Raw genomic sequence first — 50,715 nt, 5'->3', positions numbered from 1 at the left:
TTTCCTTGTGGTAATTTTTTTTATTTTTTGTTAAAGAGTTTATTTATTTATTTATTTATTTATTTATTTATTTATTTATTTATGACAGAGGGAGCACAAGCAGGGGGAGTGGCAGAGGGAGAGGGAGGAGCCTGACTCGCCTTAGATACCAGTATCCTGAGATCATAACCTGAGCCAAAGGTAGACACTTACCTGACTGAGCCACTCAGGGAACCCTCCCTGTGGTTACTTTAAATGATTTTTTTTTTTTTTTTAAGAGAGCACAGGCAAGTGGCGAGGGAGGGGCACAAGGGGAGAGAGAGAGAGAGAGAATTTTAAGCAAGCTCTACACCAGTGGGAGCCCACTTGACTGACCCACCCTGGTGCCCCTCCCTGTGGTTACTTTAAAACTAAAGTCAGGCAAATTTTTATCAAGTAAAGAGTGGACACGGTTAATTCTTTTCTCAGATAGAGTTAACAAAGTTAGTGGAGACAGAGTAGCTTGCTTCTTGTTCAGTAGCAAACCATGCTACTTAAAGAAAACAGGGAAGCCTAGGTAAAGAAGGAAAGCAATAGTCCTAAAATGCTTTGAAATTTGTAAAAAGCTGCAGAAATTATTAACTACAATAAGAATTTTTCCATGTCTGACTCCATTTCTCCCATGAATTGAAAATATCATCTACAAACAATTATATTCTCAGAAATACTCATTAATATGAAAACTCAAGTAAAGGCACATTTTGTTTTTCAAACTTAGAGTTATCTAGAAGTATTGAAATATATCTCAGACCTTATTTCTAAAGTGGATAGCATACTGTCCATAATTTAAAAAGCATTGCCATATTATAACTTACTAAAATAAATGTTAACAGAAGTTACCAAGGATCTTAAGCAGATGTAAGTTAGTTCCACCATATCCTATGTTTATGAATATGGCCAAAAAAATGCTTAGAGAAGATTTTAAGCAGTAGCAGATAACACAAGTCCATCTGCTTATGTCATCTGCTACTCTTTTTGTGACATGGTAAAGATTATAAAAGGAAAATCAAATTCACATAGCATTTATCTAAGAAGCTTCTATAACTGAATCCTTAATAAGAAATTTTAATTTTTTTCTTTTAGCTCTAGCAACTAATTAAAACAGCATACTGATATATTTAATGTTTCTTTGCTCAAAACAATATTTTTGTTATTCACTAACCCAATCTGATATGTTCAAATTAGTTTTTTTTTTTAAGTAATCTCTCAGCCTATCAGTCTGTGGAAACACTTGAGAACATATTTATTTGAATTAGCTCTCTAAATTTAGTTATTTTTAAGTTGTGTGTTAGTGTACAGCAGTATATACATGATCTAACAATATAAAGAGTTCTCACCATGCTCATTTAAATTCTTATCACCTTATTCATCCACTGTAGCATCTTCCTAACTACTGTCCCAGACTACAACTTTCAATCTCTAATCTCTCCAGTCCAAGCCCAAGTGCACATAAAACTTCATTGTAAGGGTACATTTTGACCACTAGGAGGAGCACAATGTTTCCTCCTTCCACCCCAAGTCCTCTCTCAAGGAAACCTGAGTCAACCTCAGACTTCTTGGGCAACAGCAGGTGATGGAATCCAACACACAGCAGGCTGGAAAAGATCAATAGTTTGGAGGCAGCATAGAGCCATGTTGTGATGACCTTTATCAGAGTGCTTACTCCCCATATAGAAAATGGGTCTGGAGCACCTTCCTGATGGAAGAGGGAAGCCATGGGTAACTCTGGTAAAAGGAGGTATGAAATAAATAACTTAGCCAAATCAGTTCTAGGCTTTAGGATGTGCTTTTCTTTGGGATGCCCTCCTTCCTTTGTCTACCTTTCTTCTTTCTCCCTCTCCTTACTCTATCCCTTCTTCTCTTCCTCTTCCTCTTTTTCTTTCTTCTATTCATTCATTCATTTATTCAACAAATATCCGTTAGTGAGTGCCAGTGCTGTGCCAAACAATGTATTAGGTACAAATATAAGGTAGTTCATAAGACATTTGTGGTCACTTCCCTCATGGAGCTTTAGGTGGATCAAGGAATATAGATATTAAACAAATAATTTAAATGATGATGATATCAGGAAGGAGGGAGATCAGAATATGATAGGAGCAATGACAGAGGCCCTACTAGAGGCTGTGGATAGGAAAGGCCACTTTGAAGAACTGACATCTCAACTGAGATCTGAAAGAAACACAGATTAGCCAGATGATTTGCTACGAGTGAGAGCAAGAGGGAGAAGGAATGTTGCAGACAGAGGACTATGCCAAAAATTTCAAAAGAGGGAGGAAAAAAAAGAATGAGAGAGAAAGAAAAGGTTGATGGATATGAGGAACTGAAAGAAATTCAACCCAGTAAGAATAATGAGTGAAGGAGAGTCAGTAAAGAGCAAGTAGTGTCAAGTATGGAGTAGAAAATAACTAATTGTGCAAGATCCTGCTAAGGAGCAAAGAGCAGTCTCCAGAACAATAAAGGGTTTGGGCTTATCCAGGAGAGGAACACCCCCTGGTGTGACAAGAGGGAAGGAAGAAAGGACGGTTTGTGGCTTTGGCAGTAGAAACTTGAGGGAGGGCCTCTTTGAGGACTTATTTTTTTCTATGAAGCTGAGGGTGAGCTCATGTGCTGCGAGTGAGGGGGCGGAGATTTGAAATTTGATTAGGAAATATATTAAGATTACCAGGCAGTGTCGAGGGCCCAAGTGAAATGATGACTCTAAGTTTATAATGGTATCAGTCTTCTCAGTTATGTAATTTTCTCCAGCAAGTCTTATCGAGCAGAATAGTGGCACAGAGAGGGTAAAAGTTAATTCATTCAGGAATGACGAATATGATGACCACCAGGTTGGTGTGATGAAAAACAGCCAGAGCTATATAGGCAGGAAACTTGTTGAAATAATAGTCAAGATAATTTACCATCAAAACCAAGGAGAAGCACTGGGTGTTATACTATATGTTGGCAAACTGAATTTGAATAAATATATTTTTAAAATAATAATAAAAAAATAAAATTAAACAAAACAAAAAACTAAGGACAACTAGATGTGCCTGATGGACAGGGCATATGCAAAACAATCAATTGACTAAAGAACTAAGGTAATTGAATAAACAAACAATTCTTACTCCCTAGAAGCTTATACTCTGCTGGAGGAGCCATAAAGTAAACAAATAAACAAAAAAGCCATGATAATGAATTAAAATGTGGTGAAATGTTGCAAAGTGACAAGGTAGTTTATTTATACTAGATAGGGAGTCTGAGACACCATTTAAATTGAAAGTTGGGTAAGAAACATTCAGTTTTATACATGAAAGGAAAGAGCAATCCAGAAAGTGAGCGCAAACACAACTATACTAAGGTGAGAATGAGCTTGGAATGGTAAGAAGGCCGGCAACACTACAGTAAGTAAAATCCAAGCAATATAAGCCACATCATGTACAGCTTAACAGAAACAGATAAGGAGTTGGCTCTTAATTTTATTTCAAAAGATTAAAGGACAGGAGTGATCTGTTTATGCTTTAAAGGTTGGTTATTGCTGCTCTGTGTAGACTGTGAACAGCAAGAGTTAGGGAGGGGGAAATGAGGTGGTTGTCATCTCCACTGATCCAAGGAGAATTCTATCTTTCCAGGAGGTAGAATAGGCTAAAAACTAATAAAAAGAAGGTGAGATTTAGAATATGTTTTGATGGCCTTGGATGTGGGCAACAAGCAAAATAGAATACAAGCTTGGGACTGAGGATAAAATAGGATCCTTTTCTGAGGATGGAGGACAAAGTAGGAACAGGTCTAAGGACAAATAATAATTTCAGCTTTGGCAATATTAAGTGTGTGTGGTTTGTTAGGTCTCTAAATGGGTATCAGTTTGCAGTAGGACAAACAAGTTGAAACTCTTGTCAGGACTGCAGGTATAAATTTGGAAATAACAGGCATAGAAATGTCAGGGGAGACGATAAGGAGTACCAAGAGGGGTGGGTAGCTGAAATGAAGCTGGGTTCTTTGGACATAGAAAGATCAGTGAACTGAGACCATGCTCTGCATGTTCCATCCACTTGCATGGGCTATCAAGGTGGGTATGCTCAGGAGTAACACCAAAAACCTATGGAGACTTGAGAAGGACAAAACTGGTGGAGAGTTTGATGAGTGAGCTGGGGAGGGGAAAAGCAGAGTTTTCTCAGAAGCTGAATGTAAAAATATGGAGAAGCTTCCATTTTAAACAGAAGGAAGGAAATCTAGAATATGAAAAGTGGTAGCTTCCCTAAATCCTTGACAAACTTAGCTGTGGCATAGAGGGCTGTGGTAAGTGTATCCTTTTCCTTATGCCCTAGGGCAGGGTCAGCAAACTATACTTGTTAGCCATATCCTATCCACCACTTATTTTTGTTAATAAAATTTTATTGGAACACAGTCATGCCCCTTTGTTTAAATAATGCCAATGGCTGCTTTCACAAGAACAGTCCAGTTGGTTACTTGTGACAAAAAGCACCTGGTGCATGAAGCTAGAAATACTTATTATTTGGCACTTAATAGAAAAAGTTTACTGATACCCTCATCAGTGAGGCCGTAAGGTAGAAACAATGACCAGGGAAATCAAGTGTAAACCTCATCACCTAGGACACAGACTGAGTGATTCCTGTGGCCTTTCAATAAATGGATCTTCAAAGAAAGATTATGCAAGTAATATATAACCTAGGCAAAAGCTCATATAACATGGTGATATATTGTAGAGAACTTTCCATTACACATGTCCTCAAAAAAGCCCTGATCTTCCTCATCGCTGTGGAGGAAAACAGGACTTGAATTGTTCTTTGGAGTGAGACTGTACAATTGGCCTCAACGCTGATTGCACAGAAGCTCAGTTGCCTCTGTTGACAAAGTAACCCTCTTGGTGCTTGGTAGAAAATTGTGCCCTTTGTATGTCTTGGTCAAACAATAAGATTATCACCAAAGTTCCCTGGGATCCAATTCACTTCAGCTGTTTTAATTTATAATCACAGAGCTATTGCCCAAAAGCAAAAACTTGCTGCCCTTGTGGCTATGGTTGGGTTTTCAACACCAGTGTGGCAAAGAAATAAGGCTTAAATGTAGATGAGGTCACAAGCTCAAAAGGCTTCAAACACTAATCAGGACTATAGATGAATAGTGTGAACCAAATGTTAGACTGTAGGATGGAGTGGGAATTGTGGCATACTGAAAACCTTGGCCCTATCTAACTAAAGTCATTGCTACTCAACTCCAGCTGTGTAGTCACACAGGAATACTAATCTAGTCTAATAAACTGATTATTAAAAAATAGTCATAAATTTGGATTTTGACTTTACATTTCTGGTTTCTTTTTATCTCCATCATTGCCAAAGAAAACCTCTCAACTCTGGCCCATACACTGCCCATTGTAACCCAGTTTCTAGAAGAAAGAAAATAAGCCAATTAGCTTGTCGTTGATATAGAACTAAGACCCAAGTCTCAAAAGCAGTCTTTGTTGCATGTATGTGTGGAATACTTTAGCTCACAAAAAACACTATCAAGGTGTTAGAATCCTAAATCCTAGTCCAGTCCCAGTGCTCTTCATAGCTTTCCTTTTGGGCTTGGGCTGCTGAACTCCACCAGATATTAGTCATGCCTTTTTACTGAGAGCCTGAAAGAGAAAACACAAGCTGGTGTTCAGCATTTCCAAATATGTGAACTGTCGATTGCTCTCACATTTTCAGCGGAAGGACTTTAGATGAAAAAGACAAGCCAAATTCTTCAGCATAATATTCAAGGTCTTCTATAATTTAATTTCATTAAACCTTTCAAACCTATCCTCATTCAATTCTACTATACTCCACTCAACTAGAATGCTTATTATATTCAAATATATTATGCATCCTAATTTCTAAATCAGTCTCCCTTTACCTGAGGCAAGGGACCTCTTTTTTGTGACCTCTTCAACTGTACTGTTTGTTGCCTCTTATTTTGTATTTCTTGTATTTTGCAAGCTGGAGAAGGTTGGGAGAACCATCCATTTGCAAAGCAAGGCTGAAGGAGAACAGGAGGAAAGGTTAGGTGGGAGCATCCTAGATTGCCTTGCTGTCAGAGGAAGTTCTGTGGTTCTCAGGGGGCAGAATGGACCTTAGGAGTCCCATGTCTCCCAGGATCCGCTTACTTCAGTATGTTGGCTGTACTCGGCCATTGGCTGGGAGCAGCCTCTAGGAAGCATGGGTTCAAGGCGACCTATCAGTGATGAACTTCAGAGTTCAACAGCAGAAGTCGTTGGTCAATTATGCTCCCTGTTTTTGGAAGAGTGAGATGTGCATTCTTATGGCTGCCATTAAAGAGATAATAACCTCTTCAAAGGGAAAAAGTACTTTTAATATATTTATTTTTTCCCCTACAGCAATTAGCAAAGTGCCTTGTTCAATACAAACATACATACATAGCCATAAATTCATCCATGCATACATACATGGATCACTAGATAATTGAATATATAAGCATTTAGGTTCAACTTAATTGTTTGCTCATTTCTTAAAATGGAGAAATACTACCAGTATGGCTATATTCCCTCTATTAATAGACTAATATAACGTTATTTCACTTTGTTTCTCTAAATTTCTCCATATTTCTTTATTTGTATTTGAGAAACTCACAAACAAAACAAGCAGCAACAAACATTGCATCTGTACTGATCAAAAAAGCCACCATAGGCTTAAAAGAATCATTCAAATTCCTAACACCCCAAATACCATTATATACCCCTCAGGAGCAATGGAACCTAAATGGAGACTAGCACTTACTTCAAGTATTTCAGTGAAACACACATACATAGTATTTTAAGTGCTCCTTCTTTTTAATTTTCTTGTGTTTCTGATTTTTTACTTAATCTACAGGTAGAAGTCATGACAATATCACTTAGATTCTCCCTGCATACTTCCCACACTTTCATTAAACTAATTATCTTGAAATGTAATTAGCTAATTACTGAGAAAGGTAGATAATGATAGTGAATGGAATGTAAGATAAGCGTTAATGAACAACAGGATCCAAATATTCCAGTCAGGGAGAAGACATTCAGAGTTGGCAGAGAGGCAAGGAATATTCAATAACCTTTTGATCAGTTGCACTTGAATCAGAACTAACAATGCTACACTGTGTTATTACAACTGGGTAGGAATCCAAGTCCTCAATTTTTAAAGCCTAACAAAGGTCCTTTACATTTCAGTGATACTGAATGATGTACTGAAGTACCCTAGCACAGACCAATTGCAATTTGTCAACTGGACTTTTCAGCCTTTCTCTTTTTTGCCTTTTTAGAAAGCATTATGTGGAGAAGATTTGTTTTCATTTGTAGCTATTGTCAAGCTGCAGAATTTATTATAATTAAGTTACAACATGTTTCAGAAGGGCCAATATTCTAAACTTTAAAATGTTCACAATAAGATAAGGGCGTATTTGTTTGAAATTAAAAAAAAAAAAAACAGGTTGAAATAGATTTTTAATTAACTGGCTCTGGATCAGAGCACTTTTCAAATGAAAATACAATAAGGCATCTAATCAGATAAGTTATTTACCCAGAATAATTGGATCCATGCTATAGCAAAATGTGGCTTTGCTGCAGTGTTTTGCAGTTATTGTAGTGTGTTCAACTGGCTACAGCAGAGAACTAATGTAACATGTATCATAATAAAATCCCTGTATGAACCAACAGCCTCATAGTAGAAAAAACCATGCCAAGATCAAAACCAACGGAGAGACCTCATATTCTTTAATCATTGGATTCGTAGTAGGAGTAGTATTACCTCCAGACTTGCTGTGCAATATATTTATCATATTACTTCAGAGTACTTCACTTGCCCAAATTCCCCATTAGAATGTGAGCTCATTTGAGGACAGTTAGCCTACCTCATCTTTCATTCCCCCATCTAATACCCAAGAACCCTCAATAAATATTAGTTGATTTAAAATGCAAACAGTACAGAAGAAGACTAAGATGAATTTAGTTCAGTCTATTACTTATTTATGCTGAATGCAGAGCTGGCTACACATGAAAGAGAAACCATAAGTATCATCTGGGAATGTATAATCTTCTTGAAAAGATAAGACAGCCATCCATGAAACATCTACCACCAAATAAGGTGGTTTGTAAGCTGTATGTATGAATGACTGATCCAAATAGAAGATGCTTGGGACACCTGGGTGGCTCAGTGGTTAAACGTCTGCCTTCAGCTCAGGGCATGATCCCGGGTCTGGGGATCAAGTCCACATTGGGATCCCTGCAAGAAGCCTGCTTCTCTCTCTGCCTAGGTCTCTGCCTCTCTCTCTCTCTCTCTCTCTCTCTCTCTCTCATAAGTAAATAAATTAAAAAAAAAAAAAACAGAAAATGCTGAGATTGGAGAAAGGAGTCATCTGTGTGAGGTAGAGTGACCAGTACACACAAACACCATAATTGTGAAAGGCAAAGGGAAAAGGGAGAGCATCCAGTAGGTAGAATAAGGTGAGTCATACATTCACAGGACAGTTGGGAAATGGGTCTGTCTGGAGTGGATGATTCATGATGAGGAGCAAAGAGGGTAAGGGTAAGAGAGGTAAGGTTGTAAATAAAAATGAAGCCCTGAAGTCATTCTGAGAAGTCTGAAAAGTATCATGGGAAAAGTACTAACTTAATCAAGAGATCTTGTTGCAGGCTTCACTTTGCCCCTTGCTTGCTCTGATGTCAAATAAGTTAGTGTACCTCTATGGCTTCAGTTTCCTTGTGCATAAAATGAGAAACACCAACAGACCACTGAAGCTCAAAAGTCTTGGCAAGACAGAATCCTGTGGAAAGAAGCTATGAGTGAAGGAGGAGCATGAAGGAAGAAAGATCTCAGCAAGATGAGTCTGGAAGTAATACACAGAAGTGGGCTTGGAGATGGCCAAGTAAATGTTTTCAATATCAACCAATTACTGGAGGATGTAGTTCTGGAATAAGGGACTACCAGGTAGTGCTGGAATAAGGGACTACCAAAGGAAATAAGAAGGTAGGACACATTAGCAATCAGACTCGGTGACTTGTAGGAGTACTGAATCAAATGTAAAGCCATTATTTTGAACTTAGGTGTTTTGATATTAGAATCAAATTAGAATAAAACTATATTAAGGGTAAAGCCAGTGTGAGACAAAATCAATAAAAGTCTACTTTTGGTTGCGCCTGGGTGACTCCATCAGTTAAGCAGCCAACTCTTGATTTTGGCTCAGGTCATGTGATCTCAGGGTGGTGAGATAGAGCCCCATGTCAGGCTGGTCATGGAGTCTGCTTAAGATTCTCTCTCCCTAAAAAAAAAAAAAAAAAAAAAGATTCTCTCTCCCTGTCTCTGCTCCACACCCCATGCCTTCTCCATGCCCTGCACGTGCTTTCTCTTTCTCAAAAAAAAAAAAAAAAAAATATTACTTTTGGCTCTGTATACCCTAAATACCTTCCATTCACTGCAAGAACTGCCCTTTAGTTTCATCTTTAGGGTCTACACCAGGGACCTCTAGAATATTTGAACTTGCTAAGGACCTTTAATATTTGCTGCTATATAATTAATTAGGAATACTGGGTACTTGATCATCACAAAAACTTTGGAGGTATTGTTTTTTCTTGCTGTGTGACAAACTACCACAAATGCAAAAAAATAATACCCATGTATTAGTTCAAAATTCTGCAGGTCAAAGTTTGGCCAAGGCATGACTGAGGTCTCTGCTCAGAGTCTCACAGGGCTCCAATCCAGACTCTGACCCCTTGAATCTGGAAACTTTGAGGAATACCCACTTCCATGCTCATTAAAGATCCTTGGAGAATTCAAGTCCTTAAGATAATGGGACTGAGGTCCACATTTCCATGCTGGCTGTCAGCCAAGGATCACTCTCAACTCCTGATGGCCACCTAGGGCCAGTGTCTGCTCCCAGAGGCTACACACTTTTCAAGCCATGTGGCTTCTTTCATCTTCAAAGACAGGCATGGAGAATCTCCCTTATATCCAGTTGCTCTCCCACTTTGTTCTGACTTTTCCCACTGACCCCTAGACCCAGATTCAAGTGGTTCATGTGATTAGCTTCACAAATGAAATCTGAAGTCCTTGTTGGGTTATACAAGGTCCTTTATGATCTGACATCAGATTTCCTTTCCAGCCACATTTCCAATCACATTCTGCATCTCTCATTCACTCACTCCATTTGTGTTCCTGGAACACACCAAGCAAACTTCTGTTTCATGATCTTTGCATTAACTGTCCTCTGAAGGAAATGTTCTGTCTCAAAAAAAAAAAAAAAATCCACAGAAACTTCTCCCACTTCACCTTAGCTTTTTCTCCTCAGAAAGGCCTTCCTGGAACTCTTTTGAAGCCTGTCACTTTTATCTGCTTCACTTTTATCAATTATATACTAATTTATTAGTATTCTTGGCTATTTTTTACATATCTTTTATTTTCTATTCACTTGTTTACTTACGTATTTATTTGTTGACTTGCCTGTCTTCACCACCCTAAAATGGAAACTCCATAGAGGCAGGGGGTTTGTCTGTCATGTTCCCTCTCTTGTGTTTAGCATAGTTTTTGATGTCCAATAAGTATCCCAACATATTTGCAAAGTAAATGATATAAATGTTTCCCTTCCACCCTTAAATCATTTATTCAGCTCTTATCTTCACAGTAAACACCATGTGGTCATGATGCAACAGTCTCTGTGCCAGGTGCTGGTTATATAAGGGTAAATAAGATACACATGGTTCTTGTCCTTTTGAAATTTAAAGAATAATAAATACATACACAAAAAAAAATAAGCAACAAAGTTCCAAAATATGTGCCCTTCCTATATGGGAAAGGCAGTGCTTTAGGAACACGAAAGGGCAAAATTTCTCTAAAGAGCAAGAAATTAAACCTGTAAGAATTAGCAGGTAAACTGAGACCTGAGGGAAGAGTATAAATTAAGGATTGGAATTAGGTTGGGGTGATGACAAAGATTGATTTTCCATTTGTATAAAGAAAATGGAAAAAATTCAAACAAACTGGCTTTTAATGTCCTCAAATTTTACTTAATAACTAATTTAATCCCCAAATTATTGCCCTGATGAAGAAAATTTTATGTTTTTATTTACTAATCTCACTTTATGCTTCAGATCAAAGACCTTTGGATTTTTTTTAAAGAAAAAAAAGGATTAAAAAGAAACAACTCCCAAATAAGCTAGTTTTTTCCTTTGAATCATCATAATGCACTACCAAATCCATTTAATGCAATAGACAGTTACCAAGAATATATCATTCGCATAAAGGTAAATAAATCAATATACCATTCCCCTAGGAATGTATAATTTTGTACATAAGGTGGGTCTGTATGCAAATAATTAAATACAAAGCAAGCAACAAAAAAAGTACCTTAGTGGTTCAAAATGCTTTGAAAGTGAAGAAGACAAGGAATAACATTATTTGATTGGCTAAATGAGTTTCCCACATATGCAATATTTTTTTTTCAAAAGAAAGGTTAAGAATGTAAAAAAGATAATACAAGTGCTTTGTCTTATCTCAGATTGAAGGTGAAATTTCAGTAATGAGGATAAAAAATAAATATTCTCTAGTTTATATTTTAAGATAAAATGAAGAGTGAATTATTAATCTTTACCTATAACTATCAAATGATTATCCCAAGTTATGTGGACACTCTCATATGAGAAACCAGAGCTATATCATTTGTTGTTTATATATTCCCCAACACAATGTATGCAGAATAATCGAAAACTTAAATGAAAATAAATTTTTCTGATATATTCCTTACTGTTAGCAAGAATGTTTTAGAACTCAGTTCTTCTATTATCTTTCTTTATCACAGTAATATGAAAATTAGAATCCTATCCATATTTAGTAAAATAGAACTTTCATAGTGCTGCATAAAATTTCTTGGAAGATTTTTGCAGGAAAATATTCTTTATTTCCAGAAACAGTTATAGGAAATTGTAGTAGCAGATCTTAGGTTGATTCCTTATAACATAGTGCCATCTAGAGATTAAAGCTGATGTTGCTACAAACTACATTAACTACAACTTAGCTTTCAAATTATAACATCCCATTTTATAGCTAAGAAGTCCAATAGGAGAAACTATAGTAGGATACATCTGTATGGAGTACATTTGAAATAAATTAATGAGTATACACATGAGCGAATTCATTATATCAACATCTGATCATCAGATTGTGTGGCCTCTCCCTTAGGCAGTATTCTATTCATTTGTGGGCTAATGTGTCTTATAGTTTAGGGATACATCATAGTATTGAGGGAAGTAATATGGAGGTATAAGAATATGTATTTGATTAGATTTTGTAAGGAGGCTTAATCAAGTTTCTACGAAGAAGCAAGGCAGTTTTCATCATAAATATGAAGTATGTATTAAGTGCCTACTATGGGTAAAGCATTGTACCGGGCATGTGTGTAGTTTCCAGATGCCTGCTATAACAAATCACCATACACTTAATGGCATAAAATATAATAAATGTGTTCTATCATAGTTCTAACGGCTAGAAATCTGAAATCCAGGCATAAGCAGGCTGCACTCCCTCTGGAGACTCTAGGGGAGAATACTTCCTTGCCTCCACGCTTCTGGTGTCTGTTGGCATTCCTCAGATTCCTGGGCTTGTGGCTACATCACTCCAGTTTCTGCCTTCATCTTCCCATCACCTCTTCTCTGTGTCTGGCTGTGACCTCATCACTTCATAATTGAGGAAAAGGCCTATATGCATAGATAAAAAATTATCCAGATCAGTGTTTCTCAACCTAGGCAGTATAGGCATTTGGGCCAGATAATTCTTTGTTGTGAAAGCTGTCCAGAGCAACTTAGAACATCCCTGACCTCTACCCATTAGAGTCAGTAGCACCCACCTCTTCATTACAACTTAGAGCCTCCTAAACTCAGACTGCAGATGCTGAAAGGGCCCAGTAACTGGCTCTAGCCAATCACAGCCAGAGTCTATGAACAGTATGGCCAGCACAGGGAGCATGCAGAAGGCACCTCCCTGCCCTTGGTCCCAGTTACAGTCCTGCTAACAGCTCTGTATCACTGAGGCCTGAGTTACAGCCCCATTTAGCTTGATCCCGTCACCAGCATCATACACCAAGGGCTCTGGGAGAAGTCACACCCACCCATGCATTGGGCTACAGGCATTCAGAACTTGGTCCAGCTGTGGATCCCTGAAGTAACCCATGAACTAGCTCCAGCCCCTGTTGGCCATGGTCTGAGAGCCCCTGGAGGTAAATCTGCCAAACTTGGAGAGACTACAGACTCTGAAAGGGTTCTCATCTCAGCCATGGTACGTGAATGGTCTTGCTGGCACAGATGCCATCCAGGAGACATTATCTCTGATCCTGGAGAAACTGAAAGGGCCCTAGACATGGGTCAAACCTCCTCACAGCCATGATCTGCCAGTAATCCTGGACCTCTCCATGGTCCCAGTGGGAGACATTTCCATTTGCACTCCCAGAGATCCTGAAGGACCATCCAACCTTATCACAGTCACACAGTTTACTAGCAGACCTGCCAGCCCAGAAACCCAATACAAGACACTCTTGTCTGCATTCCCAGAACTCTTTAGAGGCCCTATACCCAGCTGTAATGACTTCAGCTATAATCTAGTCCAGTTCATACAGAGACCTGGCAAAAGACTCCCATTTGTGTCTCCAGAGCTAAATCTGCAGATGTCAATTAGTTTATTGGGTTTTTAAAAATTCTTTTTGCAGAAGTAGACAATATGTCACAATGTCACATCCAGGTTTTGCATATGACACCAAAAGCACAAACAACAAGAGCAAAAATTTAAAAAGTGGGTCTACATCAAACTAAAAAGCTTCTGTACAACAACAAAAAGTCAACAGAATGAGGCAGCAGCCTACAGAATGGAGGAAGTACTTGCAAAGTATCAGTTAAGGGGCAAATATCCAAAATATATAAAGGAATTCACACAACTCCATAGCAAATCATCATCATCATACAATTAAAAATGGGCAGAGGACATGAATATATATTTTTATCCAGAAAAAATACACAGATGGGCAACAGTCTGGGTATATGCCCAAGAGAAATGAAATTGTTATCTGGAAGAGATAGCTGCATCCCCCTGTTCTTTGCAGCATTATTCATAGTAACCAAAATATAGACATAATCTCAATGTCCATCAGTGCATGAATAAAGGAAATGTGATATGTAGAAAGAGAATGGAATATTATTCAGCCATGAGAAAAATGAAATCCTATCATTTGCAAGAAGATGAATGGACCCTGAAAGCATTATGCTGAATGAATTAAGTCAGACAGATAAAGATAAATCTGTATAATCTCACTTGCATTTGGAATTTAAAAAAAATTAGACAAACTCATAGAGACATGGAGTAAAATGCCAATTGCCAGGGTGGGGGGTATGGAGAAATGTTGGTCAAAGAGTACAAAGGATACCCCCATTCATTCATAAGATGAATAAGTTCTGGGGATCTAATATTCAGTAAGATGACTCTAGTTAACAGTAATGTATTACTTAGTTGAAAGTTGCTAAGAGAGCATATCTTAAATATTCTCCCCACGCACAAAAAATATTATAATTATGTAAAGAGATTGGAGGTCTTAATTAACTATCTTCTTGTTGCCAACTTTATTGAATCATTCTGCAGTATATACATGTATCAAAGGGTCATGTTGTATACCTTAAGCCCACATAATGGTATAAGGTCAAATAACTCTAATTCAGCTAGAAGTGGGGAGGAACACATTGTCCAGGTTATTATTACAAACACCATGAGCTAAAAGTTCAGAGGAAGAAGAAACCAAAATGACCTGGATTATTAAAGAAGTCTTCATGGAGGAAATGAGTAGCCAACCTTTTATTGGATAAAAAAAATAGCCCCTAGAATTGTGAATATCTGGAAACCATTACTGGCTGATGTCCTCTTACTGAGAAGCACTATGAGCTTGTTAAGACAAAGGACCTTAGCTTAGTCATCTTTATGTGCAATTCCCAGCACAGTCCCTGGCATAAAGTAACTCTCAAAAATGTGAAGTCAATGAGGATAACTTAGTAGATTGGAATCAGAAGTGAAGGGTCTTCGATGATAGACTAGGGGATTTTACATTTATTTTGTTGGCTATGGGGAAATCTTGAGAATTTCAAGTAGGAAAAGTAAACTGAGTAAATGAGTAAAGAAAGCAGGGGTATATAAAAAATATTTGGAGATGCCAGAAACAAGATCAAGCTAAGAAGTTATTAAAATAGTCTTGCTATGAAGTAATGAGTTTTGGGACCAAGATAATGACAGTGGGAATTAAACTGAGGTATCAATGACGGGAAAAATAATTGTCATTTTCTTTTAAATTATTGGATTTGAAGAAGATGTAGAAAAAGGCATTAAGGAAAAATTTCAAGTCAAGGTAACTAAGAGAACAGGTTTTGTTCATTGGAGAAAAATAGGGAAGTCCAGAGAGGGGGAAAGAGCAAGAAACATGAGAAAAGACAGCACATCCAAGAACCACTGTTAATGGAGATGCAAGACAGATTATTTTTAAGCTTGGGGTAATCTTCAAAAAAGTAATTATAGTGGAGAATGGACCTAAATAAATCAGAGATAATTTGTGATCAATTTTAAGAATTGCTTGCTAGATATGATTTCCTTAGAAATTCATTAGATCGTCAGGTCCCTTAAAAGTTCTTTTTGCAAGGATTTCTGAGGCAGTTAGTCTGAATTCAAAACCATGAGTTCTATTTTTCCTTATGATTCTCAGACTGGAAGGGTAGGCAATTCCAGATTCCTGCATTATTCACATTCTAACCTGCCAGCCATTCTTTTCTCTAGATACATTAATGTTCATGACACAGAAACGCTCAAATCAACAGTTACTTTATTTTATTTTATTATTTTATTTTATTTTATTCAACAGTTATTTTAACATGACAAGCTTGAGGAAAAAGTTTATTTAAAAAAATTTTAAATCCGTTAAACAATTGGATTTTTTTCCATTTTTGCCAATAGTTTATGCAAACTGGTTATTGAGGACTTGTAAAAATAACTATATACTTATTTTATTTTTATTTTCTATTTTGTAATTTTTTAAGATGTTGTCCTTTATGGGTGTCTTAATGTTTTCAGCTACCATATATATATTTTTTGAGAGTGGAATATCATACTTAAGTAAGAAAATAATTTCATTAAAAAAATAATCACTAGGATAGGAATTAGTGAATGGACAATACAAGCAATTCAAACTCCAAATCTACCCCTGAAAAAATATGGGGATTTTCTTCTACTTTATAGGTGATTACTTAATTATCTTATCTGATTAGAATAGTTTTAAAATCATAACTTAGTCCATCTGTGTTGTCACAAATGGAAGCATTTCATTCTTTTTTATGGCTGAGTAATATTCCATGGTATATTTTTACATCTTCTTTATCCATTCATCTATCCATAGACATTTAGGTTGATTCCATATCTTGGCTATTGTAAATAATGCTGCAGTGAATATTAGGGATGCATATAACTCTTCAAATTGGTGTTTTCATTTTTTTTTAATTTTTATTTATTTATGATAGTCACAGAGAGAGAGAGAGAGAGGCAGAGACACAGGCAGAGGGAGAAGCAGGCTCCATGCACCGGAAGCCCGACATGGGATTCGATCCCGGGTCTCCAGGATCGTGCCCTGGGCCAAAGGCAGGCGCCAAACCACTGCGCCACCCAGGGATCCCGGTGTTTTCATTTTCTTTGGATAAATATACAAAAGTTAAATTTCTGAATGGTATGGTAGTTTTATTTTGCATTTTTTTGAAAATTTTTTTTTGAGAAGGAGAGAGAGAGAGAGGGAGCGCACAGGAGGGGTGGTGGAGTAGAGAGAGGGAGAGAGAGAATCCCAAGTAGGCTCTGTGCCCAGCACAGAACCCAACAGGGGCTCAATCTCATGACTCTGAGATCATACAATCTCATGGATCTGAGATCGTTGAGCTGAAATCAAGTCAGACACTTAGCTGACTGGGGCACCCAGGAACCCTAACTATTTTTAATTTTTGAGATGAGTCCATGCTGTCATTGCAACTGAACCAATTTACATTTAAAAATTTTGTATGGTGACAGATGGTAACTAGACTTATCATGGGGACCACTTGGCAGTACATAGAAATATTGAATCACTATGATGTGCACGTGAAACTAGTAGGATACTATATGTCATTTATACTCCAGTTAAAAAAGGTCATAACTTAGTGTTCCTCTAGTCAATATGTGAATACATACCCTAAGTTCTGGAGTTCTGGTTTGGAGGTAAATTTTAAAAAAGAATCAACTATCAAAATCAGAGCTAAAGCCATTAATTTTGTTGAAGTTTACAATTAAAATTATTGTGTTTACTTATGAAAGAAAAAATATAGTATGCTTGGGTGGCTCAGTCAGTTAAGCATCTGCCTTTGGCTCAGGTCATGATCCCAGAGTCCTGGAATCATCCTCCCTGCTCAGGGGGAGCCTGCTTCTCCCTCTCCTTCTGCCTGTGACTCCTCCTGCTTGTGCTCTCTCACTGTATCAAATAAATAAATGAAATCTTTTTCAAAAATCTGACATTTCCTTTGCACTAAAATATGAATACTACTTTAAAAGCATACCCTTTCATAAAAGCCATGCTAATAAAGACAATGGCCCCCAACACACACACATATTCCTATACTCCTAAGGGAATGATATGATCAGTCTTATGTTTAGGAGGACATGTTAATATATTTTCCATTTGTCTCTCCAGATCCACTCATTTTCTTTTCAACTCTGCTCTGTGCCCTCGAAGGCCAACCATTATGCACCACATCCACAGAGCTCCCTAGCTTTTCTTTTTGGATTTAACCAATAAAAGGTCATGGCCGGAGCCTAAAGGGGAAGAGGAAAAAAGGTCAGTATCTATTTCCCTGTTTCCCTCTAGGCCATGGCTCAGCAGTGTGTTACTTTGCCAAAGGCCACAGATTTGTCATTTGTCAAACCTCTCCTGTTTGAGAAGGTGCTTCTTTCTCTGGCTGCTCTAAGTAACTGCTCTCTTTTGTTGTATGGAGCATAGATTGAAGGGGAAGAAAACTGGTTGCAGAGACATACTTAGAATTACTTGCAGATGGGAAATGGTGAGGATCTGACCAAAGCAGTGGATGATGAATCAGAGAAAACATTAAAAAATAAGATGCTTTTAGAATATATACAGTACAGGGAGACAAAATAAACTGTAACTAGTTGAATGAAAGAGCAAGAAAGAGAATTAAGTCCAGGATCCAGAAGGATGCCCAAGTATTTTGTTTTAGCAAATGAATGAAGATTGAAGTCGATGCCTTCCCAGACAGAGAGGTGTTACCAATCTGATTTGTGTTTTTTTTTTTTCCTGGCTTTATTATCATTCATTTGGAAATTGATCATTTGCTTCTTTGAGGTGGCTCTTGTATTTTATTCAGCATTATTTAGGACCTTACCTAGTCTCCCTTGTGAGACTGTGAAAATTATTTGGCTTTATTTTTGAATAAAAAATTTTAAAGCACAATTTAAAGAAAATGGTTTTTTTTTTTTAGTTTTAAACAGCTCTATTAAAGTAAAATTGCATAAAATAGACTGCATTTTTTGAAGTGTTCAATGTGACAAGTTTTGACATATGTATCCCTGCGAAACCATCACACAAACAAGACAATTAATATATGTGTGACTACCCAAAGTTTCCTGTTGGCTTTCTGTTGTCAGTCCCCCATTCTCATATGGACACTGGGGTTGTTTCCAGGATATTTATCTAGATACGTAAGTTTGATGATGAGAGTGATTATATTTCTACATAAATTCCCAATTCAAAAATTAACAAATGCTCATAGTCTGAAAATCTCAAAATAAAAAGATAAATTATCCATTAAAATTAGCAAATGCTCATACTCTGAAAATCTCAAAATAAAAAGATAAAATTAAATAAAATTGGGCCTCCAAAAAGGCATTTATTACTTTCTGGTTTTGTGACTGTTTCTATTTTTAAGTAAACTAAGTTTGTGTGCACTTAGGTTCATTTTTAAAAAAACCTGAAAAAAACATATTACCCACTTGCCTTAAGGATAAAATGAACTAAATAGAAAACATCTTGATGGTAGCCTATGACAGTTTTACCCATATATGCAGTGTTACATACACATAGAATACTGTGTTTTATAGAAAAATCATCATAATATTTCAATCCAGTGGTATGAAAACAGTAGACAAAAACATATCGTGAAAACAGAAAATATGTGAAAAATGTGTTGAATTAAATTTAAAGGCTTCTATAAATGGTTGTGGGCCTAAAAATTCAGCTAATATTGAATTTCAGTGTAATTATATAATATCCTGGACCCCAACATCTGGACTGCTCTTGCTTTCTAAAGCTTTGTTTAGGTTTCCAACTCCTGTTGTCATAGTTATTTGGAGATCATTCGGCAAATAATCATATATGTAGAAAAAGTCATATTTGTGTTAAATTAGTATTTTCTTCTGTATGGTTTTCAGAATGATTTTCTTTTGTGCCTGGAGGAGAATGAAAAGCACTTACTCCTCCAACAGGAAGCCTGGAGAAATACCCAGCTCCGCCGGCCTTGTGGTCATGTGCCGCTTCCTGTTACATTCCAGGAATTGCTCTTGGGTGTAAACAATCATCTTCCAGGGGACAGGCCATGGCTGCATCTGCCTTGAGTATCATTCTAAACTTGCAGAGCATGTGAAATATCTAGCTATCGCTGTTAAATTGATTCTGGTATAGCAGAAAGTCTCCATTTGTGGAATGCATCACACTTGTGTCAAGTTCATTTGGTAAGCATAACTTTTAGGCAAGCAAAATGCATTATTGATTGGATTCTCTGCATCTTTTGTTTCAAATAAAGCATTCTTTGATTGTTTTACCATATTGAAGAGCATATTTGAAAAGGAAATTTCCACAAATCTCTTTTTAAGCTTTCCAGCATCTGCCAACAATAAACATAATAAATAAAAACCTGCCCTAAAAATACAGGATCCTAAGAATATAAGAATATTTAATTTGAGATATTCAAAAATTGAGCACAATCATCAGAATAATATACATGCTATGTTAGTCATGATTTAGGAGTTTACTGCACAAAGACATAGAAATCTATATTTAATGACTAGATAAAGGTGCAGATAAGATAGGAGGAGTTCATTCTAAAGTTGATTAAGGCTGTAACCTGTGTTGTTCAGTATAGGAGCTACTAGCCATGTATGGTTATGTCAGTTCAGTGGGAATGCAAAGTAATTAAAATAAAATAAAATTAATATTTTAATTCCTCAGTCTCACCAGCCACATTTCAGGTGCTCAAGAGCCATATATGATGAATGGATAAAATAGTACACAGCATAAATATAGAACAGTTCTATCATCAGAGGAAGTTCTATTGGACCAAGAGGGTGTACGAAATATAATAATACATAAAGAAAAATTAAAGGAACTAGGATTATTGTTCTTAGAAAAGAGAGAATGAGTGACTTTGACAATATGTGAAGGAGTCCTATGCTGTTTCTATACATTAAAAATTTTTTTTGAGTGCCATGTCTGACTTTTTAAATTAAATTGATTAGTAGTTTTAACTATAATTATATAGAACAGGGGCAAAACTAAATTTTATGGGAACTCAAGCTTATATAATTTGGAGATACTTTTAAGGGAAGGATAATAGAATTAGTCTTTGAGCACATTTATACAGAATAATAAAAAATCACAAAAATTACAAATTTTTAAAACTGGCAAATATCACAAACAAAAAATTAAAGAAGCAGTATTTTTGTTGACTTTCTAACACTGTTTTATATTGCCTACATCTTGCTTCTTCATATGACAATCTTATGATATCATTTTATAGGAGAGATTAGAGGTAGGAGAAAATAGAGAGTCAATTCATTTATCTTCCAGCATAGTCAATTAAAATGTTTTTTATTATTGTAGTTAGGATGCACAAAAACATGTGACTTCACACAGACATACACATTTATTTTTTGATATTTGCATATTTGTGTCCTAAAAACATTCTGATAAATTCTCCAACAAAGAGGAAACATATATGTGATGAATTAAAAATTTTATATGCTACCTTTTCCTCATTCTCTGAGGAAAGGAGAATTTCTATTTGGTTAGGTGTTGATGAGAACCATTCCTTGCTTATAATTTACAAATCTGATAAACTGAAGAATTTGCCATAGATTAGCTTCAAACTCCACATTCTTCAACTTCTATTTGTCTCTGCTTCCCACCTAGATCCAATGGCAAGTGCCATGGGACGAACTCATATAAATTTACAATGCTTGGCCCTAAATCTTCATTTTATGACACCAGATAAGTCATCAGTTTGCAGAAAATGGGAATACTCCTGGAAACGATTTCTACCATGGCTAACTAGCAACAACTAAACTACATATAGAAGTGACTATGAACCATAGAAAAGTATGTTCCACAATACTCAAACGAAGTGTATCCAACACTCAACTTCCCTTTACCTAGATCCCAAAAATGTTCATGGTGACTACTGCCACCACCAAGAGAAAGCATGGTGGAGTGTACACATGAGTGCAAAGAAAGCAGTTTAACTGAGTGCAACTAAAATAACTTACATTTGCAAATTTTACAAAAATATACAACCATGTGACACAATGCTAGGATCGCTTCTGGGGCCTTGAAAGGATCTGTGCATAGGAGGAGCTATGAAGCTAAATTCCATTAGTTTCTTGGTAAATCCATCTCTGATAAAGGATACATTCTTCACTGACATGCTGAGTAATAAAGGTTGAAATATAATGATTCTGATTAAATATAAGATAGATTTCCTGACACAGTTGTGAAATGTTGACATTATGGCTTAATAGATGTAGACTCACAAGCTCAAAATTCAAGAAGCTGTTTTTTCCTTTTTAGTTCTTTTGCCTTTGTTTAAAATATGCTGCCACAAGATAAGTGGGTGCTTCTAAAATCTTCATGATCTAATATCCATATTTCAGTAACATAAGTTAACTGAGAGAGGGTCAAAGTACATGTCTATGTTAAATAATTCTTTATAATATCAGAGAAATACAGCCATTACTGAATGAAGTCTATTTTAAAGAAGTAAATGTTAAAAGAAACTAAAGGTAACACTAGCCATCCATTTTACTTATCCTCAATTATTATTGATGCTTTACTGAATTCTTGTTCAAGCCTTTGCCAAGAACAGAACAGTTTTTTCTACTCTCTCTGTTGTCAGGTTACATCCAGAACTCTGGTGTCATGTGGCTACAAAAACATTTGGGTTTTTTTCCTTTCTAAAAAGAGATAGCCAATATTTTTCATTTACTTTTTTTCCCCAGTCTCATATAGTACAAACAAAACTAGGTACTCCTGGAGAATGATGGATGGATATAAAAGAACAGCAACTCACCAGTACTCCCCTCTTTCCAGCCTTCCTGTGTAAGCGAGGAAGAGAGACCATAGATCATAAACTCCTAGCAATGATGGACCCCCTAATCGAGTTCTCTCTCCTTCAATTGCTATTCTATACTTTCATTACATAGAGTATATCACTCTAAACTTCTTCCTTCCTCCACCTTAAAATCACCAGATCAACAACCTAACCCCATTCATTTGTTTCTGAGGCAACATAGTGGAACACACACATCTGTTCATTGATAAACTCATCTAATGAATGAACAGACACAGTAGTACCCCCCTTATTCGTGGGGGATACACGTCTCATATAGTACAAACAAAACTAGGTACTCCTGGAGAATGATGGATGGATATAAAAGAACAGCAACTCACCAGTACTCCCCTCTTTCCAGCCTTCCTGTGTAAGCGAGGAAGAGAGACCATAGATCATAAACTCCTAGCAATGATGGACCCCCTAATCGAGTTCTCTCTCCTTCAATTGCTATTCTATACTTTCATTACATAGAGTATATCACTCTAAACTTCTTCCTTCCTCCACCTTAAAATCACCAGATCAACAACCTAACCCCATTCATTTGTTTCTGAGGCAACATAGTGGAACACACACATCTGTTCATTGATAAACTCATCTAATGAATGAACAGACACAGTAGTACCCCCCTTATTCGTGGGGGATACATTTCAAGGCCCTGAGTGCATACCTGAAACCATGAATAGTACCAAACCCTATATATACTATGTTTTTTCAATACATACATACTATGATAAAGCCTAATTTATAAATTAAGCACAAGAGATTGACAACAATAATAAAATAGCACATGTATAATAATATACTGTAAGAAAAGTTATGGAAGGTGACCTTTTTCCCTCTCAAAATATCTTCTTGCCATACTCACCCTTCTTATGACGGGGTGAGATGATAAAATGCCTACTATGATGAAATGAAGTGAGTAACATAGGCACTATGATGTAGCATTAGGCTACTACTGACCTGACAGTATGTCAGAAGAAGGATCATATGCTTTCAGATCATGGTTGACTGTGGGTAACTGAAACTGTGAAGAGTGAGACTGCAGATGGCTGGGTAGGGATGGAGGGGACTACTGTAGCTTAAAATTTTAGGCTTATATTAGAACAGAAGTTTAAACAGATGCATTGGATCAGAGCACATTAAGTTTTCTAAAAAGTGACATGCAGTGGTTTCTCCATAATTAGAAAAAGATTACTAGCTAAGACTGAACTTCTACAAACTATAATTTATAAAGATGCTTTTAAAATCAACAAATATTTCCTCTGTAACCATAAGTATTGCACATCAAATCTGCAAAAGTAGCTAGACCCTCCTCCTCTAGAAGACTGCAGCCTAGTTGAAGAAAAGGACGTCAAAGGTCCTTTAAGTAATAATAGAACAACAATAAAAATGAGGAAAATTCACTCAAAAAATATAATTGTTAAATGACAATATACAGTTTTAGAAAAATGATCCAAAGAAGTTTGAGTTACAATTTTGGGGGTGGATGCTATGAAATGAACAAAAGTAAAGTGGCAGAAAAGTATGAGATGTTTGGGGGAGAAAGGGTGGATCCACTTTGTTTCTACTCCAAAGTTAAGTTTTTAAGAAAAACTTAAATATTAAGGATGAGAATATAGAAATGGGGCTCAAATTAAATTTACTCTATAGATAATGCAATTCCAATTGGATAATGCACCTTTATAGATTAATGAAGCAATGGGTAGCAGTATTTTAGCAGAAGTAATCTGGCCATACTGTCAATATTATATCGAATATAGAGGGAAAATCAGAAGCAAAGAAATTTATTCTATTATTAGAATCCCATATGTTGAAGCATTCCTGACTCCTGAGAAAAATTTATTTTATCATGAGGAAATATTTCTCACTTATTAAATTATATCAAATAGCATTTATATAAGAATTTTTTGTCTATATACATGGATGAGATTGGTCTAACTTTTTCTTGATAGTAGAATCCTAATCATTTTATTAATTATATTATTTATTGAATGATTCTTATGTGTCTAGAACTATGTCCATTGTTGTTAATCCATTTGTATGCCTTTTCATGCTTATAGTAAACCCTTTTTATTTTATAGGAAATGAAATTTAAGCCTACAGGTGACTACTTGCCCCAAAGCTACACAGGTAGTAAGTGGCAGAGCAAGAATGTGAACTCAGTCTGGCTCATTTAGAAGCTGGCTCTCCCACCACTATGTTAAACTGTCTTATATAATGAGATTTGTTTTAGACTAAATCAAGAATTCTATGATATCTCTATTCTAGAATAGATTCCACATAATGAAAAGTATCAGTATCTTTAAATGGTATAGAAATCCCCTGGAGAACTCAATGTTTCTAGCTGTATTTGCATGGTACACAGTATTTGGATATGAACCTTCATATTAATTAATTCAAATGTATCCACAGAGTACCTATTATATTCTAGATACCAAGTGCCAGAGCTAAAGAAATGATATGACCACATTCTTTCTCTCAACAGCTCACATTCTGATGAGAAAAGATTGTAAACAAGTACATTAAAATATCTGGAATTAAAAATGTACTGGAGGGACTTAACAGCAGAACAGTCAGGAAAGAGAATCAGCAAACTTGAATAGAGGCCCGCTGAAATTATCCAGTCTGAGGAACAGAAAGTAGAAAGATTTTTAAAAATGAATACAGCCTCAGATAACTGATGGACACCATCAAGCATATCATCATATTCATAATGGAAGCCCCAGAAGAAGAGAGACATAAATGGGCAGAAGAATACTTGAAGAAATTATAGCTGAAAATATTCCAAACTTGAAAAACAATGATTTACAAATACAAGAATTTCAATAAACTCAAAGTAGGATAAACTCAGAGATCCACACCTAGACACACCATGATCAAACTGTCAAAAGACAAAGAAAGGATTCTAAAAGCAGGAAGGGAGTAGCAACACATCACGTACAGGGGTGACTTATTAAGATTAACGCTGAGGGACACTTGGCTGGCTAAATAGTTTGAGCTTCTGACTCCTGATTTTGGCTGAGGTCATGATCTCTGGGTTGTGGGAAGGAGCTCTATGGTGGGCTTCTTGCTGAGCATGGATCCTGCTTGATATTTTCTCTCTCCTTCTCCCTCTGCCTCTCTCCTCTCCTAAAAAAAAATAAATAATAATAATACATTTAAAAATTTTTTAAATAAGATTAATACCTGGGGCACCTGGATAGTTAAGCGTCCGCCTTCGGCTCAGGTCATGATCTCAGGGTCCTGGGATCCAGCACCTCGTGGGGCCCCATGCTCAGCAGGAAGTCTACTGCTGCTTCTTTTCCCTCTCCCTCTGGCCCTCCCACCTCCACGTGTGTGTGTGTGTGTGTGTGTGTGTGTGTGTGTGTGCGCGCGCATGCGCGCCCACTCAAATAAATAAATAATCTGTAAAAAAGATTAACAGCTGATTTCTCCTCAGAGATCATGAAGCTACGGGTATAATAAGATGATATACTCAATGTGTTGAATGAAGAGACTATCAAATGAGAATTTTATATCTAGCAAAACAAATCTCCAAAAGCCAAAAGAGAAGTTTAAGCATTTCTAGATAAGCAAAACCTAAATTTGTTGCTAGCAGACTATCCCTATAAGAAAAATTAGAGTCCTTCAGGCTAAAATGAAAGGACATTAGACTAATCCACATGAAGAAAGAAAGAGCACCGATAAAAATAATTATATAAGCCAATATAAAAGACAATATAAATGCATTTTGGATTTTTTCTCTTACTCTATTAGAAAACAACTACATAAAGCAATAATGATGAAACTGTGTTGATAAAGTTATAATGTATTTAGATGTAATTATAATGGCATTAATAACACAAAGGAAAGGAGAAGAGATAGACCTGTACTGGAGGAAAGATTTTACAAAGCATTGAAATTAAATTGGTATTAATATGAACTAATTTGTTATAAATTAAGATGATAATTATAATCTGCAGGATTTCATATGTCTGAAAGAAATAACAGTAATTAAAATGATATGTTAGAAAATAATTTAATAAGAAGACAAGATATATAGAATTGAAGGGATAAATACACAATTCAACAATAATATATGCAGACTCCAATGCCCCACTTTCCTAACAGGTAAAACACCTAGAGACAAGATTTAGTCACAATTCACACTTTACCAAATGTTAATAATTAATGACAATCCTTACAAACTCATCTAAAAAAATAGAACAGAAGGGAACATTTCACAACTCATTCTGTGAAGCCAAAACCAGTTGAATATTTGATGAAAGAATGGCTGAAACATCCAAAACTTGAAAAGCACTAATTTACAAATTCAAGAATCTCAACGAACTCAAATTAGGATAAACTCAAAACCCTGATAGAAAAAACAGATGAAGATATCATTAAAAAATTATAGATTGATATGCCTTATGAATGGACATACAAAAATCCTCAACAAAATACTAGCAAACCTAATACAGCAATATATTAAAAGGATTTACACCATTACCAGGTGGGATAAAGCATAGGAATGTAAGGTTTTTTAGAATATGAAAATAAATCAATGTAATAAATTGTAGTTATAGGATTAAGGACAAATGTCATATAATCATCTCAATAGACACTGCAAAAGCATTTGACAAAATTTAACATCCTTTCATGATAAAAATACTAACCAACTAGGAACAGAAGCTAATATCCTTAATCTGGTATATGGTATCTACAAGAAACCCGCAATTGACATCATAATTTGATGAAAGACTAAAAGCTTTCTCACTAATATTAAGACAGATAGGTCTGCATTTGCCACTTCTATTCAGTATTGTATGGAAGTTCCTAGTCAGTCAGGACAATTAGGCAAGAAAAGGAGGCATCCAGATAGGAAAGGAAAAAGATAAAACTATTCACAGCTGATATGATAGTGTATATGGAAAATTCTAAGATATCCATTATAAATTATTAGTAATAATCAAATTCAGCAAGGTTTTAGGTACAGGATCAATATACAAATCAATTTAAGTTTTGCAAACTAGCAATGGACTAGCAATTGAAATTAAGAAAAAAAATCTATTTATGAGTGAAATACTTAGAAATGAATGAAATAAATTTAAGAATGAAATACTTAGAAAAAAAAGAAATACTTAGAAATAAATTTACAAAATGAAGTATGAAACTTATGCAGTGAAAACAGCAAACATTATGGAAAGAAAGAAAGACCTGAACAAATGGATGAATATTAAAGGATTGGAAAGCATACTGTTGCTAACATTGCAATACTCCCCCAAATTGATCTAAAGATTCAATGCAATCCTTATCAAAATCCCAACTAGCTTTCTTGCAGGAATTGAGAAGCTGATCCTAAAATTCATGGAAATGCAAAAGACCCAGAATAGCCAAAACAATCTTGAAAAAGAAGAACAAAGTTAAAGTATGCACTCACCAATTTCTAAACTTACTACAAAGATACAGTAATCAAGGCAGTGTGGTACTGGCAAAGGGGTAGACATATAGATCAATTAAATAGAATTGAAAGTCCATAAAAAAATCCTCACATTTATGGTCAATTGATTCCCAATAAGGGTGCCAAGATAATTCAATAGGGAAAGAATAGTGTTTTCAATAAATGGTGCCAGCCAGATATCCACATGCAAAAGGATAAAGCTGGACCCTACCTTATGACATTTACAAACATTAACTCAAAATGAATTGAAGATCTAAAAGTAAGATCTAAAAATATAAAAATCAATGATAAAAACCACCTTTTGCCCACTGCAGTGGACAATGTCTTAGTCTGCTTGAACTGCTACAACAAAATACCACAGACAGGGTAGCTTAAACAACAGAAATTTATTTTCTCATAGTTCTGGAAGCTAAGAGTCTGAGATCAATGTGCCAGCAGACACAGTTCCCAGTGAGAGCTCTTTTCCTAACATATAGACTGCTGCCTTCTTGCTGAGTCCTCACATGATGGCAGGAAAAGAAAAGGAAAGCAAGCTCTCTGGTGTCTCTTTTTTTTCTTTCTTCTTCTTTTTTTTTTAATATACTTGACATGCAGTGTTACATTAGTTTCAGATGTACAACTTAATGACTAGGCAAGTTTATGCTAGGTTCCCCACAAGTGTAGCTACAACCATCTGTCACCATATATCACTATTACAATATCATTGACTATATTCCTTATGCTGTGGTGTCTCTTCTTAATAAGGACACTAACCCTAGTCAGGACTCCCTTCTTATGAGCTCATTTAACCTTAATTGCTTCCTTACAGGGCCCATCTCCAAATACAGCCACACTGGAGATTAGACTTCAACACGTGGATTTGGGGGTGTCACAGACATTCAGTCCATTGGACAACATCATCTATTGGACTCCTCTCTTTCTGTTTCGCATGCCTCATACCTTGTGTTTCCCAAGATGGTTTCCCGAATAAACTATCTGTATACAAGTAAATCGAGTTCTGCTCTTAGAGGAACCCAAGCTAGGACAAGCATTACTTCCAAGAATTTCCATAGCAACATTGTTTGTAATGGAAAAAAATACAAATAACAGAAACATCAGTTGACACAAGAATGGAAAAATAAATTGTGGTACATACATAATGGAATTAATCCTGGAGTTAAAATGATATAAGAAGTAAGTTACAAAGGATATACAGTATAATTCCATTTATATAGAGTTCAAAAACAGACAAAACTCAGTAATATGTTATTTTTGTTTAGGGGATATGTTCACATGTGGAAAGACTATAAAGAAAATCAAAGAAATGATAAACACAGCATTCAGTGGTTACCCCTTGGGATGAGAAAAGAGGGCTTCAAAGTTATTGGTAATGCATTTCATAAGTTGGGTTGTGGGTACATGGGTGCTGGTTTTACTACTTTTTTATATCAGACGTATATCTTTACATCATACATAAATCACATTTATAGTCTTATATAAATGTATGAAATATTTTTAGACATTTTAATAAAAGCTAATTTTTTAAAAACAAAAATATTAGCTCGATGTATGAGAAATGGGTTTCTAAAGTACAAGATTTATTAAATGATACATTCACTTAACTTAAAAATTAGGCAGCATACATTTTTAAATCTACCAATAGAAAAACATCTGCCAAGAATGAATTGCAAGAGGGAATAAATTCTATAATTTACCATCTAGATGGCTGCCAAACTTTAGTGACTGAGGCTCTAAACCAAGAAGCAGCAAATTTAAGGTGCTTTTTTCTTCCCCTGCACGTTCCAGTTTGCTAACTGGATACAAGCCAAGACCTTTAGATGACTCAATTTTTCACTCTATAAGATGAAGACAATACTTGCCATCTCCCAAATAGAGGTTATGAGGATTAATCTGTCCATAAAGCATTTGAAGGTCCTTGCAATAAAGATTAAAACCATATATAAAATTTGTTGTATTTTATAGGTGTGAGTTTGCAAGACCAGCTACCTTGAAACTGTTTATCCTGAAAGAATTAGGCCTGTAGCTTAAGATTCTATTGACACCAAATATGTGGTTCAATCTTAGTTAGAGATTCATGGTGTTGAATAACTAGGCTTCCCATTGACACGGTTAATAAGAGAGATGACAGCAATTTTCCACTTACCATTTGTGCATTTACCCTTTCTGAAATATGATGAAATTATAAATATGGAAGCTAGTTACTACTTATTCCTAGACACTATCCTAGAAACGTCACGGGATGGATGGTATAGCTGGTTTAAAATCTAAAAATCTAAGTGTTACATAAAAGTTAGGCATCAATATTTACTTCAATAAATACTCTTCACCTAGCCAAGGATTTTTTTCTTAATTAAAAATCATGTTGTTAACATTACAGTTTACCAATTAAATATTGGTTAATATAAATATTTGCATGTTATATTAGCTATAGGAAGAAAATACCTTTTAACAATTCATGTCTGCCTCTTCTCTAAATTTTTTAATAATTATATTCAACAGATTATAAAGGTATTTTTTACTTTCAAAACTTAAGACGTTGAAAAATGATTTAAGCCACTGCAGCTTCGGGGTTAAGAAATTCCAGATTAGCTTTTAGAGATGTTGAAGTATCACAGCCTTTCCCATTCTGCTTGCAGGTTAACAGCATCTCTGAATACCTTTAACACACTTTTTTTTCCCAAAAGATTATTTTTCTCATCCATTTCTTCATTCATTCAACAGACATTTATTAAATGCCTACCTAATATGTGCAGAAGCTTTGCTAAGATAAAACATCTTCCCTACCTTCAAAGACATTCATAATCTAATAGGCAAGACAGAGAAGAAGATATATGATTATAATTCAGAATTTTCTTTCAAATCAAGAGTTCATAAGAGAAACAAATGCATCTTTGTGGCATCCACGTATAAATGCTCATGTCAAACCTCTACTTAAAACCTCTCCATGGCTTCCGTGGGTGTGAAATAAACTTGAACTTGATATGCAGGACCATCATGAGCATCCTTCATTGCAAGGGACAGCCCTCTTCTGCAGCCATACAGACTGCTCACACCCCAACCTGTGCCATCTGTCTCTCTCTTCCCTTGCCTATGCTGTACCCTCTGTTTGGCATGCCTAACTGTACTTCTTTTTCTAGATAATTCATATTGTTCAGGTCTCCACTTGGGGATCTTCTCTAGAAAGCCATCTCTGACTTCTTTAGTTTTAATTAGATGCCTCTCCTCTTTGCTCCCATGGATTTGTGTGCATATTTTAGAGCATTTACATTTCCCTTTAAGTTACTTCCTCCGGTAAACTATTCAGTCTTTGAGAGCAACACTATCTTATTCATCTTTGACCTTATTAACTATCACAGTGCTTTCCGTCATAGTATTTACTCAATACATTTTGTTGACTTAATGCTTTACAAAAGAAATATATAACTATAACTGTATATAAAAATACATCTAATAGAAAAAAACATAGAAAGCATAAGAACACAGAAGAAAAGCACATAACTCAAAACATGCATAGATTTGGGAAGTGAGCAAAGGGCTGACACCCCACGCACCCACCCCAGAGAGGTGGTATTCCTTGTGCCAAGCATGGAAGGGATTGAAACAAAGCATGGTGAACAGGGAGGAAAGCTTTGATATGAACTAGTGTCTTCCTGTAGAGGAAACATCATGTAACATGGCACAGAAGTGAACATGAATATATCCAAGTCTCCTTGGGGATCTGACTTTTGGCTGCTGCTTTACAAGCAGGATAGAACTAAGGGCCTACCCACAGCCAAAAGTGAGCTCAGGGTAATCACATTTTCCCTTTGGTCCTACTTACATTAGGTTATAGCTGTCTGCCTAAGTCAGATGTTCTCCCCCTCCCACTCCTCATCACCTCTTTCCTTCCTTCCCTGGTTCTCCTCACTTGCCTCTCCATGGCTCCCACCTTCCCCCTCATCTTCATCTTCTTATTCCAACTTTCTCTTAAAACAATAGCTGATTACAAGCATTTTTCCCTTCACAGTTCAGAACATTTGAGGACCTCAAAGATCACCCTGCCCGGCTCCATTTTACATAAGAAAAACATGAGGGTCAAAACAGATACAACTTTCTAACTCTTGAGAGCAATCATTCTTAGGGCTATGGGCGGGGGGAAGGATTGGGTCTCCTAACTTCTAACATAATAATAGCTTCATAATCTATGCTATGAAGCTGCTACAACCCTCCTGAATTTTAAAAACCTATGAAAGCTCAGGAGAATAGTTTTAAAGCACTGCATCCTCATAGCAGGACAGCAGTGTTTCTCAATATGGACTACGATGTTGGCTTCCTGGAGATTGCAATGATGTGACTGTGAGAAACAATATTAATTTTATATCAGAGCATCATGTATGTGACAGAGTGGGAATTTACTGTATTAACAGCTGGCATAGGCATTCATCTTAGTAACGCTGCATTAATTGGGCTGGCCCAGGGCACCTGGGTGGCTCAGTGGTTGAGTGTTGGCTTTCGGCTCAGGTCATGATCCCAGGATCCTGGATTTGAGTCCTGCATTGGGATCCCCACAGAGGGTCTGTTTCTCCCTCTGCCTGTGTCTCTGCCTCTCTCTATGTGTACTTCATGAATAAATAAATAAAATCTTTTTAAAAATAAAAAATAAAAAATAAATGGGTTGGCCCGGGTCATGAGAAATGAGGAGTAGCAGAGTAGATGGTGGAGCTAGTTACACCTCAAGAGATCTCTGCTAATTATTAAAAAACTGAAATATTTAGTGCAGAGTAATCCTTGGTGGAAACTGATGAATGACGAAACTGCTCCAATTGGTTTAAATTAGAAGTGAAAAGGCACTCATTGTGGCAGCCATTACTAACACCTGTCCAATAACCATAACCCTTTCTTTTTTCTCCATTTTTAATGTATTTTAATTCCAGTATGATTAACATACAGTGTTATATTATTTTCAGGTGTACAATATAGTGATTCAAAAATTGTATACATTACTCTGTGCCCATCATGATACGTCCTTTTAATCCCCTTCTTCTTAAAGAACAGATTCTCTCTCTCTCTCTCTCTCTCTCTTTTTTTTTTTTTCAGGGTGAAATGTGTCCAAATGCACAATTCACATCACTAAAATGTAACTGGAAGACTGCTGGAGATAGGGTTTCCTCATATAGGTGACTCCTCAACAACCCCTTCTCCTGTTTCCTACTGGGAGTGTCCTCAGGAGACTAAAGGTGAAGCAGCCATCTTGCAATGAAGAGAGTAAAAGCTACGTACTGAGAGTGTAGGAGCAGAAAGAAGAAAAGAACCTGAAACATTTTTAACATACAAAGCTATACTGAAAGTAGTCCCCTACTTGATTGAGCGATTGCTGTTGGATTTCTGCTACACAATACTAAAAGTAGTTTCAACTGATGCACAAACATAGGAGAGGGAAGACATAGGACCATGAAGAAGTAAGTGGGAGGCAAATTTATGAAAATCATGGGGAGGACTTTGAATTCCCACAGACCATGAATTGGGGAGTCCAAAAAAATTATATACCCCATATCTGAGGAAAATGGAGATTCCAGTGTACCTCTTTACAGCATGGCATAGCAAGGACTTCAGTTTAACTTGAACTATATTTATCCTAAGAGTTGGGTGTATCTAGGCAAATCTATCAGTCTTAGGAGGTAGGAATTGCAGAAGTCTCTTTACATGAGAGTCCAAGGAAACTTCTGGAGAAGAACTCATTCTTAGGGGAGAAAATATAGATATGTAGGAGATTGTTTCAAGGACAAAAGATGGTCATCACAGGGAAAATATTATGCACAGTATTTTTATATTAGATTGCTCTCTGGCCAAATGCCCAAGGACTTCTGCCTGAGTCCTAGGACAAGGAGGCTGCAAATGGAAAGAGCAAAGCTAAAATGAGCTTTCTCCAAATACCCTCCTGTGACAAGTATAATGGCACTGAAGATAATCACGGCAGTGGTGGTGAAAATATTGGTGTAGGGGACAGGCATTGCAATGACAATTTCAGTGCTCTCAAGTGCAGCCATTAGACATCTTGGTGCAGAGCTCTGAATGTACCCTATACACAACACTAGGACAGACACTGTCTTGTGGTCAGCAGAATTTTAAAGGTGTCCCCTTCCACCTGCCTAAGATCCATATCACCAGGTTATTCGAACACTAGTCTAGGTTCTACTGGGCAGGGATTCTGCAGATGGAATTGAGATTACTAATTAACTGATTTTAAGATACTGTGGACCCAATATGAAATCTTAAAAATCAAAAAGAATGGTAAAAGAGTAACACAGGAGAGATGAAATAAAGAGAAATTAGAGAGATTCAAGGTGTGAGATGGACCTGGTCTGCCTTTGCTGCCTTTAATGATAAAAAGGTCAATGAGCCCGGAAATGTAGGTGGTCTCTAGAAGCTAAGAATGACCCACATTGCTATCCAGCAAGGAAAAAGAATCTCAGCCCTTTGGCTACTAGCACTGAATATTCCACAAAACCTGAATCAGCTTGGAAGCAAATTCTTCTCTGGAGCCTCCAGTAAGGAACACAGCTTCCTGATTCCTTGATGTTAGGCCAGTGAGTTCCACATTAGACTTCTGGCCTACCAAATTGTGAGATGATACATTTTGTTGTAAGCTAAATTTGTGGTAACTTGTTATGGCAACAAAAGAATGCAAATTCAGTATCTTACTGCATTACAATTATTTCTCTATATCTCTGTCTCCTCTGCTGAATTCCCATCCTTAGGGCAAGGAGGATGTCTTTGTCATGCTGTTATTTTCTTGTCTACTTCTTTTACTCCTCTGAACTAAAGCTTTTTGTCAATATGTTTTTTTCTATTTTGATATGGACATTCTAATGCCTTTCCTTTAAAATATTCACAATCTGTTTTCAAATACCTTTGCAAGAACAATGGTTCAAATACATTTGTAGGAACAATGGTATTTGATTATTGCTAAGGTCTTTTTGCACAACAGACATTATTGTTTGCTCAGTCTACCATAACAAAATACCAGAGACCAGATGGCTGAAACAATAGCTACATATTTTCTCACAATTCTGAAGGCTACAAGTCCAAGATGGAGGTACAGTTGGTTTCTGGTGATACCTCTCTTCCTGGCTTGCAGACAACCACCTTCTTTTCCATGTCCTCACATGGCATTTCCTCTGTGCACAAGCACAGAAACAGAGAGAGATCTTTGGTGTCTCTTCCTCTACTTATAAGGACACCAGTTCTATCAGATTAGGGCCCCATCCTTATGAGCTCATTTAACCTTAATTATCTCTTTAGAGGCCCTATCTCCAACTGTAATCACATTTGGGGTTCAGGCTTCAACATATGAATTTTGAGGGGACACAGTTCAGTCCATAACAAAACAATTAGGTCTAGCCTTATTTTCAACTTAGATCATTAGAGTTGCACTTAAAATAGGCATGTGTATGTTGTACTCACAGTTCTGATATTGTTTCCTATGGATACATTGGTTGCTCCTTACTCCATAGGGGAGACCTGCAGAGACAGTGTTACATACACCTCTTTCAATCCTCAGTGATGTCTTTTTATTATCTTTTATAATTTTATTGCTTTCACATTGGTATTTAATTCATATTGCCATAGAAAATACATTGAAAAATCCCTTTGTTTTTTAAAAAAATAAGCAAAAAACCCACGATATTTAGAAAATCACAAAATTGAAACTGTTGTTTCTATTTTAAGGGATAATCCCCCCCCCCTCGCAAATTTAAAAGGTCAATAGTGTTAAGGTTGAGAAAACTCTGTTCTGGATTAAGTTTCTTGGCACAACTTTTAGCCTTTACTCTACCCCTTTGGTAGTTGGGGAAAGCAATCAGTTGCAGAGCCGGGAGTGTCACCATCTCTTCCAGGATTTGCACCACCACAACTTGGAGGCTCCCACCTGGCCTCCCCACCCAAATGATGCAGTTCTAAATCAAAGTCTCACAGACAACATCCAATTAATGGAACGTCAATCACTCAAGCATCCTACCTGGAAGATAGACTGGCAAAGGTTTTAGCATTTTCTTCCCTGTATCCTTGAAGATGGTTGGAAAGGACAATGAGCAAATCAAACCAAACTGTCTACCACAGATGCTTATTAGAAGAAGAACATCAAAGGAATTAAAAATATTAATCCACATTTTCTGTAAGTTTTTGGTAACCTGCATGGGTTATTAGTTATTTCTGAAGTAGTTGATTAACTTAAAAGGAACAAATTTCAACTCTGATTCTATCTCAATAGTCACTCTCTAAAAACCCTTATTTTGAGAGAAGTGAGACGTAGCATTGTTATTTCAGAAGAAAAATGCTGTGAAAATAGTCTCTATGTTCTTGCCAGCTGATATAGCTAATATTAAGCATCTAGAATTTTTAAGTTCATATATCTAATAGCACAATTAGATCTGACCGTCAAACTAATTTGCCCTTTATACTGCATTATTTATTCTTTTTCTTACTGGTATAGGCACACTGTGGAGGTGCGAAAAGGAATTTCTATTTTACTTTTCAGTCAACACTTTCAGGAACCTATTTGTTAAGTCTTTAAGGGCTGCATACTAAATACTCCAAAAAAGCTTTACGCAAATATTTCTTGCTTTGGATTTGTGATTATCAAGATTATGTTTAACTAAAAATCACAAAAATTGTTTCAAATGAGAATTTCAGATGAGAACACAATGATCATTGAAATCATATGTCGGTGTGTGTGTGTGTGTGTCTGTGTGTGTCTGAGTAAGAGAGAGAGAAAGAGAGAGAGGTCAGATAATAAATATTTTAGACTTGGCGAGTCATAAGGCCTTTTCTGTCACAACTATGTAATTTTGTCACAGTAGCACAAAAGCAGCCATAGACAATAAGAGTAGGTGTGGCTATGTCCCAATAAAGCTTCATTTACAAGAAAAAGATCTAGGTAGTAGCTGGATTTAGCCTAAGACTTTAGTTTGTGCAGCCCTGATTTAAGTTACTATTTGTGGTACCAGCATGATCATCATCTTCTGGGAGCTTGTTAGAATCACAAATTCTTAGACCTCACCCAGATGCACTGACTCAGAAAACTTTAGGGGTGAGGTCAAAATCTGTGTGTAACAAGCCCTCCATGTGATTCTGAAGTTTGAGCAATGGTGAGTTGAGCTATTAATAATGTATGTTAACAAAGATTTTCATTAACATGTGACAGCTTTATTTATATATTAATTACAATATATTATATTTAATAAATATTATTTATATAATATTGATTGTAAACTATTAAAGGCAGTGATGATTTTCAGTTTTGTAAGAACCATATACAGTGGGATCCCTGGGTGGCGCAGCGGTTTGGCGCCTGCCTTTGGCCCAGGGTGCGATCCTGGAGACCCGAGATAGAATCCCACGTCGGGCTCCCAGTGCATGGAGCCTGCTTCTCCCTCTGCCTATGTCTCTGCCTCTCTCTCTCTCTCTCTCTCTCTCTGTGGGTGTGTGTGACTATCATAAATAAATAAAAATTTTTTAAAAAAGAACCATATACAGTTTTTATGGTGTTAGAGTAAAAATTGAGTCTGGCTGCTTTATTCAGAAATAATGGGGTCTTATATACACAGGCTTTAACTTAGTCCCTTTCTGTCTTCTACCCCAAGCAGCACATAGTAAGTCCTCAAGGAAAACTTGTGAAATAAACAAAACCAAAAATAGAAAAGATGAAAAATAATGTACTTACTGATCTGCGTCAGAAATAGAGACTGACAAGGAAACTGATTAACCATGCTTATTGCAATTCTTTTGCTTTCTAAATATTGAATGAATGAATGACTAAAAGAGGAAGTAAGGAAAACAATATGATTTTTGTGAATATTAAAATAATATTTTCTATGCCTAAATAATTTGTAAGTGGCAAAATAGAATATGCATAACTTTAACACCAACAGAAGCTTGTAGAATAAGTCAAAGGTTCACATTCTTCCTTCCAGTTTGAAATTTCTTATCACTTCTTCCAAAAAAGTAAAAACAGTGTACACATAAGAAAGAAAGACTTCCAAAATATAAGTGCAATTTGGGGATAAGGTTACTACATGAAAACAATGTATTTCCTCAAAAAAGTCGCTGCTTTCTTCATATCTACCCTCAACTCCCACCCCTAAACTGTAGCCATCCTAGACCTAATCTAGACTCTTTTCCGGTGTCCCATGGAAACAAGCTGCACTTGATCCAGACATGGTAAACCAACATCCTCCAGTAGAGGGCATTTTCAGCTTGTCTGGGACCAGTCTCAATCTGGCAGATGTCAATTGGAGAGATTGTTTTCAGAAATCATAGCCTCTAGCAATCGGCCATAGAGAAGCTCCTTTAAGTGCTCTAGAATTTACGTGTTAGCTTTTCCCTCCTATTTTCTCCACAGTTATTAGTTTTTAACACTGTGATGTCACATAGTAGGTGTTTAATCAATATTTATTAAATGAATGTGTATAGCCACCATATAGCTATAGATATACATATTTTGTATCAGTGTTTTTCATAGATAAAATAATTATAATAAACTAAACACTGTAATAAAAATATTTATCTATCTACCTTTGGAACTCTTAGCAAATATCCAGTCCTTATCACATTACCAAGAGTGACTTCAACAGATGATGATGATTCTTCAGCAATAGAATATACTAGCCTTCATTTTTTTACACAAAAACAAAAATTAGACAGCAACAAAAATAGCCCTGAGAGGGCTCAAGATTCCAATGAATGATGTACTACTACGTAGTGGAGCTGAAAAAAATGGAGAGTATAAAGAAAGTATAAAGAAAGGATCATTGGGAAGATGGATCCCAATAGCCAAAGCAATTCTGAGAAAGAAGAACAAAACTGTGGATATCATATTTCCTGACTTCAAACTATACTACAAAGTTAAGATAATCAAAACTGTATGGTATTGGCATAAAAACAGACACATACACCAGTGGAACAGAAGAGGGAATCCAGAATAAACGCACATATATATGGTCAACCAACATTCAGAAGGGTGCAAGAACACACAATGGGGAAAGGATAATCCCTTCAATAAATAGTACTGGGAGAACTGAATATTCACATCAAAAGAATAAAACTGGATCCTTTCTTACACCACTCACAAAACATAACTCAAAGTAAACTAAAGACTACACTTATGATTTGAAACCATAAAACTCATAGAAGGAAATGTAGGGAAAAAGCTTGTTGACATTGTCCTTACAAGGAATTTTTTGGTTATGATACCAGGAGCACAAGCAGCAAAATAAAAAATCAACAACTGTTACTACGTCAAACAAGAAGGCGTCTGGATGGCAAAAGAAACAATAAACAAAATGAAAAGACAACCTACAGAAGAGAAGAAAATATTTGCAAAGCATCAATCTGATTAGGAGTTAGTCTAAAATTTATAAAGAATTCATATAACTCAGTAGCAAAAAATACCCAAATCCAATCTGATTAAAAAATGGGCAGAGAACCTGTTACAGACATTTTTCCAGGGAAGACATAGTAATATTGGCTAAAAGGTATATGAAAAATGCTCACGATTACTAATCATCAGGGAAATGTAAATCAAAATCACCATGAGATATCACTTCAGTTATAAAGATGGCTATTATCAAAAAGTCAACAGAACAAATGTGGGTGAGGAAGTGAGAAAAGAAATCTTTGTACACTGTGGATGGGAATGTAAATTGGTGCAGACACTTTGGAAAACAGTACCTTGATTCTTCAAAAATTAAAAATAGAACTGCCATACATGATCTAGCAATCCCACTTCTGGATATACATCTGAAGAAAATGAAATTAGTATCTCAATGAGATAGCTACAGTCCCAAATTCATTGCAGCATTATTCACAAGAGCAATGACAAGGAAACAACCCAAGTCTATTGACAGATGAATGTATAAAGAAAATGTCAGAGAGACAGATAGATAATGGAATACTATTCGACCATAAATAAGAAATCCTGCCATTTGTGTTGACAAAGATAAAACTGGGAGGCATTAGGCTAAAGTGAAATAAGCCAGAAAGAGAAAGACAAATAGTATCACTTACATGTGTAAAGTAAAAAAAAAAAAAAAAAAAATCACTGGAAACAGAGAGTAGCATGGTAGTTGCCAGGGCCTGGAGGGAAAGAAAATGGGTAGTTGTTGGTCAAAGGGTACAAACTTTCAATTATAAGATGTATAAGTTCTGAGAAGCAAATGTACACAATGAAATTTAAAATTATTATGGATTACCTCGATATTTATAAATACTGAATCTGGTTGTTGAGGACCAAGCAGATAATAATTTATATATTTGAGAGGCTTTTTTGTATCTGTTTGGATCACATGGAAATAGCTTCAGGAGTGCCTAGGTGGCAAAGTTGGTTGAGTGTCAGACTCTTAGTTTCAGCTCAGGTCTGACTTCAGAGTCATGAGATCATGCCACTCGTTGGGTTCTGTGCTTAGCACAGAGACTGCTTGTGTTTCTCTCTCCCTCCTCCTCAGCTCCTCACCATTGTGCTCGCATGCTCTCTCTCTCTCTCTAAAATAAATAAAGTAAATCTTAAAAAAAAAAAAAATGGGACGCCTGAGTGGCTCAGTGGTTGAGCATCTGCCTTCAGCTCAGGGCATGTTCCCAGAGTCCTGGGATAGAGTTCTGCATCGGGCTCCCCACAGGGAGTCTGTGTGTCTCTCATGAATAAATAAATAAAATCTTTTTTTAAAAAGGAATAAAAAAAAAAGAAATAGCTTCAAATTATAGCTAGACAAGGTCAATGGTTTCAAGATATATTCAAGGAACTGGTTATTAAACAATTTCAACCATTGCTAATTTTTGTATAACAATATAATTAAATTCAATTATCATTTTTGTGCAAAGTTTATTATGTGTGTGTATAGTGTCAGAGCCTTTTCGTAATATAATTTCATAAATTAAAAATGGTTTTGGTTATTACAAATGTGTGCTATTTGCTTTTATTAACAGACTTCAGAGTGATGACAACTGTATACAAACAATACAGCATTATGAATCCATTATTTTGCCCACCAATTGTGCTGTCAGCTGGCTGCCCCTTAAAACATTAATGTTAGGGATGTGGGCTAACTTAGAATTTAAAGGACTTGTCCACTATTGATATTGGTTTCAAAAATTTCACCGCTGAAAATACTTCAGCTGTCTTCTTGAAAATTAAATGGTAATATTTCAGAATTGCACATCGTTTTTCATATTCTCCAAGCAAGAATAACATCAAGGCTTTCATCTTTGGGTCAACACAATGTATCATTTAGCTAAGTCAACTGAAATCTTTTTATATAAATTATGGAACAGAAACGTTTACTTATTAACTGAATATCAATGAACAGAAGAGGTATTTGTTACAATTGATAAGGGAATGTTGTGTCTATGGAAGAAAAAGATTGTGTTTCAGTATCTTTGCTAACATCAGCTCTGTGTTTGGTTAGAATAAGAGCTGTTATATTAACTATATTCACCAGAGGCTATAGTAAATAATTTGAAGAAGTGCAATACATAATGAAAAACTGAAATAGAAGTGAAGTAAATAAAGTGAAGAAATGAAGTTTTTACTGATGTTAAAAAATTGTCTTTAAAAAACATCTTGGGCAGCCTGGGTGGCTCAGCGGTTTAGCGCCGCCTTCAGCCCAGGTTGTGATCCTGGAGACCCGGGATCGAGTCCTACGTCAGGCTCCCTGCATGGGGCCTGCTTCTCCCTCTGTCTGTGTCTCTGCCCCTCTCTCTCTGTCTCTCTCTCCCTCCCTCCTTCCCCGTGTCTCTCATGAATAAATAAATTTTAAAAAATCTTTAAAAACCCATTTATTACTAGCTCTCCAGGAGAAATTATAATTAAATATCTTTCTATAAATTTTCTTAAGTTGTTAAATATCAACTAATCTATTGATCTATTTATCCCTAAATCACTATTTTTCAGACAATACATTAAAACATTAACACATAATCATCTAAAAATAACATTTTAAAAGCAATAAAATGTAATGTTTCATAAGTAGAATGTTACATACTGATATTTTTTTAAATTTTGAGTTATAAGCTTCAGTTTTTTGCATTTTTTTACTAAGGCATAATTAACATCTAGGGTTATATTAGTTTCAACGTAAGATTCTTTTTTTTCAGTTTTTATTTAAATTCCAGTTAGTTAATATACAGTATAATATTAGTTTCAGGTGTATAATTTAGTGACTCAACACTTACATACAACACCCTGTGCTCATCACAAGTACCCTCCTTAGTGTCCATCACCTGTTTAACCCATCCCTCCTCCAGTAAGCTTCATTTCTGTCTCAATTTATATTTCATTAAAATACTTTTAGCAGTTACATTTTTAAGATAGTTTTAAGATATACGTTTTTTATATTTTAAAATTTTTTATTTGGGAATAATGTCAAACTTGTAAAATTAGAACAGTGAAAAAAAATCATCCTTTCACATATAGTTAAAATCATATCCCGTTTGCTTTATAATAATAGATCTGTGTATGTGTATGTATATGTGTGTGTGTTTTCTGGAACATTTGAGGGTAGGTAATCTACTTAATGACACTTTCCCCTAAATATCGCAATGTGTATTTTCTACATTGAATAAGTGTCTTCCATAAGTATGGTGCAATTATTAACTTCAATAACCAAAATAGCTAATTTACTTTTGTTTAGCCAACCATCATTCTTCCAATTTTGTCAATTGAAGTTTAACAACTAGGTGACGTTTCTGACTCTTTTTGAATTCGTTTCGTTAAGCCTCATTAGCCTTTCTTTAAGAAGACTAGCAATGGGGATGCTTGGGTGGCTTAGCAGTTAGGTGTCTGCCTTCTGCTCAAGGCGTGATCCTAGAGTCCCGGGATCAATGTCCCACATGGACCCTGCTTCTCCCTCGGCCTGTGTCTCTGCCTCTCTCCCTCTCTGTGTCTCTCATGAATAAATAAATAAATCTTAAAACATTTCCTTAGCTTTTCTTCATCTCTCATGACATTGACACATTGAAGCCTAGAATTCTCCTTTTTTTCAATAGACTTTCATTTTAGGTTTGTCTGATATTTCCTCATGATTAGACTCAGTCTGAATACTGCATGGGTTGTGTTGTGTTCTCTCAGAGTGGCATACAATGTCCATCTGCCTCTCAATCGGTGATACTAATTTTGGTCACTAGTCAAGGTGTCTTCTGATTTCTCTACTGTGTAGTTAATTTTTTCCCATGTAACTAATGAAGAGTTTGTGGGGAGACTCTTTGAGACCATGCAAATATGCTGATCCTCTAGATTTAGTATCCACGGATGATTCTTTCCTTACAGATCTTTCCTATGATGGTTGCAAAGGCTGGTTTTCCCACTTCAGCACTCTCCTGCACATTTACAAGCCAATCCTCAGCGTTATACTGTAAGAACTTCCATTTTCCAGCCTGTGGTCATTCATCTATCTATCTATCTATCTATCTATCTATCATCTATCTCTGATAATCAGGATGCACTCATGAATTCTCTTGTTCTTTCATTGCTTTATAATTACTGGAGCTACTTATTTTTGTGCTCAATTTCTGCTCTGTTGTGATACTATCACAAGAAATTTGTAATTTCTTGAGTGATGACTATCTTCACTGTTAGAGTAGAGGCTCCTAAGTGCAGAGGTCACCATGTCCCAGGGCTTGTTGTATAGCAGAACTCAATGAAAGAACTCAAGGAAAGATATGTTAACTGGTCAAAAGATCCATGATGCAACATGGAACATGTGAACAGCATTATTACGAGTCTTCAGGGCTGTATGTCTCATCTACAAAATGACAACCACACTGCTATTTCATTGGAGGACTTAGGGGAAACTAAAGACAATTTTGAGGAGAAGCTAGAAGTTACTTTAACTTACTTTAATGCTTTATTACTTTATGGATTTCTGCCAGTTTGGCTGGTGAAGTTTTTTGGTTTACTCAAATATTCATCCTCGTGTCAGAATCCTTTCTGCTCATAATTAGTAGACAATGACTAACCCACATGAAGCACAGCCCCATCAAATACACAACCACTTTATGGAATGAATGTAATGAACTGGAGATGAAGGTAGATCAAAAATAGATCCAAACTAATAATGAATTTTTTAAATTTTTAGATAATGACATAGCCTGGCATTATAAAGATGTTTTGCCTTTGTTAGTGGAATCAGTATAACCTTGGTAGAAATGCTATTTCGAATTCAGATCACAAATGCCTCTTTATTAGATTTTAGAAAATACTATATAGATGACTCTGATTTTTGGTTTTAAGCAGCATGTTATATTTTCTAATTATTGTTTAAAGAGAGAATTGAACCAGGAACCAAGGTGGCAAGATTAGGACTAATAAATAGAAGTCAAAGAAAAATCCACAAGAGAACATGTAAGAGAAAACTTTCTGATAATCAACATTATTGTTTTAAGGAGATGATGAGGACTTATTTTTTCCTTTCTTTTCAGAAACCAGTTAAGATAGAAACCAAGAATATTAGATACTTGATATATATGGACATATACATATATGTGTGTATCATATCCATGATGCATGGTGTAGCTGGATATCAGTATTAAAAATTACTGTATCGGGATCCCTGGGTGGCTCAGCGTTTAGCGCCTGCCTTCAGCCCAGGGTGTGATCCTGGAGTCCTGGGATCAAGTCCCACATCAGGCTCTCTGCATGGACCCTGCTTCTCCCTCTGCCTGTGTCTCTGCCTCTCTCTCTCTCTGTGTCTCTCATGAATGAATAAATAAAACCTTTAAAAAATTACTGTATGATAATAGCTATATATTTTAGCTCATATTACATGCACAATGGTTTATACATATACACACAGTCTTATTTAAACAAATCTTTCAAAATATATTTTCATAGTGATCTAGAAAAGTAGATATAACTCTCCCCATGTTATACAGGAAGGTACTGAGGCTAAGTAAAATTAAGAAAGGCAGTAAGTGAAGGAATTAAATTTAAACTTGCTACTCCAAAAGCTATGAAATCTTCTCCAAATTATAATGTAGATTCTAGATATATAAAAAATTTACAACTCATATTTATAAAATTGAGATTTCCTCCCAGGTTATACTCTGTATCAAACACTGGGTATTCTTTTCAAATCAATTATTTAGTGAACATTTACTCAAGCAACTGAGTGGTATCTTCAAATTAATAGTGATAATAATAATAATAATAATAATAATAATAATAGCTAAGATTCAAAAAGTCCTTACAGTGTATCTAGCACTGATCTAATGCGTACCCTTAGCCAAATTTCAACATTATCCATAGCAAATACATATTTCAATATTAAAAATGCATGTACATATATCATGTATCAATGTAGATTCAGAAATGTTTTTGTGTCATTAACTCCATTTCACTAATTAAATAACCAAAGCCAAAAATAGGAAATGTAATAAACAAAACAAATTTCTTAGATCCCCATATGATTCACTACTCCCTGCTTATAGTACTTTTCCATAGGAAAAATAAGTGGGTTTTCTGTTGTGATTTCCTAAGTATTGGGAAAATATCCAGTTTGTGAACTATTGAATAAAATGAGTGTTTCTGTTTAGAACTCTTTATACTAATACCCTATCTACTGAAAAGCATTGCCTTTCTAACATCATCCTCAAACCCACATTCCACATTAAATTATTAGGCAAGTAATGGCCAAAAATGGGAGACAGATAGTTGGGATTCTATTTCTTGTTTTATAGTATATGAATCTCCTGGGGAAAAGAAAGACCACTAGTTTCTTTTATCTTCTTTCTTATCACTGCTCCTGCATCATATATTTTTCTTCATAAGAAGAAACATCCAGTAAGCTCCTTAGAACATTCATTCATTCACTCATCCATACACTCCTTTATTTGGTGCCTACTATGTGCCATGCACTACTTCAGACATGAGGGATCCAGTTACAAACAAGAGACAAAGCCCTTGCCCTCATAGGTGCAGTTATCAAGACAATACATACATAAAAATATGGAATGTAATTCAATGCTTTTTAAAACTGCTTTAATATAAATAAAGCAGTATAATTCTTTTCCTCAGAATTCTAACGTAAAGCTGAATTGCAACAGGAAAGACAACAGGAAAGCCATGTCATTACTACACCAGCAAAGTAAAGGTGGTATATGAGCATATATTTCTGGGGCCTTCTCTGTAGTGTAACTCTAAATGATCATTTGCTAAGAGAAAGGAAACACTTTGTAAGTTTTATGGTTTTATTTGAATTGCAGGAGACCTACAATATCACTTATGAGAAAATTCTTATTAATCAAGTGTTTTGTAAGGTAGAAAATTAATCTATTCAGCCTGTTATTTCCTATAAATGCCTGGCTTCCAAGGATATTCCCTTTATACTCCGAGACACCTCGCCAGGAGAACTTAACTGTATTTCCATGAATACAGATATATATCTTTTCTCCTAAGTAAGTAGCAAGTGTATTTACACTGTCAAAGAGTATTATCTTCAGAGAGGCAAAAATACTACTACCATCAGATGAGGCTTGTGCTGCTCCTTTTGGGTTTTGCTAACAGAGGCTTTGTTCAGTGCAGAACTGCCTCCATTTTTTCTTTTAGGAGAATTCACCAAAACATTTTAGATTGGCTCTCACAATTAGTCTATTTGACGTTACATTCACTTGACTCTTATGAATAATCTTATACTATACTTAATCCCAGATTTGAGATTTATTATAGTTCAAGTGTCCTGAAAATCAGCCAAACTCCTCAGCCTAGGCTCTCACACAGGAGAATACTAAGGACAGTACTAAAGTTGGATAGCCTGAATTTTCACAAAGAAGGACCTTTTGTTCTCCTCCCAGGAACTAAACAAAACGTGTCACTAGGCCAACTCCAGGAGGCAACATTACTAAGTCAGGCAGAGGCCATTTAACTGAGGAATAGGCAAGTTCTTAAGGGGAAGAAAGAAACTGAGAAAAAAAATCAACACATCTGTCCTTCTTACTCATACTCTTGGATCATGATTTTTTAAATTTTTTTCAATTTTTATTTATTTATGATAGAGAGAGAGAGAGAGAGAGAGAGAGAGAGAGAGGCAGAGACACAGGCAGAGGGAGAAGCAGGCTCCATGCACCGGGAGCCCGACGTGGGACTCGATCCTGGGTCTCCAGGATCGCGCCCCGGGCCAAAGGCAGGCGCTAAACCGCTGCGCCACCCAGGGATCCCGGATCATGATTTTTTTAATGCTACCTGTGTTTTTTATGATAATTTCATTTTTTCTTCTTTAAAAATTCATTTTGTGGAAATGCAATGACACACTATTTCAAACATACGTACTAATTATCTAACTCACACATTTCCTAACATATACATCTTTTGTCTCATAATTGAATTCATTTCATGTCTACCTCTAGATTATACCCCAGCCCATGATTCTGAGGATCAGGAGACATCTGTGACAGTGGATATTTATTTGGCCCCTGCCACACTTGCTGAGACTCCTTGTAATGGGCACTAGTCCAGTGCCAAACAGTGCCCTAGGTTGGATAGACCAGGACCTACCTTTGCCTCTGTTTTTGTATTCTTGTTCTGCCTAACTCTCAGTCCATCCTAGAACAGAACTAATTCCTGTCCTAGCATCTGGAGCCCTTTCTTTAATTTTTTGTATCAGTGTCCAGATCATTCCTGCCTATAGACTATAGAATAGTAATACATTTAGGTAGGCATTCAGAGGGCTCAGAAAAATCTGGAAAATTGTATATATAACATTGTACTTCTAGAATTAGCTTCATTACCAATGTTTGCTTTCTAGAAATCTTGCATTATTTGACTTAAAATGGTACATTATAAAACCAAAACATCTCAAGAATTCTTTTAGTTTCATCATAAAATTCCTAATGAAATATGTTTTGTTAATGTCAAAGTGTTTGTTCTTCAAAGGACATAATCAGAAAGGAAAATCATAATGATATTCTGAAAAATAGATGCAAGATTTCAACTTTTTAAATATTTATTGAAATAATATTTTATATGCCTCATTTTAAAACCAATGCGAAAGCATTTGAAACCAAATATTTTGAAACCTAAACATCCTAAAAAGTAAAACAGAAACATTGCTTAAAAAAGGATGTTAAGAAATATTCAAATGTCTTTAAGAAATATTTCTGTTTCTGGGAAATAATGCAACTCATAAAAGTGAAAGTATGTCCTATTGTTTGACATGATGGAGAGCCAAGATTTTCCATAATTGAAAACATAAAGACATTTCACCACATCAAGAAACTACTATCTTATCTCTCCATGTTCTAGTATTTCATAGCAAGGTTTATATTATCAACATCAGGCTCACAAGTAGACAAGAAAAAATAAATGAAGAAAGAATATTGATGAATGATACTATGTAAGGAGGCAAATTTACAAAAGTATTCATGTAAATACTATAATATGAAAATAATTCTGACTTTAATTGAATTTTAAAAGTACCAGCCATGTATTTTATGTAATCATTCGTACCGTGAAAACACTCTTAAGTTGTTTCTGTGTTATTCAAATAAAAATGAAGATACTTAACAGTTCCTGATACTGAGATATAAGAGAAATTTTTCCCATGAAAACTTGTTAGGAGGACATAAGAATAAAGAATATAAGCAGGTCTTTAAGAACATCCTTAGGATAAATACAGTCATTTATTTTAACATCCCTCAATGTGAAGCAATAGTTATACAGTAAAAACCAAAAAATGTTCCATGAAAGAGGCTCTATAAATGAGTCTGTGAAACAATATGGTTCAGGTATACATTTCTGTTGGTCTGATTTAATCTAGATTTAATCTGCATTTTGAAAAGTTTTTCCAAATTTTATTGGAAATCAGAGACTGACGAGAAGGGGGGGCAGGTGTTGAATAGAACATCTCCATAGAGAAACGCACACAAGCACAATCTTTGGCATATAAATACAGCATTTTAATAAATTCCATGATGCACAACATTGACTGCATAGACTATTGCTTTTCAAATTGTAGATCCCTATCCATTGGATGTTCATAAATTAATTTATTGGCTTGAACTGGCAGTTTAAAAAACAAAAGGATTCTGGTAAGGTTCTGGCAGTGGTAGCACAGTTTTGGAATCTTCCTTAATGCATCCATAAAAACAGACCAGACAAGCAAGCAAGAATAGCAAAACCAAAACCTTCTGGCAACATTTACAATAAAACTTCACAAATCTCACAATGTGAGTACACAGAGACTAACTACAACGACCTCCAAGACCCAGATGGATGGGGCACCTGAGTGGCTCAGTCAGTTGGGCATCTGCCTTCAGCTCAAGTCATGGTCTCAGGGTCTTGGGCTCTAGCCCACATCAGGCTCCCCGCTCAGTGGGAAGCCTGCTTCTCCCTCTCCTTCTGCCCATCCCCCCCATGCTCTCTGTCTCAAATGGGATCACATCTGACTGGCAACAAGTGGAGGGAAGGGAATAGGCTTGATGGCCCTACAAATACTAAGCGTCTGACTGACTGCCATAGGGCACTCACTGGAAAATGTGGCATGTCAATCTGAGAATAAAAGCCAGAAACCATGCAGGGGTTTGGCAAGACCAAATTCATGAATAAGGGCAAGGTATTCATGTGGTCTGATGGTGCCCAAGCAGTCTGAACTCTATAGACTCTTCAACTCTCATAAAAAGCTATCTTCTAATTTTAGTACAATATTATAATCATACAAAGAAAATTGCTTTTCTCTTAACTGAAATATTGCTAATTATGGAGGGCAGCATATCAAGGCTATTCCACCCTAAGAATTACCTAGATTTCTATTGTATTTCCTTGATTCTGAAAGGCATATTTTTCTCACATTTTAACATCTCTCAATCAGCATGTTTCTTACATTTTACACTGTCTTTCAAATGCTTTCAGCACTTTTTATCTGCTCATACATACACTAAATAATTAAATTATTTCTCATACAATCAATAGCACCTTAGATATGAATACATAATATTTTCCTGTTATTTGCACAGTGGCCCATAACATGCTCTACCCATGAAGAAGTCCTTGTTTTCTGGTCAAAATCAGGAAGTTGGATGGGCACAATAGAATTCGATACTACCTCAACTCAGAGACAGTAAAAATGATAAACAATTATTATTGGTGATAAACTACTTCCTAGTTGTGTAACACCATCCAGGAAAATATCTGATCATTTAAATTGTACTTTTTAATGTTTCCTAAATTTTAAGATTGCCACAGTTGAGATAGTAACATTTATAATTACGATCTATTGGTTGTTTTATAACTACTGGTCTTATGAAAGTTCTGGGAAAAGTAGAAATTTGAATAAAATTGGAAGCAAAAGCTATAATGTACTAAAACTATTTACATCACAAGTGCCTGTTACCACTATATGAATTCTCTCTCTGATGCTAGTAAACACAAGAAAACATGATGACTTAATTAATATGTTAAAAATAGTATAAATAGTAATTATAACTTAGGGTACGGTTATGACTATCAGGAATTTTTTACATGATTATTTGATACTTTAGCAGCTAATGGATTAGTCCAGGTCCAATTGAGAGACAAAAATCACACAGTAATTTAAAAAGGGGATTGTTTAATATAAAGAATTATTAAATCATTATAGGAGAGTAGCTATAAGGATGTAAAGGGAATACTAAGGGTTACCCCAAGGTTGAGAAAAAACCCTTAAGGTAAGACAAACCTAGAAGGAGGTCCCCTTTCCAAGGCTGAGGTTCAGACCTAACAGAAAAAGATATGACTGTTGTCCACTGGATGGCAGGAAGTTTGCTGCATTGCTGAGCTAGAGGTGGTTCACATCACTAGAAAAGTGAGAAATAACCCTTCAGGGTGAGGAAGACCATA

The 50,715-nt window shown here is 35.9% G+C and overlaps 1 long non-coding RNA gene across 1 annotated transcript; it reads left to right on the top strand.

The window, feature by feature from the left end:
• Positions 1-23,402: 23,402 nt before the first annotated feature.
• On the top strand, positions 23,403-28,988 carry LOC140607947 (uncharacterized). The gene is made up of 3 exons (XR_012009867.1): positions 23,403-23,494; positions 24,927-26,933; positions 28,690-28,988. It is a non-coding gene; the product is annotated as an uncharacterized lncRNA (long non-coding RNA).
• The last annotated feature ends 21,727 nt before the right edge of the window (positions 28,989-50,715 follow it).

Source organism: Canis lupus, chromosome 17, assembly GCF_048164855.1.
Source record: "Canis lupus baileyi chromosome 17, mCanLup2.hap1, whole genome shotgun sequence".
Classification (NCBI taxonomy): domain Eukaryota; kingdom Metazoa; phylum Chordata; class Mammalia; order Carnivora; family Canidae; genus Canis; species Canis lupus.
Note: the sequence above shows the minus strand (reverse complement) of the source record. Positions and strands in the feature narration are given on the sequence as shown.